This window comes from Oryctolagus cuniculus, chromosome 15 (genome assembly GCF_051225735.1).
Source record: "Oryctolagus cuniculus isolate XC-2025 breed Fujian yellow rabbit chromosome 15, ASM5122573v1, whole genome shotgun sequence".
Taxonomy (NCBI): Eukaryota; Metazoa; Chordata; class Mammalia; order Lagomorpha; family Leporidae; genus Oryctolagus; species Oryctolagus cuniculus.
The window spans coordinates 12,736,084-12,797,031 of record NC_142881.1 but is presented as its reverse complement, the minus strand read 5'-3'; the positions used below and the strand labels follow the sequence as shown (position 1 = coordinate 12,797,031).

General features: G+C 51.9%; 1 long non-coding RNA gene across 3 annotated transcripts; it reads left to right on the top strand.

The window, feature by feature from the left end:
* Nucleotides 1-16,688: 16,688 nt before the first annotated feature.
* Nucleotides 16,689-26,931, top strand: LOC149121908 (uncharacterized). 3 transcript variants are annotated; one of them, XR_016221523.1, is made up of 4 exons: nucleotides 16,689-20,648; nucleotides 22,041-22,143; nucleotides 22,622-22,711; nucleotides 26,498-26,931. It is a non-coding gene; the product is annotated as an uncharacterized LOC149121908 (long non-coding RNA). The 3 variants fall into 3 exon arrangements; XR_016221524.1 differs by lacking the exons at nucleotides 16,689-20,648; nucleotides 26,498-26,931 and adding exons at nucleotides 21,703-21,894; nucleotides 23,310-23,874; XR_016221522.1 differs by lacking the exon at nucleotides 16,689-20,648 and adding an exon at nucleotides 21,710-21,894.
* Nucleotides 26,932-60,948: the final 34,017 nt, after the last annotated feature.

Below are 60,948 nucleotides of genomic sequence, written 5' to 3'. Positions count from 1 at the left end.
GACTGGGACCTGCCTTGGTCCACAAGGCCACTGAAAGGCAAACCTGAGACTGGTACTTTGGGGCTCACTATGTATAACTGTCCATGGCACTGGACATCTCCCAGTCTGCTGGCACTCAGTATTGGCCCCTAAGTTCCTGGAAGACCCCCCTTGAATGCAGGATCTTGAGGGAAAGAGCAAGCACTGGGTAAAGTGGTAAGTTCTGGGGGCTGGCACTGTGACGCAGTGGGTTAAGCCACTGACTGCAATGCTGGCATCCTGTATGGGTGCCGACTTGTGTCCTGGCTGCCCTACTTCCAATCTTCTCCCTGCTATGGCCTGGGAAGGCAGCAGAAGATGGTCCAAGTCCCTGGGCCCCTGTTCCTATGTGGGAGACCTGGATGAAGCTCCTGGCTCCTGGCTTCAGCTTGGGCCAGCCCTGACCGTTACAGCCATTTGGGGAGTGAACCAGCAGATGGAAGATCTCTCTCTCTCTCCCCCCGTCTCTCCTTCCTCCTGTCTCTGTATCTTTGCCTTTCAAATAAAATAAATCTTTAAAAATTGTGTTTTCAGTTGGATTCCTTCTATTCATCTCCACTGCATCCTTCCAAGTCCAAACCTGAAATGGTGTCTTATCAGGTGCTTAGGTTCTTCTCCTGCCCTTGACAGTGAGATGGGTCGCACCCATCTCCTGAATAAAGCCTCCCAGTGGTTTCCTCATTCCCTGGAAATAAACTTTGCTGGCTTCATACCAGGGCCAGCAAGGCTGACCAAAGTGGCCCAACGGGCAACGTCTCTGACCTCATCAGCTTCCACTCCTCCATGCACCTTTCCCAGGCCACCTCACTCCTCACACTCCTCACACTCCTAAGTTTGTTCCAGTCCTCGTCCTCTCATTCACTTTGCTCCCTGGGACAATCTGTCCTCTGATTGCAATATGGCTGCTGCCTTCTTGGGAGTCTTGTGTCAACTCAGGTTACCCAGCAGTGCCTGCGGTTCTCCAGCACAAGTCATTCCTGAGTTCATTCGTTTACATGCTTACGTGTCGGTTGCCTGGAGGTACTCGTGGAATAAGCTGGACAAGAGCAAGGGCCTTGCCTATCTCACTCACCACTGTTACCTCTGGTGCCCACCATGGCTCCCGGTGGACCAGTAGGAAGCAGCAGCGGTTGATGTCACATCCAACACCTGCGTTCTCCTTCGCTGTCCGATTTGTCTTTTCTTGAATCCCTCCTGTGCACACTGCAGGCGGGAGAAATGGAGATGCCCAATACCACACCGGGTCTGGTGGGCCACCCCACACTGGGACGGATGGTAGCAGGGTGTGGCTGGGTCATTGCCCATTTGGTCTGAGTTCTGTTTTGCCCCTTCCTGGGCATTTGGGATTTTTAAATACAAGCTAATGCCTTTACAGGTTCAGCCTGCGAGGTCTGTCTGATGAGATGTTTATCGGCTTCTTCCCCAGGCTTCGAGCTCTGCCTGCCTGGAAGGGGCCAGGAAGAAGTAACGTCTTCGTATCTATACTTCAGGACTTAACATATTAATACAAACAAATGCGAGTATGCATTCTTATTTCACAAAAGGAATCCATTAGACTCTGGATTTTCCCCCTCACTTTAGAAGAGATCGTCTAAGTATCTTACTGGTGTTCGGAGTGGTGGCTGAATTTGTTTTTTCTCAGCTACAGAAAGTGCCAGTGTTTGGCAGATGCCTAGATTGGCTCCTATGTGACTGTGTGGATCTGTGCACTTAGCCAGTCCCCAGCAGATACACATTTGACGGCTCGAATGGAAGGTTTTACACAGCCGTGGAAGGCTGTCCCCGACGGCTTCATCCAGGGGAGGATCCTCCCTTGTGGCAGGTGGCCTCCAGCCGTGGAAGGCTGCCCACAGCCCCTAGAGAACCACTAGGGTAAATGGCACCAAGACCAGCCCTGGGGGCCACATCTCTACTCCAGGAAAAGGCCACAAGACTCCAGCGGTGGCTAAAGGTGCACGCTTCATAGGCAAAAACCAAGGACCCACTGTCACTCACGGGTGGGGAGACCAGGTCTGGGTGAGTCTTGAGCTCGGGAGGACTCCTGGAAGCCCGTCAGTGGCCACAGCCCACCCCAGAGCAGCTGCTCACACACACCTGTCCCCTGGGGTGTGCATGGAGGGGAAGTGGAGCAGCAGACGGACGGGCTCAGGGGGCTGGGGCATAGCTTACGGTAAAACCGCTGATCACCAGAGTCTACCCTTTGCTGGTTGTAGGACAGAATCTAGAATTGTCCTGCTCCTTTCTCACAGGGTTGTGGGGCAGAGGTGACCCTATTTATCTGGCAGCTGGAACTTATTGTCACTCATCGACATCTTTATGACGGCTAAAGGGGGTGGAAAGCGAGAACTGTGGGTAGAGTGGGGGTCTTGCTAAAGAGGCAAGGCAGGGCCATCTGCTCTTTGGCCTGCGTCAGCACCATGCAGAAGAAGAGCGCATCTCTCTGGACAGAGCTGACCCCACGCTCCTGGGAAAGTGAGAGCCTCGGAGAAGCTCATGGGTGGGAAGAGACCTTGACCTGGAAGGCGCCGCGTGTTGGGGTCAGGGAGACCTGGTTCAGCTATCACAGTCGCACGGACTTGAGTAAGCAGCCACCTCTCCATGCCTCCATCTCTCCGTCTGTGCAGTGGGGGTACCAATCCCTACTTTGTCGGGTTTATTATCTGAAGTGAGGGGTGGATATCAACACCCGGCAAAGGAAACTGTTGACTACACACTGGTGTTTTCCATCCGTCTTCCATCCCTCCTTGCAAAGACAGGGCCCAGCTCCACTCTTCCTCCCAGCTGTCTTTCTCTTGTCTGCCTCTCTGCTTGGGAGCCACATACATGTTATTGAAGTACTTTGCAATCAAGAGGCTGGAAAATCGTGCAAGAAAGCTCTGAAAAACCTGTCCTTTCTTCCTTTGTGTGTCGCGAGGGGTTGGCTGGAGAAGAACCCAGCTTCCCGATTCTGCACACAAACATACTACACGTGCCATTACCTCTGTCTCCTCCATGTATCGCCGGTGATTTATTTTAAGGTCTGCTATAAAAGCAAGACAGGGCTTAATTGTCTCGCTATAAAATATGTAAAGTATTACACTATTGGGGCTCATTAGCTGAAGCAGAGCTGCTGTTTAGTAATCCATAAGGTGATACTTGTTAATGAACGCTGCAAATGATTCTCCTAACTACCTAAAGAGTAATAATAGATATGTCAGCTCGAACAAACAAGTCGCCAGTCCCCAGGGGGCGTGGAGACACTGGATGGTAATTAGGATGAAGGGCAGAGCATGCTCTCGGCTTCGGTGGGGCTGCTGCCCTCCAGGCCCGCAGAGGGGGAGCTGCCACTTCTGTCTGCGTTCACCGTGGGCAAGGACCTCTTCCCCACGCAGCGCGAACGGCCACGGAATTTTCCTAGGCGTCCACGTCCCGTCCCCTGCCATGTGGGATGGCCGGGATCCTTAGTTAGAGGATTTTCAGGGAAGTGTGGTGTTTTCTGCGGCTCTCGAAATCCCTGGAGGCCCAAGCCAGCGCTCATTATCATTATCCACTGGGTAGTTCTGAAATACAGTGGAGGGGGGGAGGGGCACTCCCGGGCACTTGAGTGTTAAAAGTGACTCAGTTCTTGGAAAACAGTATGACAGTTCCTCAAATGAAGCATAGAATTACCCTCGATCCAGCAATTCAACTCTGGGTGTTGCCCGCCAGCAGGCACTTGAAGAGGGATTTGTACGCTCGCGTGGAGAGCAGCGTTTTTTACAACAGCCCCGAAGTCGAAACAACCCAAGCGTTTGCTGACTAATAAACAGATGAACCCACACGCGAGTGTCATTCAGTTAAAAAGGAATGAAATTCTGACCCAGGCTACGACCTGGGTGTACAAGCCTGGGCGACTTTGTGCTCACCGAAATATGCAGCCACAGAAGGGCGAATACTTCGTGCCCCCCCCCCTCCCCCCAACAACGTGATGTCCCAGAGGAGTCAAATTCACAGCGACAGAAGGTGGAGCGGGAGCACCAGGGGCTGTGGGGCGGGGTTGGGCTATCGCTGCGCGTGCACAGAGGTGACAAGGCCAGGTTCCGCCGCGGATGGTGGGGGTGGTTGCGCAGCACTGAGTGTGCTTCCTGCCACTGAGCTATACGTTTAAAATAGTCCCGGTCGGGGCCGTGGGTGAAGCTGCTGCCTGCGACCCCGGCCTCTCACATCAGAGCCCTGGTTCGAAACCCAGCTGCCCGGCTTCTGATCCAGCTCTCTGCTAATGTGCCTGGAAAGGCAGCTGGAGATGGCCCACGTATTCGTGCCCCTGCTCCCTGTGACCCACGTGGGAGACCCGGATGGAGTTCTTAACTCCTGCCTCCTCCCAGGGCAGACTTGGCTCATGTGGCCACTTGGGGAGTGAACCAGTGGTAGAAGATTCTCTCTCTCTCATCTTTCTCCTTCTCTCTGATGTTCTGCCTTTCAAATACATAAATAAATATTTCACAAATTAGTCAAAACGATAGAGTTGATGTTATGTATATTTTACCATAACAGAACAAAAAGCCACTTGGTCCTAATCGGGATCAAGCTGATCAGACAGGGCTAGGAACAGGGTCCACGCTGTGCCCTGGTCTCAGGGCTGGAAGGAAGTGAGGCAGGATGGAGGGGTGGACAGTGTTGGGCTCCTTGGTGGGCAGGGACCCAGGGCTCACGGAGCGGCAGTGGGGAGGGCCGCCCCAGCTCCTCCTCTTCTCGGCTTCTTGGCTCTGAGCTGTGCACTTGGGCCACTGCGGCCATGACAGGGACCGGAGCTGCCCTGCTCACTGCTTTACTGCAGGCAGTGTGGCCAGGCCCGTTACCTCGGTGTGAAGCCCTAGGCCACCCGGCAGCACAGGGGCGCATGGGCGGGGTCTCAGAGGCCCTCGCCTCGGGGTATTCTAGGGCGCCAGGCACCGCTCTGCAGGCTGCATTAACCACATCTGGGGCCTGCTCCCGCGCGCATGCGCACCGAGGCCCTGGCGGCATCTCGGCTGCTGCCCTGTCGGGGAGCTGAGCCTGGACAAGACCGTCCCTCTGGTGCTGTGAAGTGCTGAAGAGCGAAGTCTCAGGGGCCGGCGTCGCGGGGCAGTGGGCTAAGCCAGCCCCTATCAGAGCACCGGTCCTGAGTGCCGGCTCTTCTGTTTTCCATTTCCCTACTGATGCACCCTGGAAAGCGCAGATGATGGCCCAAGTGCTGGAGCCCCTGCCACGCATGTGGGGGACCCGGATGAAGTTCCGGGCTCCAGGCCTCAGGTCTGGCCCAGCCCTGGCCATTGTGGCCACTTAGAGAGTGAACCAGAGGATGGAAACTCTCTCTGTCTCTCTCTCTCTTTCTCCCTTTCTGTCTCTCCCCCCCTCTCTCTGTGGCTTGCAAATAAATAACTCTTAAAACAAAAGAAAACAACAATTAAAAAAAAAAAAGAAACAACCGCAGAAAGTGCAAGGACTCAAAAGACAGACGGTGCCTTTGGATGCACTGTTGGTTCTGGCCCCATAACTTCTCCAAAGCCTCTTCATGTACAATAATGGGACTTGTCTCATGGGGTCACTGTTGAGAATTAAAAGAGATAATATGAAGCAAATGCTGAACGTTAGCCTGAAACGTGGCACACGCTGAGTTAAGCTTTGGTCATCATTGTAATTAACAGTGGGGCTTATTTGTGGCAAAAGGGAACACACTGGCGTGTCCGGACTCTCACATGTTTTCTGAATACACGAATTCAGGGGGCCTACAGTAAGAAGCAGCCGTTTCAAACTCTTGGTATACATAAATTAATGAAGAGATAAAAGGGGGAGCTTCGCATCTCAGTAGCTTTCAAATAACAGGTGAAGAAAGAAAGATGGAATTGAAAACTACCATTTGGAATCCATTCCAGGCATAATTGTCCCAGGCAAGATCGTCCATGGGTGCTGAGGTTATTGGTTGGAATTGTGTTGGGAGCAGGATATCAACACAGATTCAAAGTATCTCGCCATAGGATTGTATTCATATCAAGGGGAAATGGTGACCATCTATAGAGAAATGTGACTGACATCACATGAGCCGAGGTCACGGTTACCACTGCCAAGGGTAGGCAGTCAATACTGGCTACCTCCCGACATGGGACTCTGGGAAAGCATGACACCCCTACCACGATGTCCGTGCTGAAGACGGCTAACCTGAATCCGACCTCGAGAACACATCAGACACACCTAGTCGGGGGCGTTCTACCACAGAATCCTTCCTCCCCTTTCAACCTAGTCAGGACTGTGAGGAGTGTTCTGGATTCAAGGGACAAAGGACAGATGACAAGTACATGGAACGTGGCATCCTGGATTGGCGTCCGGGCCAGGAAAAGAACATTGGTGGGACAGTTGGTGAAATCCAAGCACGATTAGGTAACGCACTTTTATTAGTATCGATTTCCTGATTTTGAGAGTCGTGGTGAGGCATGCCCTTGCTTTTAGGAAATATACTCCGAAACGTGCAGTGGAAAAAGGACAATACGGCTTCATCTTATTCTCGGAATTTTCAGAAACAGTTTAATGTATGTGCGCATGTTTGCATATAGGAGAGAGGAATAGAGAGGAGGCAGAAAGGTGTCCTTGTTCACGGACACTGGTATATGAAGGGCAGATGGGAATCATTGTACCTCTGCAGCTTTCTCTGAGTTTGAAACTATTCCCGGAGAAGTTACACAAATTATGAGCATTATTCTCCTGTGCAGTTTCTTTGACCACTTTTGTCTCACTTAAGAGTTATTCCTGGCTGGCGCCGCGGCTCACTAGGCTAATCCTCCTCCTGCGGTGCCAGCACACCAGGTTCTAGTCCCGGTCGGGGCGCCGGATTCTGTCCCGGTTGTCCCTCTTCCAGGCCAGCTCTCTGCTGTGACCAGGGAGTGCAGTGGAGGATGGCCCAGGTGCTTGGGCCCTGCACCCCATGGGAGACCAGGAGAAGCACCTGGCTCCTGGCTTCGGATCAGTGCGCTGGCCGCGGCGGCCATTGGAGGGTGAACCAACGGTAAAAGGAAGACCTTTCTCTCTGTCTCTCTCTCACTGTCCACTCTGCCTGTCAAAAAAAGAGAGTTATTCCTAACGGCTGCTGTGGATGTAGATATAATTTCCCCCATTTTACAGATGAGAAAATGGAGGCTCGGAAGATCCAGCAACTTCCGCAAGTCACAGGACCAGTAAACGACGGAACTGAAATATGGTTCCAGACGGGTTCTCTCCAGCAGCTTCTGTGTAGAAACGCTTCATAACCAATGTGTATTGTCTGTTAGGTGCTAAGGACTTTTCACCCGATGCTGTATTTAATTCTCACGGTGATTCTTTGCAGCAGGTGTTATCACCCTGGTTTTATGGATGGGACACGGCTCTCAGAGTGGTAAGGGATGGTCCAGTGTCCTTCAGCTAAGACATAGCAGGTTCAGGATTGCCACTCAGGCTCACCAGAGGCCCACGCATGTCTTCCCACTATGCCCTGTGCCTTCGCTCTGGGTCCAGGCTGGGCACCGACGACAGAGTATTGTGATCCTGTCCACCCCAGGCTGGTGGGGGCGCTACAAGTATGCCCGTGTCAGGAGCGCAAGCTTGAACTTCCAAAAGAAGGGCAAAATGCTGGTTGCAACGCAGTGTGCGTGGTCGTTTGATGGGCAGCCCCCCGTCCTTGGAGCTGGCAGTCCTGCGCAGAAGGCCAGCTGCACGCCTCTCTGATCACGCACCTCGAGATGCATGCGGTTTTGCGCTTGGCTCCCAGCTCCCGAAGTGGGAGGGGACGCTCCCCCCGCTGTGCGGCGTGTGCTCGGGGACTCCCCCAGAGAATCTGCAGGACTGATCCGCTGCCCCGGCCTGCGTCTCTCAGAGGGGTGGCTGTGGACAGCTTCTGCTCACAGTGTTGGCAAAGCAGCCCGATCATGAGTTAGGTATAAAAATATTCAGGGGAAGACAATGACTCATTGCTGGGGAATGAGAGGGGACGCACGCGATGTGATGTGGTTTTAGCACAGAGTCCAAGGGGCCGCTCTGATGTGAAAGCAACTTGGTCCTCAGAGGAGGATCTTCCCCAAGGAGGGACTGTGCAGCCTTTGAAGCAAGCTGTTGATGGCATTTTGATATTTTCTTAGATTAAAAATATGTATGCAGTTCATAGATGTGGGCCTTGGAATATCCAAACAAATCAGCTTCCAGAACAGACTCTCAGATTGCGAGTTCTGCTGGAGCCCATGCAGGGTGTGGGTCGGAGCCAAGAAGATCCAGGCTGAGCCCTGGTAGCCCCGACTCCTTGCCTGTGTTTTCCACACATTTCCTCTCCCCTCCCCCCCGCTGCTGAAGCCACCACCACCAGACCTGTATTCCCCAAGCTGTTTTGCATTAGAATTCCCCAGGGCCAGCGATCATTAAACTTTTGGTTACAATCTGCTGTGAGAAACACGTCTTACAGCGGGATCCAATGTGCGCACCAACTCACACATGCATGTACACACATGTGTGCAACTCACACCCACGTGCATACTTGTACATGCATGTTCCCACACACCCATACCTATAGAAGCAAACACACACACACACACACACACACACTGGATCAGCCTTGTCCAAGGACCAGCAAGACACAATCCCCCCTCAATGGTTCAAACAGAAGACTCCACAGACACAGGGCTGGGTTAAGGAAACAGTGGAAGTGGATGTGCCAAGGTGGTGGGATGCTGCTGCTACCCTCAGGGCTGAAGGGACAAGGGGAGGAGCCCAGTGAGAGCTGGAGCTGCCGATGCGCAGGCGGTGGTCCTGGGCGCAGTCTTTATTGGGGGTGGCCTGCTGACCCAGGACAGAGTGGGGAGAAACAGCCTTGTGATCTCCTGGCCATGATGAACCAGCAGAAAACCAAGGAGGTGACCTTTGAAGGGCTCAGCCTGCAGAAGCCCAGGGCGCCAGCAGGGAAGAGTGGAATGTGGACAGCGAGTGGGGTGTGGCCAAACGGACAGTCACCCGTGCACCTGCACACACACACACACATACTGTTAAGTGGCATGCTGGGTGATAACAACCCTGTAACACACAATGAAGCATGGAGGAAGGTGGCCCCGTGTCAGTGTGTGGGGGTTGGGTGCGTGGGGTACACTGGTACTATGGTTAAAATGTGTCCCCCAGATGCATACCCTGGAAAGTTAATCCCAGTCACATGGTGATGGTGTTTGAGAGGGTTCCTGTGGAGGTGATTCGATGGCCATGTGGTAGACTAAGCCACCCATAGGCTAATGGATGAGAGGGGGATTATGGGAGTGGCGAGCGGCTCTCTCTGGCTCCTTTGCTCTGTGACCACGAGATGCTCTGATGCAAGATGACGGGTCAGAGGCCGGCGCCATGCTCTGGCTCTTCCCAGCCTCCAGAGCCATGGGCCCAACACACTTCCATTCTTCCTGGGTTACCTGAGCTCAGGCAGTTTGGTACAGCAACAGAAAATGGACTGAGACGGCTGCGATTCTGGACTGGCTGGAGCATGAAGGAAGGCTAACCTGACAGCCATTCCCCACGGCCCTGCACACACACACATGAACCTCAGATACGATTCCGGAAATGATATTTACCCTTGCTACTTACATTGACTGGTTCATTTCCATCCCACCCCACCCCACCCTATCCCATCCCATCCCATCCCATCCCATTCCATTCCATTCCATTCCATCCCCATCCATTCGTCATTCAAAAGCGCTGGTCTTCATTGACCAATGGCTGGTTTCCGTGGTTTAAGATCACTGCTCCCGTACGCGAAGCTTCCAGAGCCCAGCGTCCGGGGACAGCATTGCTCCCAGGGCACAGGATGCACTTCAGCTCAGCGCTGCTCTGCCTGCAGGCCCCGGGCTCCTCAGGTGGAGACCAGGCGCCGATGGGCACGGGGGCCTGTGCCGCATCACCGTGCTTTTGGCATTGGAGAGTCTGGATTCAAATCTTGCTTCCGGCATAGGTGCTTCAACCGCTTTATCTTTCAGGGTCCTCATCTGTGAAACGGGATCAGGAACTTTTAGATTTATGATAGCATTAAGTCAGGCCAGATGAGGTCAGCAGCACAGGTGGCTGCCGACAGGCTGGACAAATGGTGCAGCCATGACAGCGCCCGCCGCTGGGAGCAGAGGGAGACTGTGGGCTTCTCGGTCAGGTGTAACTCAGGGACACAGAGGCAGCTGCCAACCTCTGCGTTTGCAAACTGTGACCTAAATAGGCCAAGCGTCATCTTCAATGAGCCAAGGGGCACTCGATGGACGGACGGAGCCCCACTACATATGTACATGCATACACACGCACATACATGCATACAGGGACCTCCTGTTTACCCAGGATCCAGACCGGAAAGTCAGAATACCGCAAATGTTTTTCTGCATTGTGCTGTTATGAGGGAGAGATACACGCAGACGAAGGAGCTGAGAGCAGGGATTTGGGCAAAGGAGCAATTTCCTGGGCAGGTCTTGGAGCGAGCACAGATTCTGTCCTGCACAACAGCACTCCAAAAGGTTCACGGAGGGGCCAGCGCTGTGGTGCAGCAGGTGAAGCCACCACCTGCAGAGCCAGCATCCCATCTGGGCCCCGGTTCGAGTCCCGGCTGCTCCACTTCTGATCCAGATCCCTGCTGATGTACCTGGGGAAGTGGCAGAGGATGGCCCAAGTGCTCGGGCCCCTGTACCCATGTGGGTGAGCAAGAAGAAGCTCTTGGCTCCTGGCTTTGGTCTGGCCTTTGTGGCCATTTGGATAGTGAACCAGCAGATGGAGGATCTCTCTCCCCCCCTTCCCCCGTCTCCCCCCCCCCCATCTGTCTTTCCCTCTCTCTATGTAATTCTGACTTATAAATAAATATAGAACTTTAAAATATTTTAAAAGTTGGTGGAAAATGGAATTAAAAAATGTATTTGCTTTGGTGGCAAACATTTTTGAAAGCCGTGCATACAAAGGTCTTCAAAAAGCTGGTAGAAAATCACACATATGCATCATTTGCCTAATTGAAAAACTATGCACAAGCTTCAAAATATTTTTTGCACCAAGTTAAATATCTTCTAATTTCATTTTCCCATGAACATTTTGAGGCGTCCCTGTATTTCAGCCCTGCATCTGCAGGCACAGTGAATTCCCTGTGGCTTGGCCGCCAGCCACTGCTCAGCACGGCACAGTGGAAGCTGGAGCTGTTAGCGGCTGCACCCTGAGCTGAGGACAGTCGATGACCCTTTGCTGATGTGTTGCCTGGGCCAGTCTGGATGTTCAGGGCTCACCTTACAGCTCCATCTTCAGAAAGCCTCCCTTTGTTCCGTGGCGTAGGCTGGTCCTGTGTTTGTTAGCCCTGGCTAACCCCCTACATGGGAAGCCCCCGACCTCACCCCACACACACTTAGGGATGAGCCTGTGGGCTGCTCCGGGGAAGGCTGGTCTGATCCCTGTTCCCAGCCCCTGCTCCATGCAAGGAGCTCATTGGCATAGGGCTAGGAAGAGTTTCATCCATGCTTGTGGAATGAATGAAGTGATAAACATTCAAATAAATAATTTTTCCACTGTGGGCCACGTTCCCTGTTTGTTGTGTGCTGGTGACGTTTTGAGAAGGCTGCTGCTTTAATTAAAACCAAATCCAAACCCAGATTAAACCCCTTCCACCCAAACTTGTCTTTTTTGTGTAATTAGCAAAAATAACTTTTAGGGATTAAAAAAGTAAACCAGACCACTGTGAATTCACATTTTTTTCCTTTTGTCCTTGGCATCTTTTTAGCTAGGGTTTGTGGGTTCTTCCCCCCACACTGACGCCCAGGCCAGTGGGATTCGCAGACTCACTCCCTTCTTAATAAAAATAGTTTTGTTCTGATCACCAAGTAATACTCACAGTAAAGAATTAGACAATGGGGAGAGGGGACAAGGAAAAAAGGAGAAATGACCCATGAACCTGCCCTGGAGAGATAACCCCATCATCAGAATTGAGTATATTCTTCCAGAATTTTCCTGCTCAGCGCGGACACAGGATCATTTAAAATGCACGCTATCCTCACGTCCGTGGTGCTCTGCTGTGCGCTTCGTCAGCTTTGAACACTGTGGACAGTTCCCACGCTCCACGTCAGTCTGTCCTGAGTCGTGTCCTCATCTGAAATTGTCTTTCGGTGTTGCGCTCACAACACAGCTCCACCACCTGGCTCCTCGTGCTCAAACCACATCAGAGGTTTCCACCTCCTCTGCTCTTAAAAACAGCAGGAGCGCTTGCCTCGGACACAACTAAGACCCACAACTAAGACACGGAACCCGAAGACCCGGCTGGAGAATGATGGCGCTCCTCCTGGAAAAGCCTTGACATTGAGATTGACTAATTATTCCTGCACTAATTCTAAGCCCACTAATTAGCACACAGACAGCCTTGGAGTGAGACAGCGTGTTTTCCCCTCCTCCGCCATGATAGCCAACCTTCTCAGAAGGCAGTGGAAACGGTCTGGGGGGAGACCGTGTGCTTTCTCAGGTTCGTGAGAGAAACAACACAGCCCTCCCTAGCCGAGCCCGCTCAGGGAGGAGAGAGGTTTTCCCTGCGGCCATCAGGCCCGTCTTAGGGGCTGCGCCCTCCCTCGACAGGTACACAGATCCGTGTTTTACTCTCTGGCATGACAACCTACTAGGGAAATACAGGCAGAAAGCCCCAGAGAGCGCCATAAAGCGACATAAACAGGCCTAGTCCAAGACCTCAACAGCTTCTCTCAAAGTCTTTCCTTTCATGGAAAACGCTCTTGTTCCAGTAGCCACAATCCAACGCTAAAACGAACAGTGCAGTACATGGGCACTTGCATTTGTGAGCCCAGAGAAAAGTCCTGGTGATGTAACTTGGTTGTGTTGACAAATTAACCTAATGAGAATAGTTTCCCACTACGAATTCATTAAGCAAAAATGTGCAAGGATGGTATTTGCAGCCTGTTAACCCTTAATTGGCTCAACACTGAAAACACTTAATTGTGACGGGTGTCATCGAAGTCCCTAATGTAGTTAATCGCTGCTAGACTTACAAAATTATACATTTTAAATGATGATCTTTAATTAAAAATTATTTGGGATTATCTTTGGCCCCTGCTTCAAAGTGAGCAGCCGTGGTAGGTACACTTGAGAAAATGGTGGCAAAGACTTCAGTGTTGGGAGTGGTGCTTTCTTCCTGTGACCAAACTTCTACCTGTGGAAACTATGGAAAGAAGAGGCCAGCTGTTCTGAAATAAGCCTCAACTGTTTCTAAAAGGCCTGGTGGAAAGTACTAGAACGAAGAAGAGGCGAGGCCCCACCTGCTGTTGCGTTGCTCTCTGATTGCGGCTTGGGCTCCTGCTCTGATGTTTTCACAGAGGCGTAACCCGAAGTCAGGACACAACTTGTAAGTTTCTCTCTCAATGGGTCAATGAGAGAATGCACCATAGACTGTAAATAAGACACAGAACCTTAAAAAAATTAGGAAGCAGCAAACAATGTGAGGCTCATTTAGATTTTCTTTCCAGCTCCCCGTATATCCAGAACACTCAGGCACCTAACTGCCTTCCCCTTTCCTTGATGGTCCCATAGGTGGGAAGGAAACTTCTCATCCTAACCAACAAACCCCATAATGCAAAGACAGTACCTAAGTTAAAAAAAAAAAAAAAAACCACAACAACCAATTAAATTCTGGAGTTGTGCTTGTCTTCTTTACACCTTCTATATCCTGCACAATCCATTTCAGAGTTCAAATTCAAATTATAGTAGCATCTTTTGGCTCCCTGGTGACCTGTCACCACGTACACAATTTTAATGATCTATATTCTACGGTAGTTGAACAGTGGTCTCTCCCAAGGGACTTGGAAGTCCCTGAGGCCTGTGCTCCAAAAACACAGCTGGTGGCGGGCCTTGAAATCCCAGCGGGGTGGACGCGGAGCAGGTGGAGAACGGGTGGAGGCTGACGTGTCGCGGTGACCACTCCACGGGAACACGGCAGCCTTGGGCGTGGAGCACAGTAAAGGGAGGGCTGTGGGGAGATGGTGACAGTGGAGTGGACGGAGTGGACCTGAAATGCCAGAAATAACCATCAGGGGAGAGCGGCTGCTCTCTCCTCTTTGTTGTGGCTGTGGGTCCTGATCCAAGATGCCAGGCTCTCTCGTGGTGGGCTCAGTGAGCTTCCCACTGCAGCTGCTGAACGCCGCGTGTGGACAGCTCCATGCTGGGCCTGACCGGGGTGTGCTGGGAGGCCAGAGTCTTCCATCCGCTGGTTCCCACACTTCTCCTCCCTCCCAGCCAAGGGATCACCAGAAATGGACCAGTGCTGATCAGTGGCCAGCCTGGGAGGTACTGAGACCTGTTCCTCATGGAGCTCCGTGCTCCCCACCCTCTACCGCGTGGGCCGTGCTCTGCACCGGGCTGTCCTCCTTGGGAGTGTGGGGGACTCCAGGCTCCTGGGCTCACTGCAGACTCGGCTGGAGCCATTTTCTTGACCTCGTCCTGGCGGGGAATGGGAGGCCCTGCCCCTCACTGGCACAGGCTTCCCCGAGGTAGAGTGTGTCTCTAGCATACGAAGCATGGCCCTTGACCTCAGGGCAGGGCGCTGGAGAGTCACAATGCCCAAGAGCCAGGCGTGGCGGCAGGGGCCTGGGAGGCAGCACACAGCAAACCTGAGCGTAGTCTTCTTCCAGAACCAGTGAAACCCAGCCCCACTCCCAGTGAAACAAGGGGCCAACTAAGACGTGAAAGCCGAAGGCAGAGGGCCTCGAGTTGGCGTGAGAGATGAGAGTGTTCAGAGAATATTTTAAAAAATTACCAGGGCAGGTGTTTGTGGTAGTGGTTAAGGTGCTGGTGAAGAACCTGTGTCACACACTGGGGTCCTGGGTTCGGTCCCCAGCTCTGGCTCCTGACCCCAGCTTCCTGCTAATGCAGATCCTGGGAGGTAGAGGTGATGGCTCAAGTAGTGGGGTTCCTGCCAGCCACATGGGAGACTTAGCTCCAGTTTAGGCTTGGCTCAGCTGTGGTGGGCATTTAGGGAATGAACCATCTGTCATTTCTGCTTCTTGAATAAATAAAAAAAAATTTTTAAAAAGATCAGTGACTCAATGAATATAAGCTCCTTTTAAAAATTAGAACTTATGGGGCCAGTGCTGTGGTGCAGCAGGTTAAAGCCCTGGCCTTCAGTGCCGGCATCTCATATGGGCTCAGGTTCAAGTCCCAGCTGCTCCACTTCCAATCCAGCTCCCTGCTAATGCGCCTGGGAAAGCAGCAGAGGATGGTCCAAGTCCTTCTCTCCCTGTACCCACGTGGGAGGCCTGAAAGAAGCTCCTGGCTCCTGGCTTCGGATCAGCTCAGCTCCAGCCATTGCAGCCATTTAGGGAGTGAGCCAGCGGATGGAAGACCTCTCTCTCTACCTCTATCTGTAACTCTTTCAAATAAATAACTTAAAAAAAAAAACCATTAGAACATGAAGAGCGTAAGTTGAAATCTGTTGGCCCGTCTCCCCCAGGCCTGCTCCCACCGTGCCCTGCCCAGATGCAGCCTCCCACCTGGATTCTTTCCTCCCACCCGACTACAGAATTCCACGAGATGGATGCTGCCTCGTTTACAGGGCGGCCCCTGGTGAGGGGCATTTAGTTTACGTCCTATCACGCAGGGCCGCTGACAGCTGGTGAATGTCTGTTTTTCCTTTTTTTTTGCACAGATAAGAGAATTTGTCTCCTGAGGTGACAGGAGATTGTGCCGGGGATTGGGACAAGGAGAACTCTCGGTGGGGGGTGGGGGCTGCGACAGCATGGTAGGCACCATCAGGGAGCCTGCCACAGCCCATGCAAGGTGAATCAAACCTTCCAAAAGATGGAGAAATGGGAGGAGAGAGGCTGAGGCACAGCCGAGGGCGCTGGCCTGGAGGGCACAGGTTTCGGCATCTGTGCCAGGGTGTGGGGCGGTGTGGCCGGAAGGCACAGCTGGGAGGGAGGCGGCCGTGAGGCAGGAGCAGCTCCCACTGGGTCCACGCCTGGCTCCTGTATAAGGCGTCTGCCTTCTCTGCGGCCTTACAGGTACCTGGCAGGCAGCGATCCCGTGCCAGCTCTCACCCTCGTCCCCCTGCCCCAGTCACCAGCTCTCCTTTCTCCTGCCAGCACACCACCACTCAGCATCGCCTGGTCTCCCCTGGGGCTGGGGAAGGGGTTTGGCCAGGCCCATCCGGGTGCCCACAGCAGCCTGGGGGGGCAGTGCAGACCAGCCCCCGCTGGGTTCCCAGGGTGGAGCCCTCTCTTGGGTTCTGGTTGGAACCTCATTGGTCCACCATGATGCCAGTCCTGGTCACTGCATGCTCACAGCACTGTGGGGAGGCTGGCCTGACCCCTACACTGCTCTGGGGGTGTTGTGAGTGCCCCCCTGGATGGGTGTGGTGTGGGGAGTGTCACAGAAGTACAGACTCGAGAGGGATGGAGAGGAGCTGGGGATGCCGAGGGGGCCGAGGGGTGGGCGGCATTATTAAGCTTCCTTTCTGGGGGTGGGTAGGGCGTCACTCCCAAAGCGCATTCTTGCTCAGAGCAAGAGCGACACAGGAGTGGCTCCAACAGTGCCTCGCTTTCTCTCTGTGCCTCAGGCCTGGCTCCCTAACCTCTTGGACACTTGCCAATCAGGTCTGAGAGTCTGTGCTCCCCTTCCCAGGGGCGGGGCAGGCGGGGCAGGCGTGGCAATGTGGGCCACTGCCTCCTCCAGTATCTGCCCTTGTCTTTTTTTTTTTTTTTTTTTTTTGACAGGCAGAGTGGACGGTGAGAGAGAGAGACAGAGAGAAAGGTCTTCCTTTTGCCGTTGGTTCACCCTCCAATGGCCGCCACGGCCGGCGCACCGCGCTGATCCAAAGCCAGGAGCCAGGTGCTTCTCCTGGTCTCCCATGGGGTGCAGGGCCCAAGCACTTGGGCCATCCTCCACTGCACTCCCTGGCCACAGCAGAGAGCTGGCCTGGAAGAGGGGCAACCGGGACAGGATCCGGCGCCCCGACCGGGACTAGAACCCGGTGTGCCGGCGCTGCAGGGGGAGGATTAGCCTATTGAGCCGTGGTGCCAGCCCAGTATCTGCCCTTGTCCCCTGCCGAGGCTTGGCTGTGGTCAGCTCATGCTCTGGGCTGCCAGGGGGAGGCATGGCCTGGAAAAGGCCTTGGGGTTGGAAGCCGTGGCTGCAGGGTGCGGATGCTGAACGCCAGGCAGGGGTTTCCGTCTTGTCCCGTGGGCAGTGGAACCGCTGAGGCTTCTCTGTGACGGTGACCTTGTGATGAACCCCAAAGGGTGAAGGGCTGGGGGCCAGAGACAGCAGCTGGCTGGAGTGGTGGGGTTGTCCAGGCCTGGGGTGCAGAGAGCTGAACTGTGACTCAGTGACTGTCACATCAGAAAGACCCGCCCCGGGGGACCGCTCGGCCCAGCCCCTGTGGCTGCATTTTCTTTGGTGGAGGCTTTCTAATTAAGGTGACTTTTGTCAGGTGGATGTAATTAAAAGAGCAGAGCTTATAACCTTTGAGGCCCTTAGCAGTCCCAGGTTAGAAATAACAGAGACGGCTGTTGCCAGGGTAACCAGGAGAGAAGCCTTCGGATAGGGCAGTCGGTGCCCCACGTGGTACGGTCTCCAGCCTCACTCTGTGTCTGCTGCCAGTCAGCTGTGTGCCCCAGGGCGAGGGAGCAGCCTCTCTGAGCTTGTAGAATGGGGTCCGTGACGGTCCTGACCTCTGTGATGTGGCAGGACGCACGGAGCTGATGAGGACACTGCACGTTGCGCAGGGAGCCTGGAATGCAGTGGGCACGCAGTACGTGGGGTTGTGATGGAGGACAAGCTGGCTCTGAGTCTCCTCCCAGTGCTCCTGCTGGTGTCCAGTCCAGTCTCTGCTCCCAGGCTACTCCACATCTCACTGTGCCCTGACCGGTGTGCCAGCCCTGACGTCCCCTCAGGGTCCCCTAAGGGCCTCTTGGACAGCGGGCACTCACAGTCCAGGGTGACTTTCCCAGGCCAGGTGCCCTTTCTGGAGTCACCGTTTCCATAAAGTTGTTGGACTCACTGCCTTGCCTACCTGTGAATTTCTGTCCCTTATCTCCTGGCCCTTCAGTGATGTCAAAGGCAGGGAATTTTCTGGAACCTGAGGTGTGTGTGTGTTGTACTTTCTCCTATACTAGGAGCCAGCAATTTTATTGGTCCAGCACTGCCAAATACGTAGTCAATGGCTTTGTCAAAAGCAGTGACAGAAAGGGGACTCGTTAATACCCCATCAATGAGAATATAGCTCCAAATGCAATGCTCTCAAATACCCGGCATGCTATTGCTACCGTAGTGGTTGGCTCTTCCTGGCACATGTGCAGAGTTCAGGCGAGAATGGAGGGGACGAGCTTGGGGGCCTCTGGGATGGAGGATCTCAGAGAGGCTCGGGGCGTGCAGGGTTGAGAGGCCACGTCACTCTTGGTGTGATGAAGGCATCTTGGTGGAAGCAGCTGTGACTTGGGAGCTTGTGGTCTGTGCTTGTTAAGATGGCAGGGGATGGAGCCCCGGCAGGATGCTGACGTCCACACAAAGCCGGAGGCGCCCCTGGCTGAGCAGCGGGCCATCCCTGTGGCTTCAGAAGTGCAGGGACCTGGGTTTTGGGGAGAAGTCTGTGCGTCCCTTGGGTTTGCACGTGTTCCTGGGTTCACAGTCATGTGGATGGATTACAGGCACAGTCATGTTGGACTCAGGTCCTGTGCACCCATGATGGGAGATTCTCCCGGGCTGCAGAATGTGTGAAGGGCAAGGGAACAGGAGGCTCCAGCAGTTATGCTCATCAAGTCTCTGATTTTAGCATCCGGGGAGGCAACCGTTGATGATCTCTCTTCTCTGACTTTTAAAGGACAGCTCAGCATCCATCTGACCTCAGTGGGAAACAGAATCCTTTCTGTTTTTCTGGGAGAAAATGCTCTCTTCCTAGTCTGAATCCATTGTGGAGCAGGTTGACATAACTTCTTATCCGGATCATTCCAGGCCCCCCACTGGCCGTGGTGAGTGAATCAGAGATGAGCAGTTGACCCAAGCTCGTCTGATGAGACTGACTTCAGAGATCTCTGTCGGTAGGGCCGGTAGGGAGGCACATTCCCTTGGCTGGAAGTTCAGGGTAGCAGGCAAAGCAGAAGCCATAGGCGTCCCTTCAGGAGGCCTGGCTGAAGCTGAAGTAACCAGAAAGGGAAGAAGAGCACAGAGGTTGGGAGAAACATTTTCTTACGACACTGTATACATTGTCTACCTGGATTCCGCCATACTTGGAGGCCACCAAAACTGTCCGTTAAGTGAGCCTACAATACTTCATGCACCCTTTTTTGGGTTGTGTTGTGTCCCTGGGAACCCACAGGATACTGGCTAGCTCAGGGTCTTAGAAGTGGACGTCTCCGATTGCCTCTACGTGAGCCCCTCTTGGGAGGTGGATCTCATTTTTTCTGGAGGTAGAAGGACTTAGATTAAATGCAGCGATCTTTTAAGCGCATGGGCTTCTGTTTATCCTTCTGGGAAGGAATTCATAAACATTCCCCCTTCCTTATTGTCCTTTCTGCCACTATCAAGCTGGATTACACCAAGTGGTCCGATGGGTACCTGGGAATGCCTGGTCGATGGCAGCACCCTGAGGTTGGCTAGTGGGTCATCAGGGAAAGGCAGGAAGCTGCAGGAAACCAGCCAACCTCTGTGCAACCCCCACGCTGGAGCTGTGAGCTCAGGGCCAATTAAATCAGACACCTGAAGCTATGGCACCGTCAAATTGCCTACTTATTTCCCCGTCTTTTTGTCCAACGAGGAATTGTACTTCTTCAAAGCTAACACTTGGCTGCATCCTTGTCTGCTCTTCCCTCGCCTCCTTCCTGCTACTTTGCATGTTGAGACTTGGGCCCTGAGTGGTGTTTGGGGTTGCTCAAGCTGGGTGGAGCAGTGGCAAAGGGTCTGACCGAAGCCACCCGAGCTCTTGCCTGGCCCTGAGGGAGACCAGCTTGTGACAAGGGCTTGGAGGGTGCAAGCCTGCAGATTGCTTTCACAGGTCAGGGCAGGATGAACAGAGCTGCCCGGGAGCTCCAGTCCCCACCGGCTCCTCCCGGGCAGACTGCGAGGCAAACCTGAGTGAGGAGCGTCCCCAGGAAGGACCACCACATTTATTAACCCGCATTGCAATGCACGGCACAACTGGGAAGTTCAAGGCCGTAGACCTGACCTCAGGGCAGCCAGATCCGGGGTTTAAACACCATCACCAGGACCTGTTTCTATTTCTCAGAGCATCCTGACTCTCAATGTAAGCCCACAGTCACCTCTGCCTCATGGCCAGTGGTCCCAGACACAGGCCTGCTCTTCATCCTTCTTAATCTCTGGAAAAGACTCTGATTGGAAGACTTGAGTCATATGCCTGTCTCAACTGAAGACTTGAGATTGAGCATGGAGTATTCTGATTGGCCAGCCTGGAGGAAGTAGGCGTGGCCCCTTGATTGACAGATTTACCAGAACCAGGTGGAGCCAGTGAGGTAATTTCCTAAAGTAAGGAATGCAAGGCAGACCCCAAAGCAAGCGGGCTCTTCCATGGCCAGCGCGGGAGAGAGCCCTTCGCACCGGCCCATTTCATCAGTTGGCGTTGGATGCCCAGGCTGAGGCTCCGAAGACTGCATTTCATCAGCAGGACCTGCAGTGGGTGCGGGATGCAGGTATGCTATAGACGTGCGTTTGGCATTTAGTGCGCCTGCGCCTCCTGGGCGTGTGGGGCAAGAAAGCCCACGCCCCCCGCAGCTTGGAAGGCATTGCTAATCACACGCCCGAGGAGGTCGTCTCTGGGCCCCATCACAGTTCCGGGCATCCCAGGAGCGCTTCCTCCGGGAAGACCTCTGCGCGGGCTGCAGCAGCAAGCCCGAGACGCTGGAGCGTGAAGACCCATCTCTGCAGTGGTGCCGCGCAGCCGTCCTTAAATTCCCCCTCTAGGCCTGGTGTCTCCTTCTCGCCTTCCCTCCCGGAGAAGAGAAGAGCCGGGGAGGAGGGCACAGAGGCGGCGGGGCTGCTCTGCTCTGAGCTGACTCTCCCCTGTCGACAGCATCTCGGCTGGTGGAGGGGAAGGGGCAGTGACCTTGACACCAGGCCTCGAGGTGGGGGCTCTTGGCTCGACTTCCCTTCCCTAAACATAAGGGTCAGTCCTTTTCAGCCTTGTCCAGCCCAGCATCCTGGGACAATGCTGGAATTATGAATGAAATCTCTAGAAGCCCCTCCCTTCTCACGATGGCTTCCTACTCAGTTCCTTGCAGTCATGCACAGCCCCTCTCCACCCCCAAATACCGGTCTTTTTTTTTTTTTTCCTTTTGCACCTGCCAAGAATAAAGAGGCTTGGAGTCACGTGGTCCCTATGCAGGTGAGCCCCATTTGCTTCGCTCTCACAGGGTGATGTTCAGCTGATCCCTCCCCCTTTCTCAGAAGTCCTGGTTCTAACTTTGCTGGGGGACCTTGGGCAGCCCCCTTGCTCCTCTGACCCTCGTCCTCCTCCTCTGTAAAGGGGGCCTGAGGAGCTGCACTTCTGTGCTGTTAGCGTAGCCCCCATAGGCTAGGAGCTTCGGCAACCACCAGGAGTTATACAAGAGTCCAAGATGAGCTCTTCTTGAACTCTCACTTGAAACTGTGAACATTGATGGGCCAGAAATTCCTCGAGTCCTGTTCGTGCTGTGCCTTACACGTAGCAGACGTGCAGCAAATATTTGTTGAATGATTGGAATCCCAGGGGCTTGTTTCAATTGCAGTGAAACCAGACACAGCACTGGGCTGTGCGCCGCTTTGTGTCCCAGCCTCAGGTCTCCGATGCAGCACCTGGAAGGGAGGAGGGGGCTCAGGTCGCGGGGCCTGTCTGGCACCCATGTGGTGCTGGAGATCCTGACGTCATGCTGAGGCCGCCACTGGCATGGAGGAGCCCAGGTGGGAAGGCAGACTTCTGAGGGCCGGCAGGGCGGGCTGGGGCGGCGGCGGGGGAGGGTGGGGGATGTTTTTCTGCTTGTATCTTAGGAGATGTTGTAGCTGTTTTTCCTCTTTTCTTTGGGGAATAAATTACTCTGGCTTTATAGCCCTTACAGGAGTCCCTGGAACCTCCAACTGGATGAATCCCAAAGCACTGAGTTCCCTTCCAGCTTTCCAACTCCCCCAGATTCTCCTTTGGAAGACACTGGGGTCAGTACTTTTGTCTCTCGCGGGCGCCCACTCACCTTCCAAATGGGGTGCACGAGCTCCAAAGTCGCTTCTCAAGCGAGTTCTAAGAACATGGCTCCACTGCCCTCCCCAAACCACACCCCGGCCCCGACACCCCCACCCCCCACCCCGGCTGCGGGCCAAGGGGCTGCTTTGCTCTGGAAGTCAGGCAGCCTGCTTGATCAAGATGCGCCTTCTCCGTCTGGACAAAGCTTAGGGCCTGCGGGGCTGCCCCGCTGCCCTGCCTCCTCGCGCTGGGCCCTTTTCCTCCTAGGAAACCCACGCTGACACCCACTGAGTGCTTCCCCGCTGATGGGGACGCGTGGGCCTGGACGGCACCGGTGATGACACGCTGTCCGTGAAACGAAACACCCCCTGCCCTGTCTTAGAAGAATGTTCCGTGCGGCCAAACATCTGTAGCCCTGGATGTGGAATCTCCCTGGGCTTTGTTTTGCTGCAGATAAAATGGTGGAAAAGCTGAAATTTATGCCTGTGGAATCTGAGGCATGAACATTTCCCGAGATCTGTAAATCAGCTGCCATGCCCAAAGGTAACAATTACCACCCTCATTAATAGATTTCCCCAGCCTCGCTCATAAAGCCACCCCGGAGATGTCTCCCGGGACAGGGTGGGGGAAGTGAGCGGTACCCGGGGCTAGGAGAGAGGCTGCGGCCCGGACACACCAGGGCCCCCTGTAGGCCTGGCTGCTGCTTGCCCAAGGGGGGTATGAGAATGAGGGGACTCCCATGCTATGGGGGTGAAGCTTTCTAGGCGGGGATTCAAAGCACTAGATCTTGAAGAGGAAGGGTCTGGGGTGGACGGAGGGGGAGTCTGCATCTCTGTTAGGATGCGGTGGGCACACAGGGGCTGGGCAGGATGGTGGGGTCTATGCCTTTGGTGCTCACAGGGGGCAGTGAGCCTGGAGCTTACTCAGGATCTCTCAGCAAGTTCAGGGAAAATACACTAGAGGAAGAGCCAGACAGAGCGCGTATGGACCAGCCCCAGGGTCTCCATCACATGGATAGACCCGGCTTCCTCAAGCCACTCAGCCATCAGTGGACACTGGCTGGTTTCCTCCTTTTGGCTGCTCTGATGAAACCCCCCCATGGACACTGGTGGTCTGATATCTGGTTGAGTTTCTGCCACAGGTGGCGTGTACCCAGCAGTGGGATTGCGAGACCATGGTCATGTACAAGTTCTAAGGAGCCTTCAGACTGCCCGTGGTCTATCCATGCAGTGAACACCATTCAACCTTGAAAAGCGCCAGCTTCTGACACATGCTACAATGGGAGGAACCCAAAGACACTACGCCAAGTGACAGGCCAGACACGAAGGACTGCTTATATGAAGCCCCTTATGTGATTCTGCGTATATGAAGTCCCTAGAATGAGTCATTCATAGTGACTGGGCATTGCTCAGAGGATTCCTGGGCGGACAGAGGGGTGGAAGGTGGAGAGAAACAGGCGACTTTGTGATTAATGAGTACCCGGTTTCTCTCTGGGAAGGTGGAAAACTTCTGGCGGTGGATGGTGGTGGTGAGGGTGGTAACTGCTGAGACCACAAGCCACCATGTGGGGTCCTTTCCAAGTCAGAGCTGAGGACTATGGCTAGACAGGGAAGCCTTTGTCGCTGGCATGGGGGTTTCTTGGTGGTTTAACAACTGCATACCACCCCCCCCCTCCCCGTACCAGTTGTACAAGAAGCCTCGGGAAAGGAAATACTAGCTCATTGTTATTCTCGTGATTATGTGACAACAGCAACAACCCTCCCCATGTGCACATACCCAAGCTCCATGTTCGGTTCAGAAAGGTACCTTAAGAAGTTCTGCAGTCTAGAGATTGAACACGAGCTTCAGGACCAGTTAAAGTTCTGGTTCTGTCTCATACGAGGTGGGGATCTTGCACAGACAGTGGGGTTTGTCAGCCTTAGTTTCCATGTGCACAGACTGGGAACCCCAGGATGACATGACGAGTCAGAGAGCTGTGTGTGGTCCTAGGCACGTGCTGCAGTCCATAGGGTGGGAACTTGGTCTTCAGAGGCTGGGGCCCGCAGCCTAAGTGGGGGCGCTGAAAGATGCCCAGTTGGCAGTTTGGCTCTGGAGTTGGAGGGCCATGTGTGGCAGGTGCCCAGGTTATTTAACTTCTCAGAGTTTCATTCTTGCATCTGGGAAATGCCAGTAAGATCCATCTTACAAGAATTGTGAGATTAAATGGCCAATACAGAGTAGAGCCCCCTTATCCATCGGGGTGTGTTCCAAGATGCCGAAACCACTGATGGTGCAGAACCCTGTGTGTGCTGTGCTTCTTTATAACAAAGTTTACTTTATGAATTAGGCACACTAAACAGTTAACGGCCATAACCAATAATAAGCATAAGCTAGGATAATTATAACGGATACTGTAGTAGACTTGCCATCATCACTACCATGATGCTTTGGAGCTATCAGAAGTGTGCTCTCTGATACCGGGATCGTCCATCTGATAACGCAGGTGGCGACTAAGTGGCTAACAGGCGGGAAACACATACCATGTGGACAATGGATGATTCATGTCCCCGGTGGGGCAGAGTGGGATGCTGTGAGCTGCTCAGAACAGCATGCAATTTAAAATTTTATTTCTGGGAGTTTCCATTTAATATCTCTGGACTGCTATTGACCTGGGGTAACTGAACCCCTTGGGAGTGAAGTGGGGACCCAGGGAGGACAACTGCACCCAGGTGTGATACCTATCCCGGGATTTTGTTAGGAGCTGATGTTAGATGCACAGTCTCTAACTCTCATGCACAGGTTCTTGGCTTTGTTGGATGACTTTGGCAAGAGGCATGAAGTCTCAGTTTCCCTGTCTGTTTAGTGGGCGTATTTATGAAACTAAATGAGATGAGGTGCATGGCTTGTAGGAAGCACGTGTTAAATGGAAGCTGCTGGGGCCAGCACTGTGGTGTAGTGGGTAAAGCTGTCGCCTGCGATGCTGGCATCCCAAATGGGCTCTAGTTCAAGTCCTGGCTGCTTCACTTCTGATCCAGCTCTCTGCTATGGCCTGGGAAGGCAGTAGAAGATGGCCCAAATGCTTGGGCCCCTGCACCTGTGTGGGAGACCTGGAAGAAGCTCCTGGCTCCTTTAAAAAAAAATGGAAGTTGCCATTGGGTTATCATCAACCTTGCTCCCCACCGTATGCTCTGTGCCAGGCGTCTACAGATTCCACAGCATCTGGGGGAAAATCTACCACCTGTCTCTGTATCCACAGGCTGGGCATGGCCACGCCGCCCAGACCCCTGCACACATTCAGATGTCAGTGTCTGGAAGGCGGGGCAGTTTTTAAAAGGTCTCCCTTCTGACAGTTTGGCACTCGACCTAAACTTACCGCTACCTGAAAGGGTGCCAGCCGTCCAGCCCACTTGAGTTTGCGAATTATCTCTTGTTTACCATCAGTGGATCTGCAAACTGCTGCTTGTCGTGTGCTTTCATTATGCTGCGATGATAAGATGATAAATCCTGTTGGGCAAGGGCTGTCTTTGCAAAGCCCAATTATTGTATTTCGTTCTTTATTAGGCAGGTTCATGAGCAGGTAAGAGGAATAAGAGGATCATGAGAGGTTTGCCCGCTGGACCTGGTTTGAGTGTTTGCCAATTTGGGGGGTGGGTATGGCAGACGGAAGAGTGGAGGAGCGGGACGAGGTCTGGGACTGGAAACCGCTGGCTTCATTAAAGGACTTCCTCGCTGCCTGGCCGTGATCACAGTGCACTCGACTCAGGTCGCATTTTTTTAAATTAATTTATTTATTTGAAAGATAGAGTTACAGAGAGGTAGAGGTAGAGGCAGAGAGAGAGAGAGGTTTCCCATATGCTGGTTCACTCCCCAATTGGCTGCAATGGCTGCAGCTGCACCGATTTGAAGCCAGGAGCCAGGAGCTTCTTCCAGGTTTCCCACAAGGGTGCAGGGGCTCAAGAACTTGGGCCATCTTCTACCACTTTCCCAGGCCACAGCAGAGAGATGGATCAGAAGTGGAGCAGCCGGGACTTGAACCAGCACCCATATGGGATGCTGGCACTGCAGGCGGCAGCTTTACCCACTACACCACAGTGCCAGCCTCTCAGGTTGCATTTAAAAAAAAAAATGATGGAGAGAGTCCACGTTTGAAAGGCAGACGCGCACGGCTATTCATATTTGCCGCGCCTGGGCCACGTGTGCATGCCACAGCAGACCAGCGAGTTGAAAATAACATATGTTTGTCTCGAGTGCCAGGGGAAACCGTGGCGCTGGTGAGAAAGAGTGAGGGGCAGACGCGGAGAGGGAGGAACCCATGATGTTTAACACAGACCCTCGCTTCTGCTCACACAGCGCCAGCAGCCTCGTAGCCCGCAGAAAGCCCGCGCGTGACCGTGTCCACGGCTTCTACAGCTCGAGAGCGGGAGCCGGCTCTGGGCTGAAGATGAAGTTCTGACCTCCCACAGCCCCTGGTTCGGTTTTCTGAGTTCCTTGGGATCTTTGTCATGAGAAAAAGCTGAGAAGAGGAGCGAAGCAGGTGGAAGTGGAAACTGTGAAAGGGACTCTCGCCCGCAAACCTGCCTGGATGTCAAAATAATTCAAACCGAAGTCTCCAAGCCAAGGGCTTTCAGTCTTCTGAGAGCTGGAGAATCGTCTAGCATTTCTCTGGATTCAAGGACCCTCTAGGGTTCTTCTGGGAGGGGGATGTTCTGAAGGCTTGGTGACCACCCTACTTCATGTGTCTTGTGTATGAATGGATGCAATTAAAACAGAAATCATTGGTTGAATTCACATTTTTTTTTTTACCCTTTGTAAGAGTATGTCGTTGGCTTGACTTCATTTTCCACATTGCCTGTTTGGAAATCGTCAGACACAGTTGTCAGAGCCTCATGTGGGCCCTGCAAACAAAGCTCAGCAGAGCTGGACCCTGGCGCCTATCTTGGATTCTGTGACTCACCTTGCTCAGGGCAAAGCACTCTTGCCAACCTGGAACCCCAGCCCAGACCCCAGAATGCACTGGACTCACACCACCAGGGCCTGTGGCTTCAACACACACATCAGCCAAGCCACTTTTGCCTACCTCTGCCTGCCTCTGCTTTTTTCATCTGTAGAATGGGCACCTGCTGGGGCCAGGAGAGGATGGGAGATTTCGCGGAACGCCCAGGGGTGGGGCTTAGAGCAGCTGACGGCAGGAAATAGAGCCCAGGGCTGCTGCACTGCCGTTTGCTGCCTCTCCCTCCCCTGGCAGGGATTCCTGGTTTGGGTGCTGGCATCTCCCTCCTGCCCAGGTAGAGTTCTGTGTGTCAGGTGTGCAGGGCCCGAGAACCTGAGCTCCTTCAGCGGGCTGGTGCTTGGGTCAGGGGCTTGACTTTGGACTTCAGGCCTCCAGAATCCCAGGACGCTGGATTTCTGCTGTTTGCACCCCTGTGTCACTGGCAGTTGACTATGGCAGCCCCGGGAAGTGAATGTAGCCTGCAGTTCTGGGCGCTGTTTACATTCGGTCACCAGAAATAAAGTCAGGCACGAGCAAGCGCTGAGCACACGCCAAGTGTTGACTGTGCAGGGGAAAGGTGACATCTCTTCACCAAACCAAACCAAAGGCTGCAATGGCCCTGCTCCTCCTCGGAGCACGCTGGAGAGCGAGGATCCCCGTGCTGCAGATGGGTTTGCGGCGTGAGGGGGTGGGGTCAGGCGATGATGTAAGATGATGGGATTTATTGCTTTGTTGAGCAATCTTTTCAGCCATGGCTCTTGCTTTCAAGCTTAAACTGTTGCTGGAACGACAGGGGAATTTGAACACACAGCAATCTCGGGGGAAGAGAGACTGGTGTGGCTGATATTTCTATCGAGAAGGTGGGAGGCGAGCAGATGGAGGTGTGGGGGATTTGGAGGGAGATGGGTGGAGCCTCATCTCCATGGGACTGGTAGGGAAAGTCCTTCACAGTGAGACAGCCACTGCCCAGCTCCGGCAGCTGAGCGAGGAGAGGGTCGGATGGTGAGGGTGAGCCCCATGCTGAAGGGGACAGATGACAGGGCAGATGAATGGGGACCCGCCGAGAGCACACTGCGGCCGCGCAGCTGGGAGATGACCAAAACCAAAGTGGACTCTTGGCAACAGCCACCCTTAAGCATCTAGCTGTTCATGTGCGTATTTTTATTTTCCAGAGACTTAGAGAGCAATACTTAGAGGACTTTCAGAGGAGTCGGAAATGATAAATCTATGTCCAAAAGGAAACTGAAGTTTCTAACCAAGGGCCAAGAGTGCGGCGGGGAAAGCCTGGGGAGCCGCTCCCAGTGAGGGCAGCTGGGCTCTGTCTCTGCGCAGCGGAAGAGGCCGCGTGCTTTCGCCCACCCCTCTTCTCTGTTGCTGTCAAGGGCGCCGGGCTTCCCACCAGGCTGTCAATCACGCCTCGCCACTCAAGTGCATGGCAATGAAAATGCGATTCTCGAGGCGTTCACAGCCCCCACGTGATGAGAGAAGCGGTAGAACAAGCCCCCGGCTCCCCCCAGCCGGTAGCCTCACCATCCAGGCGCCACACCGAGGGCTGCACCCCGGGGGCCAGGCCACTCAGTCCTGCTGCTTCCCCTGTCTCTGCACCCGGTCTCACTCTCTAACCCCCAGGACCCCTTCATTACATCAGTGAGAAAGATGCCGACTCGGCCGCAGCACGCCCCGCCCCCCAACTCTGCCTCCGCTTGCCCCGCGTTTAGAAAAGCTGCCAGTCGGGTTTTGTGGGGTTCCAGCACTGCGTATGTCCGAGGTTGTGAGATGATGGAAGGCGCCTTGTCGTGGACGTCAGGTGACGAACCCCTGAGTCCAGAGCACTGCTTTGTGGAGAGAAGGAAGCCGTCCAAGACCGGCACCAAGTCCCTTCCTGCTTCCTACCGCGCCGGGCCCCTGGGTGGGCCCCTGAACAAGCACCTGTTGGCCTCTCTCTGCCTGGGCATCGGGAGGCCAGGCAGTTCCCTGGGGGTCGGCAGATCATTCTAGAAACTCCCCTGCTTGCCACTGCAGCCCTCTTTCTCTTGTTTTTTTGCGTTTGGGCTCTAGTTCGGGGGCAGTTGGCTAGGGTTGCCAGAGGCTCCCACGCTGAGCTGGGTTCCCTCCCCCACCTCAAGGTCATGTCCCTTTCGTGCTCCAGATGTGGATGGGCTTCCTCATTAGGGGCTGTGTTCAGGTTCACCAGCTCCTCCCTCTTCCCCTCCCCCTCCCTGACCTCAGCGCCCCTGATGCAAGCCTTCCTCATTCACACAGTGGCGGGGTCCTGACCACTTCCCCTGGTTCCTCCCCATCACACGTCCACAGGGACAGGGGCACTTGGAGCTGGGTCACTTAGCCCACGGGGGTGGAGAGGGCGCTGGTATTGTCCAGAGAGCAGAGCTGTCTGAGCTGCTCCTCTCCAGGGCACACGGAGGGTCTAACCTGCTCCCGAGGCACACATAAGGTGGCTGGGGCTGCAGCCAGGTTCCCGAGGTGGGGAGGATGGGCAGGTGGACGTGAGAGAGTGAGGGATAGAGTGGAAGGGGCGCCCGGGGTGTCCCGGAAGTGGACCCCGAGTACCCAAGAGCTGACGGCCCCCTTGCGGTGTGTTTCCGTGGTTGACTCCCGGGTGCCTTGAGATTGACTTTGTTGCCAGCTGCCCTGGGGCATGGTGGCTGGGTGCCCGACAAGGGTGCTCCTCCTTGGAAAGGACAATCCTACACCTCTCTTCTGTAGCGCCTCCCTTCGGGCTGTCTCAAAGAAGGGCGCACAGAGGCCGGGGAATGTCAGCCCTGCGGCTGCTCTTAAAGAGCCCCATGCTTGCATCTCCCCTGCCCTGACCCCAAACCCCACTGCCTCCCTGTCAGCCCAGGAGGGTTCACTGTGCATCTGGCCAGGTGACACTTCTCATCCTGTTGCTGCCTGATGACATTTTATTATTATTGTTATTTTTGTTTTGAACCAGTGTACCTCAGAATAGATTCCACGTGGCTGGTGGAAGGCACCACATCTCAGCTTTGTGCGCTGTCCCTGGGTGATGTGAGAACCACTAGACCTTGCTAGGGTGGGGGTAGCCACAGTGACTGGGAGGTGATGGTGAAGATGACGCCCATCAAGCAGGCAGGGAACTTGGAGCCCGTGCACAATGTCCCTGTGGCTGGCACTTGGAGCCCCTGGGTCAGACTCCTCACTCTCCGTCACCTACCTCCTGACAGGCAGGTTTTCAGATGCCTCCCAACATAAATGGTTTTTCTTTTAAAAAAATTTTTTTTTTTTACAGAGTTAGACAATGAGAGAGAGAGACAGAGAGAAAGGTCTTCCTTTCCCATTGGTTCACCCCCCAAGTGGCCGCTATGGCCGGCGCACCGCGCTGATCTGAAGCCAGGAGCCAGGTGCTTCCTCCTGGTCTCCCATGGTGTGTAGGGCCCAAGGACCTGGGCTATTCTCCACTGCCCTCCCGGGCCATGGCAGAGAGCTGGACTGGAAGAGGGGCAACCAGGACAGAATCTGGCGCCCCGACCGGGACTAGAACCCAGTGTGCTGGCACCGCAGGTGGAGGATTAGCCTAGTGAGCTGCGGTGCCAGCCCATAAATGGTTTTTCTAATCATGGAAACTTTCCCGTATTTATTGACTGTTGCCATAGCCGAATGCTTTGTAAGTGGCAGCATTTCAACGAGCCTTGCTCGTGACTGCTCTGTGTTTTGGAGGTGCTTTTATTCCCATCTCTCAGATAGGAAACTGAGAGGTTAGGAACTGGGATGAACTCATGTGCCAGGAAGAGGCAGGGCTGGACCTGACCCCACATCTCTAGGCCGGAGCCTGTGTGGCCAGTGCCACATGCTGCCACACGGTGCCACCACTCAGAGCAAGGCAGCGTGCTTGGTTTCTGCATCATGGAGGATGCCTTGTGGGTGTCACCTGCACTCTGAGTGATCTTGGACAAGTCTCTGTGCTGTAAAACTCTCAGACGGTCACACATTTTAAGAACTCCATCGACGTTGAAATGTGAAAGAGAATATAGTTGTTAAGTTACAGAGAAAAGGGCTGTGAAAGTGCTTTTTATAAATCAGACAGCCTATCCCAGCATGAGAGCTACAGTTTCCTAGGTCATTCCATTATGTTTGCTTTGCCCCACATTTTATTTATTTATTTGAGAAGAGTTGGGGGGGGGAGAGAGAGAGGGATAGGGAGAGGGAGAAGGAGAAGGACAGAGAGGGGTAGAGAGAGAGGGAGAGGGAGAGGAGAGGGAGAGGGAGAAGGACAGAGAGGGGTAGAGAGAGAGGGAGAGGGAGAGGAGAAGGAGAGGGAGAAGGAGAGAGAGGGGTAGAGAGAGAGGGAGAGGGAGAGAGGGAGAGAGGGAGAGAGGGAGAGAGAGAGAGAGAGAGAGAGAGAGAGATCTCACTCGCTGATTCATTCTCCAAATGCCTGCAATGATCCAGCCAGGGCCAGAGCCGGGAGTCAGGAACTCAACCCTGGTCTCACACATGGGTTGCAGGGACCTGGTTGCTTGGCCATCGTCTGCTGCCTCTCGGGGTCTGCGTTAACAGGAAGGTGGGGAAAGGAGCCAGAGCCAGGAGTTGAACCTGGGCACTTCAGCATGAGACACAGGCATCGTAACTGGCATCTCTCAACTGCTACACGAAATGCTTGTCCCCTGAGCGGAAATTCTAATTATTTTTTCTAAATTAACTACACTTTACTAGATGTTAAAATTTTTTTTTTACATTTTGCTAGATGCTAAAATGGTAGAAGACTCTGGATCAAACTAGAAGTTATCTCCTTTTAAATATTATTTCCTGGGGCTGGCTCTGTGGCGTAGTGGGTAAAGTCGCAGCCTGTAGTGCTGGCATCCCATATGGGCGCTGGTTCAAGTCTTGGCTGCTCCACTTTCTTTTTTTTTTTTTTTGGACAGGCAGAGTGGACAGTGAGAGAGAGAGACAGAGAGAAAGGTCTTCCTTTGCCGTTGGTTCACCCTCCAATGGCCGCCGCGGCCGGTGCGCTGCGGCCGGCGCACCACGCTGATCCGGTGGCAGGAGCCAGGAGCCAGGTGCTTTTCCTGGTCTCCCATGGGGTGCAGGGCCCAAGCACCTGGGCCATCCTCCACTGCACTCCCTGGCCACAGCAGAGAGCTGGCCTGGAAGAGGAGCAACCGGGACAGAATCCGGCGCCCCAACCGGGACTAGAACCTGGTGTGCCGGCGCCGCAAGGCGGAGGATTAGCCTAGTGAGCCGCGGCGCCGGTGGCTGCTCCACTTTCAATTCAGCTCTCTGCTATGGCCTGGGAAAGCAGAAGAAGATGGCTCAAGTCCTTGGTCCCCTGCACCCGCGTGGGAGACCTGGAGGAAGCTCCTGGCTTCGAATTGACGCAGCTCCGGCCATTGTGGCCAATTGGGGAGTGAACCAGTGGATGGAAGACCTCTCTGTCTCTGTCTCTCTCTCTCTCTGCCTCTCCTTCTCTCTCTGTGTAACTCTGACTTTCAAATAAATAAATATTTCAAAAATATTATTTCCTATGTTAGTTCATTTATTTATTAATTTGTTAATTGTGGAGAAATTGTTAATTCTAATGATTTATGGTTTACAGTCTTTTCCTTTATGATTATTACCTTTTGTGCCCTGTTAGGAAATTTTGCCTACCTCAAGAAGGGTGTCTTCTACGTTATCTTCTAGAAGCTTCGCTGTTTACTCCTCTCATTTAGGTCCATATTCCATCTGGGATTGACTTTTATGTATGGTGTGAGGTTGGGATTAGTGTCTTCTCTATGTAGATTCAGTTTGGCCCTGCACCATGTATGGACTGTCTTTTCTCCATGCAACACAGATACACTTTTGTTGCAAGCCAGGTAACTGTATATGTGAACACCCTTTTCTGAACTCTGTTCTATTGGCTCAGTGACTACTTCAGGGAGGATTGAGTTCCGGGTTCCCAAGGAATGCAGGAGTGCTGGGCTCCCGTTTTCCCAGGACATCCTGTGCTTCCACGTCTGAGTCACTTGGTTTCTCTCTGCCCTTTTCCAACTTCTCCCCACAGACACGATGCACTGACTGGCAAAATTAACTGTTAGGGTATCGAAGCCTTAAATAACATCTACCGCATGCTAGGCTCTGTTCAAAATACGCTTTAATTAATTGATTTAATTTCTAGACAAACTCAAGATATAATTGCTCCTATCTCCCCCATTTTCCTGGTGAGAAAACTGGGGCCCCTGAGGCCACGTAGGTGGCCGGTCTGTGCCAGAGCCGGACTTTAAACCCAGGGAGCCTGCCTGGAAGTGCACGTCTTAGGCAGGTGCTGTGTTTCCTTGGCTGAGCAGAAGCGCAGTGTGGAGGCTAGGGTCCTGCTGGCCTGGGAGTCAGGACCTCTGAGTTCTAATCCTGCCTTCCACACGGACTTCCCTGGGGGACTCTGATTAACCTCTCTGAATCAGTTTCCTCAAGTGGAAAGCCAGAGAGTAAAATGACACGTGAGGTTCTTTGTCAAATCACCTATCTGGGAGATTCCCAGGGGCTGCGGGCTTTGTGGAGAGACTTGTACGGGGCGGGGGGGGGGGGGGGAGCTAAGGATGAGACACCAGGTAGGGAGCAGTCCAGAGAGGGTGGGGACATGGACAGAGAGGAGCAGTGGGCCGTGGGAGGTGATGGCAGGGATGAGCCCAGCTTCCAACCTGTCTCTCTCCACCTGCTTGCCTCCTTCCGGGACCCTCCAGTCAGACTCTCCGGACTGTGCTGGAGGAGGTGTTAGGTTTTCTAATTGCCTCTCCATGTGGGAATGAGTTTGAGTTCACTCTCCTGTATCCCCAGGGACGGGTTCCTGTGTGAGCCTCCGGGGAGGCAGGTTCTCTGCCCAGAGCTGGCTAATTGTTCACCCACCGTGTCCACGCCGAGCCCGTGAAGGTCACTGCAGGCTCTTCCCCAGGCCTACGGGGCGTCCGTGACCCTGGAGGTCTACACAGCCTCAGGCTTGGGGCTGGGGATGTCCTGTGATCATTAACTCACTGGCAGGGAACTGGGAGTAGGTGTTTAAGATATCTTGGAAATTTCACACGAGTAGCATGGAGGTCCTTTTAAACATTTTTTAGAAAGTTCAGATAAAGGAAGAGAAGAAAGCTAACAAACAAAGGCTATCTGCAGTCCCTTATTTCACAGATAACCACTATTAACATTTTTAAGGTAGTTCTCTTTAGGATTTCTTTGGCTCGCTCTCTTTCTTGTGTGATATGTACATATATAAATATATATAAATATGCAATATGTATACTAACACATAGATAGATTCTACTCCTCTATATAACTACATTTTCAATATTTATTTGAGAGAAGAGAGACAGATTGATGGAGAGAGACAGCAAGCTCTTAGCCCTTGGTTCACCCCTTGAATGCCTGTAAAGGCCAGGACTGGGCAAAGCTGCCACCAGGAGCCTGGAACTCTATCTGGGCCTCCCACGTGGGTAACAGGGACCCATCCACGTAAGCAATCACCTGCTACCTCCCAGGGTCTTCATTCGCTAGGAGCGGGAGTCAGGAGATGGAACTGGGCCTTGAACCCAGTACTCTGATACGGGATGTCAGTGTCTTAACTGGCAACTTAACACCCACCCTTATAGCTAGATTTTTAAATTTCACAACATATCATAAGCATGCTCCAGGTCCCTCGACTTATTTGCTCACTTTTGACAGTCGTGTAACAGATGACCTTAATTCTGTCTTCATCAGTATCAATGATATTCATTATCAATACTATATATATATGTATACTATATATATCAATGCTATATATATAGTGTATATATATACTATATATATCAATACTTTATATATAGTATATATACTATATATATAGTATTTATATATATATATAGTATTTATATATATATAGTATTATATATATATAGTATTTATATATAGTATATTATTATATATACTATATTATATATAGTATATATACTATATATATAGTATTTATATATATATATAGTATTTATATATATATATAGTATTATATATATATAGTATTTATATATAGTATATATACTATATATCAAGACTATATATGTATATTGTATATATACAATACTATATATACTTATATATCAATACTATATATATATAGTATTGATAATGAATGTTAGTTACTTGGATGCCACATATACGGGTCTTAGTGATACTCTCTCTATGTTCTCACATCTAATTTTCCAGAGAGGTTTTTAGCTATTAGGCTCACTTATTTCCATTTTACAGCTGGGAAGAGTGAGGCCATTTTGAGGTCACCCAGCTGGACAGACAGGAGCACAAGGCAAGGCTCCATTGCTCCTGACTCTGCCCTGCTCCCTGCTCTCTGGGGGGCAGGGAGATGGTCTGCCCAGGACAGGGCCCCAGCACCCCTGTCTGGGACATGGGCCTGCAACTGCTCCCAGGTCCCGCAGCCTCGCAGTGGAGCCGGGCAGTGTTCCTGACCTCGATCCTAATCACATTTCTTTCCATTGTGGTTACTCACAGTTTTATTTGTGGAAAATGACACTAATATTCCACGTAGGGCAGTGTAGCTTCGCTTTCTTTTACGAAAACACATTGATTTGCTGAAGACAAATGGGTGTGCTTAAGGAAAAGCCACAGAAGATGACGTGGGAATCCAGCAGCTTCGGGAACGTGGTCTTTAGCCGATCCTCTCGTGCAGGGCACTGGGGATATTTCCAATTCCTCCCTACGCAGACGGAGCTGTGAGCAGTCAGCTCACACCGCGTGCTCCTAGAGGATCGCTTTCTTAGAACAGGTGTTGCTCAATACGATTGCTGATTTTAAAGGACATGAGTGTCTTAAAAAGCTGGAGCTTCTTTCAAAATAATTTTTTGTTTATTTTTAAATTATTTGAAAGGCAGAGACATAGAGAGGGAGAAGAGAGGGAGGGAGAGAGAGGGAGAGAAAGAGAGAGAGAGGCCGGCGCCACGGCTCACTAGGCTAATCCTCCGCCTTGCGGCGCCGGCACACCGGGTTCTAGTCCCAGTTGGGGCGCCGGATTCTGTCCCGGTTGCCCCTCTTCCAGGCCAGCTCTCTGCTGTGGCCCGGGAAGGCAGTGGAGGATGGCCCAAGTGCTTGGGCCCTGCACCCCATGGGAGACCAGGAAAAGCACCTGGCTCCTGCCATCAGATCAGCGCGGTGCACTGGCCACAGCGCGCCAGCCGCAGTGGCCATTGGAGGGTGAACCAACGGCAAAAGAAGACCTTTCTCTCCGTCTCTCTCTCTCACTGTCCACTCTGCCTGTCAAAAAAAAAAAAAAAAAAAAAAAAGAGAGAGAGAGAGGGAGACAGGGAGGGAGAGAGAGAGAGAGAGAGAGAGCTCTTCCATCCACTGTTTCATTCCCCAGATGTTTACAACAGCCTGGGCCGGGCCGGTGGAGGCAGAAAGCAGCTCTCTCGTGGGTAGCAGGGACCCAAGTTCCTGAGCTGCAATCCACTGCCTTCCAGGGTGCACGTTAGCAGGAAGCTGGATCAGAAGCGCAGCCGGGACTCCGACCCGGAGGCGCTCTGCTTTGGGATGTGGCTGTCTTCACCGCTGTGCCCAGTGCCGCCCCGAGAATCCCTGGCTTCCGGCCCCGCATTTGCTGACTGAATTCTGTGCTTTGATTCTGTTTCCATTTTCAGGTGACTCGGGGTGGCGTTGGGCACAGCAGCAGTCGTGCAGCCATGGCCTGTGCTTTTCCCGTATCCCCAGGTGACGAGGGCGGGGCTTCTGTGCCTGTCTGTCACAGTGTTTCTGACCCAGTCTCTGTACCTGTCCCTTCCCGCCGACGTCCTCACTTCTCATTCCGGGTTCTCACGTCCTGTGAGCTGGGAAGCAGAGCGGCACGTTTGTTCCAATTGCGCTTAAGCTCAGAGTCCAGAGGTTCGGAGTGAGCCTCGCGTGGGACAGCACGAGACCAGTGTGTGTATCTGTCCTGTCCCCGGGCCCCCCTTCCTGAGTGCTCAGCTTCCTCTCGCAGCTCGGGGAGGGTTGGAAGGGTGACAGCAGCTGCTTAGGGCGGATGAAGCCAGATGAGCAATCTACGGGCCGCTTGTGTTCCCAAGGAGGCTTTTCAGGACATAACGTGCATTTGCCTAACTGTCCCGTCCGTCCTTAAGGCATTGCGAGGTAGGCGGAGTCAGCTCCATGACTTTGGATTTGGAGAGGAGAAAACAGGTTCAGAGAGGCCAAGTGGTTTCCCAGGGGCTGGCCCTGCTGCGCCTCAAACCCAGGACTCAACTGGGCTTCTTCGCACTCTCTCTGCTGGCTCCCAGCCTGCGCCAGAGGCCCCGGGGAGTCTGCTCAGCGGGGGTCTCAGGTGGAGGGGTGCTGGGAGGGGTCGGGACCCTCTGAACGGCAGAGCAGCCCACCCGCGCGGCACCTGCGCTTCCCGGAAGGCAGCAGGGCGTGGAGCGGATTCAGGGGCTGGGGTCGGAGCCGGACAGGCAGATCCAGGCAGTGTGGCCGTGAGGGTGAGGCCCTCATGTGGATCGGGCTGGCTGTCCGTAGCCAGAAGACAGCTGGCCGGGAGCGGGGGCCAAGAACGCCGAGTCCTCCGCGCCCGGATCCTCGGCCTCCTGGCTGCGGAGGGCGGGTTCTCGCGCTGCCCTGGCTGAGTGCCCAGGGCCAGGAAGCAGCCCCTCTCCGAGCCCCTGCTGCGCGGTCCGGGGACACCAGCCCCCTCCGCACCTCCGTGCTGGAAGCAGCTCTGGGCTTTTGCTTCTCCTCGCTTTTTGGTTCTTAGGATTTCGTCAGAAAGATGCTGACGCCAACATTTTCCTACGCAACGGAACAAAACGATCTGGCGCGGGGGCTCTAACCTCCACCTGGGTTCTCACTCTCGGCTCTTGGAACTTCACCCCCGCCCTTCCCACCGCCGATCTCGCCAGTTCCTGGGGAGCCACCCATGGGCGGCCCCTTCCTCTTCTGCTCCGCTGTGTTCCAGCCTTCCCACCGTCTCAGCCTCCTGCCCACCCCTCCACCCCCCACCCCCACTCACCCCTAATCCCACCATGGCCTCCTCCGGGCCCCTGAACGCAGTCCTATGGCTTCCGTCACCTGCAGGATAAAGCCCAAGGTGGCAGCGTCCCAGGCCTTCCTGTCCTGGCCCTTCTCGGACTTACCGTGTCCACCCCGCCCCTCCCCCACGCCTCCCTGCAGGGCCCTTGATTACCCCCCATTCTCCCTTGCACTCAGGCCTGTGCTCTCCCTGCAATGTTCTTTTTGTCCGCTGCCCCTGTGGGGCCGTCCCGTGCTCCTGTGCCTCCCCCTCTCTCCGTCACCCCACTCTCCCCATCTGGGCTCCCCGCTACACCCCAGGCTGCTCAGGCCATGGATTTCAGATTCACCCCGAATGCCAGGCACGTAGGGTCTCTAGCAGGCCCAGGCTCAACCAGAGCTTTAGGGGAACAGCTGGGTTTTCTGCAGGGGCCGGGCCTCACCCCTCGGATCCTACGGGCATTCAGACTCTCCTGTTGTGATCCACAGAACTCCCTGACTGCAGCTTAAGGAACAGAAATGCGTTTTCAAAAGTCAGAACTACACAAAACCAGGTCTGTTTGTACTGATTACTCCACATGGCCAATCTATACAGTTGACTTCTTTTCTCTTCTTCTTCTTCTTTTTAAGATTTATTGATTTGTTTGAAAGGCAGAGTTAGAGAGAGAGAGAGAGAGAGAGAGAGAGATTTTTTCATTTGCTGGTTCACTCCCCAGATGGCTGCAAGGACCAGGGCTGGGCCAGGTCAAGTCCAGCAGCCAGGAGTTTCCTACGCGGGTGCAGGGGCCCAAGCACTTGGGCCATCCTCTGCTGCTTTCCCAGGCTCATTAGCAGGGAGGGAGCTGGATCAGAAGTGGAGCAGCTGGGACTCAAACCAACCAGAGCCCATATGCGATGATGGCTCTGTAGGCTGCGGCTTAGTCAGCTGAGCCACAGCGCTGGCCCCAGATTACTTTTCTGTAGCACACGGCCAAGCAGGTCCTGATTTTCTGCTGTTGTCATTGCTGTTGAGTCTTTTCTAGGTAGATTTTAGAGTGTGCCACTGATCAGTTTCTGTTTGGAGTTTTCTTTTTTTTAAAGATTTATTTTTATTTATTTGAAAGTCAGAGCTACAGAGAGGCAGAGGCGGAGACAGAGAGAAAGGTCTTCCATCTGCTGGTTCACTCCCCAAATGTCTGCAATAGCCGGAGCTGAGCTGATCCAAAGCCAGAAGCCAAGAGCTTCCTCCAGGTCTCCCACATGGGTGCAGGGGCCCAAGGACATGGGCCATCTTCTACTGTTTTCCCAGGCCACAACCGAGAGCTGGATTCGAAGTGGAGTAGCTGGGACTCGAACCGGCGCCCATATAGGATGCCAGAACTTTAGACAGAGGCTTTAACCCTCTGCGCACCGGCCCCTAGAGTTTTCTCTTTATGAGTGCTACTTTTACCAAATCCAGGTTTTCTGCAATGACTTTTACAATAAAAATGCTATCAAGGATGATTCATTTAGTCTTCTGTTAATTCCAAATCTGTAATGATTTTTATGATGTGGAAGTGGGAGGAGTGGATGATGAGAAGGTGACTTTTTTTTTTTTTTGAAGAGTTTATTTATTTATTTGAGAGGCAGAGTTATAGACAGAGAAAGGGGGAGAGAGAGAGGTCTTTCATCTGCTGGTTCACTCCCCAAATGACCACAATGGCTGGAGTTGGGCCTATTCAGATTCCTATTCAGGAACTGCCTCCAGGTCTCCCACGTAGGTGCAGGAGCCCAAGGACTTGGGCCATCTTCTACTGCTTTCCCAGGCCATAGCAGAAAGCTGGATCGGAAGTGGAGCAGCCAGGACTCGAACCGGCTCTCATAGGGAATGCCGGCACTGCAGGCTGGGCCTTTACTCACTACTCCACAGCGCAGACCCATGTGTTCATTTCTCGAGTTATTTGTGATAAAATTATGAGGAACTCCCTGCTGGACATCCAGGCCTCCGTGTTGTCCAGCAATGGGCTGTAGGGTCAGGCAGTAGCCACGGGGGGCGGGGAAGGAGGAAGTCAGGCTCTCCCACCCCAGACCCACCACTCCTACTCTGAGTGAGAGCCAATGTCTTTATCCTAGCGCTCAGGCAGCTTAAGTCTGTGGTCAGTGTCACAGAGCGTATGTCAAGGTCAGATTCTAGGTCCGAAATCCAGCCCATGATTTTCTACTTTGTTGACTATTATTTTTCTTATTATTTCCTTCTTAAAAGTTTCTTTATTGATTTGAGACTCAGAGAGACAAAGAGGCAGAGAGTGAGAGAGTGAGAGAGCGAGAGAGAGAGAGAGAGAAAGAGAGATACTGCTCCCATCTGCTGTTTCACTCCCCAAATTCCTGCCATGGCTGGGCCTGGCCCAAGGCTAGGGTGGGACTGGAGCTGGGAGCTGGGAATGCAATCCAGGCCATGCACATGTGGGTGGCAGGGACCCAACTACTCGAGCCATCATTGTTGCCTCCCAGGGTCTGCGTTAGCAGGAAGCTGGAGTGAAGCCCAGGTCCTCAGGGTGGGATGCTTGTGTCTTAGCTGGCATCTTCACCCCAGGCCAAGTGCCCCCCTAGAGCCCGTGCCCGTTCCCTGGGCTCCTGCCTGTCCTGAACCTGTGCTAGGTGAAGACAGCTGCTGCGGGGACCTCTATGGGAGGGTGGCCATAAGCCGCCTCGCATGGTCACGGAGACCAGATCGACCCCGGCGTGGCCGCTGGTCAAAGCCTCTTGGAAGCAGGACACTGGCTTCTCGTCCCAGTTCTCCAGCTGACCCTGGGCATGATGCTATGTAAGTCATTTGCCTTCTCTGCTTCCCGGTTTCCTTACTTGTAGGGTTCGTTCATTCAGCAAATATGTATCAGGCGCATGCTAAATGCCTGGCGGTGTCGCAGGTGCCAAGGACACAGCCGTGGGCAAAACAAGGCACAGCCGTGGGGCTGACTCAGGACCAGCTGGTCCCTAGATGCTCTCAGCTCAGTGGTGCTCGGGTGCAGGGGGCAGCGGGAGGAGAAAGGACGGAGGGCATTTTGTAGGCATTCACAACCATCCACGACGGTCCTTGCCTGAAAGTACTTGGTTGTTTGGCTGGCAATGAGAAGCTGCTACTGCAAAACATTGGGAGGAGGAAGTTTCTCCACGACCTGGGCCCTGTGTCCTGGCTGGCGTCCCCCCGTGCCCATCTTCCCTCCACTCACCGGCCGAGCTGTTTCCTGCCCGTCTTCCTCTGGTCGCCCAGAAGCAGCTGTGAGATCAGTAGTTGGAATACAGGCGATTGATGTGAGGTGACCCTGGAAAGCAGCAGTGTGGGGTGGGAGAGTCGGATGGGGAAGGGAGGGAGCCAAATGACCAGGTGAGTCTCATTAGAGCAGGTCGTGGCTGCAGTGGTCAGAGCTCCCGACTGAGGGAGGCCTGGGTGGGGGTGGGGGAACGGCAGGCCTTCCAAGGGCTACTCCACGGTGTGGACACTGAGGGCTGCTCCTGGAGGCCTTGACTTCCTAGCGATTTTGGTCTCTTCAAGGTTTGTTCCAAGAGCAAGCCCTGAGGATGGATGGATGCATGCAACAGGGCACCGTAGTGCGCTCTGGAAGATGTGTGCCAAGGGGACATTGGAGCGACTGCTCCAAGGCCCCAGGGTCTTTGCACTTCCTGTTTGGGGCAGTCTCCTCAGCTCTTCCAAGGGCTGGCCCCTCATATTTTGGTTCTCAGCTAAAATGCATCCTGTCTACAATACTGCCCACCTCCCAGAGCTCTCTAACACTTCGCTTCTTTCTTTCATAAAAATCAGAGATTAGTTGTCTGTTGGCAGGTGCTACTGTGTCTTCATTGTGTAGAGAAGACCTGACTCACAACTGCACCTTGCAAGCTTTTTCCAAGTGATACGCAAATTCATCCTTGTGACATTGATTTACACACACACGTGCCTTCCCCTCTGCACACCAATGAAGAACAAACGTGCCTTGCACACTCCCCCACATTTCCCACCAGAGAGGTGTGGTGAAGATTGAAGACGTCACGTGGTTTTTTGTGTACATTGGCTACATGCTTGTTCATCAGAAAGAAAGTTTATAGGGCCTTGTCTTTGGGGGGACAGATGGTATGGATACCCAGAGACAGTGCTCAGTGTTGATGGAAAGAGTTGACTGTGTGAGTTCTCCAAATGATTAGATACTTTTACTTCTGATGTAAAACACATCGGGCCCCTTCTGTGTAGGTATTAAATGGACAAGAACTTCGCCAATGTCCTTCAAGATAAATTTCATGTCATCTCGCCTTGTGCAAAGAGGTTTATTCCATCCCCTCCGCAATCTGTGGATACCCTGCTGCTATTTTTTTTAAAAACACTATATTTAGTTTGCTTTGAAGATGAATAAAACTGAGATGCTATTATGTTCCTTTCCTACTTTACAGCATCCAGAAATTCCTTTGCTATTAATACTCCAGAGAAACAGATTTCTTTGATTCTTTTTCTCAGTTGAGAAGATCAAAAGCTGCCAGAAATTGTTTCTAAAGGAAAATAAATCTTGGAGAGGTAGGGTTTGAAATCCGGGGGGTGAGTGCCGTGGCCACCATGCTGGCCGGCTGCCATGGGGGTCGCTCCAATGGTGGCCTTGCTCTCCTTTCTGCGTCCCCTCCGCTCCTGGGAAGCCCCACCTAAGCTTCTGCCATCTGCTTCCTCTTGGGAAATTTTTAGAATATTGGGCCTAAAATTAAATTTCTTGGAAATTCGAGCCGGCAGAATCATTTCCCAAAGAGTGGTTAAAATAAATGACTGTCGATTTCTGGCAAAACCCACTTCTTTCTTGGAGCCGAGTCCTTTTCAGATTGTAGGAAGTTTTGAATGAAGGTCTCAGCTGTCTTCTGGGGTCTGGACGTGACCACACGCACAGCACATCTGCGTCTCGATATCCCCGTTTGATCAGCAAAGGGAGGGCACGGACCAGGCCTTGTGCCGCTGCTCCTCTGGGCTCTGGGCTTCACAGCATCGCCGCATCTCTCCTGTGGGTTTCCAAGAGCATGTGAGGGCCTTGGAATGTTGGTGGATGGCCCATTCGGTGGGAAGGGAAACGCGGAGAACGCCTCGTGGTGGAGGCTGGATTCCCACAGGCAGATACAAGCTGAGCAAGCGGAGCCAGGTCCAGCATCACCAGAGAAGCCTGGGTTGAAACTGGAGCCTGGGCTCCAAGACAGCAATGACATCACCTCCGCGTCCCACCCGCTGGCGCTCGGTCCCGCAGGACGGTCTTTCCCTGGCCCCCACATCAGCTTCGTCCTCGGATCACTTGTAAAGGCTAAATGGTGCCTCAACATAATAGCAAGAAAGGCTAAAGCAGAAGAATTAGGAAACCAAGACAGATAAAGGAAAGAAGAAAACACAGCATGGTCTACAATCCCACCTGTCCATGTTCTGGCCCCCGGAGATGTCCCAGGCTCTTTGTGTGTTCCTGGGACAGATGAGGGACTGACCACTTCTCCAAGGAGCCCTGGTTCCCTCCCTTGGAGAGGGGTGCTCGGAAACCAGGGTCTGGGGAGGGGTCCCCTTGCTGTTGGAGGCCACTGCTTCTGTGCCCAGGCAGCGGACAGAGCCTTGCAACCTGTGCTCTGTTCTGGACACACAGGCACGGGCATCCTCATGTCTTTTCTTTCTTTTGAAGAGTTATTTGTTTATTTGAAAGGCAGAGTTACAGAGAGAGAGGAAAGGAGAAAGAGAGAGAGAGAGAAAGAGAGAGAGAGGAAGAGAGAGAGAGAGGGAGGTATCTTCCATCCATTGGCCCATTTCCTCAAATGGCCACAATGGCTAGAGCTGGGCCAGTCCCAAGTCAGGAGCCAGAAGCCTCCTCCGGGTCTCCCACGTGGGTTCAGGGGTCCAAGCACTCATGCCATCCTCCGCTGCTTTCCCAGGCCATCAGCAGGGAGCTGGATCAGAAGTGGAGCAGCTGGGACAGGAGCTGGTGCCCATATGGGATGCTGGAATGTCAGGTGGTGGCTTAACCTGCTATGCCACAGAGCCGCCCCTGTTTCTTAACCCATGCCCTGAGTTTATAGTGAAGGCCCTGGCTCCTACCCAGCACAACAGGGTTCACTCCGCTTTCCCCTGTTCACAACTTTCCCTGGTATGAAACACTCGAGTCTCAATATCTACAGTTTGTCTTCTTAATTCCTCAACTCTTCTCTATACATAGAAAGTAGTTTCAGAATAGCTAATCTCTTGCCACACGGGAAAAATTTTACTAACTCAAGTGCGGTATTGTGTGTGTAGTTCTTCAGTTTTAGCCTTAAAATACCCGGTCAGCTCACTGTTTCCCCGAGTAATTTAGGGCAGTGTTTCCTCCCTCACCCCCTCCGTGTGGTTATCCGATTCATCTGTAATGTAGCCGGCTGCATTTGTTAAACTTGGCCTTTTTCGAGTCTTGCCCTCCTGCACTTGGGTGATATCCATGGTAAATCTCACACTTGGTGGTACACTGTTCTGGCCAATAGTTTAACCAGTTCAGGGAGTGACAGCTCCATCACCCCCCAGCACCCACAAGAGTTCCTCTCGTTATTCAATCATGTGGCCTCATCAGAGGGAACCCTGGTCTCACTCTGTTTATGGAAACCAGCATTTTCCCCTCCCTTGTGTTGTTTCCCTTCCTCCCTTCATTCTTTCCCTCCCTCTCTCTCCTCTTTCTGTCACTCTATCTTTCAAATAAATTTTAAAAAATGTTTAAAAGGAATACTTCTGTAAGGATGTCTGTCCAACACCTGCGTAACCATGTACTGGTGCCATCTTTGTTACTGATCCTTTAGCACACTTGTTATCAATCCTTGTGGTCAAAGATTGTTGTGTCAAAACAACTTATGTAACCTTCCCCACGTTGTCTTTAAAAACACCCTTTGCCTCAACTTTTATGAATATACTCAGTTTACAGTGACACAGGTGCCCCCATTGCAATGTCATGTGATTCTCGGACAAACTTTTTGATTTTTGGAGAAACTGTCTTTATTTAGATCGACAAAGTTTATTCTGCTATGATTTGTATTCTTTTAAATTTGTTAAGTTTTAATGGCCCAGAATATGGTCTATCTTGATGCATGGGCACCTAAAATTTTGAATTGTGCTATCTCTGGTTGGAATATTCCATTATTGTTAATCACATCAATTTGATAGAAAAGTATAGGTGTTACATAATCTTTTTATTACTTTTTATTATTTTTTAAAGATTTATTTTATTTATTTGAAAGACGGAGCCACAGAGCAGGGTAGAGACAGAGAGAGAGCAAGAGAGCGAGGAGATGGGAATTCAATCTGGGTCACCCAAGTGGGTGGCAGGGATCCAAGTACTTGAGCCATCACATGTTGCTTCTTAGAGTAAAAATTAGCAGGAGACTGGAATTGGAAGCAGAGCAAGGATAGGAAACCAGGCATTCTATGTTGTATATGGTCACCCCACACATCTTAACTGCTGTGCCAAATGCTTGCCCCAGTCTCTTTTAATTTATGTATTTAGACCATTTACGTTTAATATGATTATTGATATGTTTGGATTAATTTTCTTTTTGTTTCATCTTTTCTTTCTCTTTTAGTGTTTTTCTTAAGTTAGGTGAGCATTTTTAATGATTTCCTTGTTCTTACATATTGATTTATTATTTATATAACTTTTAAATTGTTTTAGCAGTTGTCTTAGGGTTTATCATACGCATATATAATCAGAATCTACCTTCAAATAATATTACAACATTTCATGTAACATATAATGATTCTATGTTAAAGGAATTTTCATAATTCCTCTATCCAATCCATTGTGCTATATTTGTTATACATTTTATTTTTACATGTTATAAACACATAATGCATTTCTACCATTTTAGAAAATCAGTTATCTTTTTAAAAAAGACTTTTTTATTTGAAAGGTAGCATTACAGAGAGAGACAGACAGACAGACAGACAGAGAAAGAGAGATCTTCCATCTGCTGATTCATTCCCCAAATGGCCACAACAGCCAGGGATGGACCAGTCCAAAGCCAGGAGCCTTCCTCTGGGTCTCCCACAAGGGTGCAGGGGCCTAAGCACTTGGGCCATCTTCCGCTGCCCTTCCAGGCACACCAGCAAGGAGCTGAATAGGAAATGGGGCAGCCAGGGTTTGAACAGGCACCCATAGGGGATGATGGCGTTGAAGGCAGCAGCTCCACCTGCTGTGCCACAGCACCGGCCCTGAAAGTCAGTTATCTTTTAGAACAACTCAAACTGTGAAAAAATGAATTTTATTTTACTATTTTCCATTTCTAGTGCTCTGCCTTTGTTTAGCTTCAAGTTTCTGATACAATGTTCCTTCTGCCTGAAAAACTTCCTTTAGTATGTATTTTTGCATCAATCTGTTGACATGAATCCTCTCAGTTTCTGTTTATTGATCATGTCCTTATTTCTGTTTCATTTAAGAAATGGTTGTGCTGGGTATAGAATTCTTGGTTGGCAGGTTTTTACTTTCTGATTTTTGTTTGTTTTTTTTTTCGCAGTACTCTGAAGATACCACCTCTTTGTATTCTGGCTTGAATGGTTTCCAATGAGTTGATGAGGAGTCTACCACCATTGTTATCTTTTTCTCTGGCTGTCTTTAGGGTTTTTCGCTTTGATTCTTTGCCCCACCCCCTCCAGATACCTAACTGGTTTGTTTGTTTTATTTTCTTTCATTTGTACTTATCTTGCTTGGTGTTCTCTGACCTTTTTAAATCTGTAGTTTGGTGTCTGTCATTGATTTTGGAAAATTCTGGGCTTTTATTTTTATTTATTTATTTATTTATTTTTTTATTTTTGACAGGCAGAGTGGACAGTGAGAAAGAGAGACAGAGAGAAAGGTCCTCCTTTTTGCCGTTGGTTCACCCTCCAATGGCCACCGCGGCTGGCGCATGGTGGCCGGCGCACCACACTGATCCGATGGCAGGAGCCAGGTACTTATCCTGGTCTCCCATGGGTTACAGGGGCCAAGTACTTGGGCCATCCTCCACTGCCTTCCTGGGCCACAGCAGAGAGCTGGCCTGGAAGAGGGGCAACCGGGACAGAATCCGGCGCCCCAACCAGGACTAGAACCCAGTGTGCCGGCGCCGCAAGGTGGAGGATTAGCCTAGTGAGCCGCGGCGCCGGCTATTTATTTATTTTTTGACAGGCAGAGTTAGTGAGAGAGAGAGAGACAGAGAGAAAGATCTTCCCTCTGTTGGTTCACCCCCCAAATGGCCACTACAGCCGGCATGCTGTGCCGATCCGAAGCCAGGAGCCAGGTGCTTCCTCCTGGTCTCCCCTGTGGGTGCAGGGCCTAAGCACTTGGGCCATCCTCCTCTGCCTTCCCGGGCCACAGCAGAGAGCTGGCCTGGAAGAGGGGCAACCGGGACAGAATCCGGCGCCCCAACCGGGACTAGAACCCGGAGTATCTGGGCTGCAGGCGGAGGATTAGCCTAGTGAGACGCTGTGCCAGCCCTGAGCTTTTATTTCTTCCTATATTTCCCCGGCCTCTCTCTGCCTTGTCTTTGTGTAGCTGGCTATGCGTGCTCAGTGCAGCGAGTGCTCAGGTCTGGTCTCCCCGGCAGCACCGTTTTGTCTCCAGATTTCTGATGAATTCTCTATGAGCTCAGACTCTGATGGGTGATCAAGTAGCGTCTGGGGTGTGTTTCTTCCTGTAAGGGTGTGAGTGTTGTTTCTCTTCCTGAGGGAAAGCCGGGAGTGCAGAACATGACTCTTAAATAATTATATTTCACTTATGAATGTGCTATCCTTTGTTATTCCCTATGACTTGGTATTTACGTTACTTAAGACTTATTTTGGTTTATTATTAATAATGAAGAACTCAATGTCTTTGTTCTCCTGAATAGAATTAATTACTAGAAACAGTGCTCACTGGTCAGTTTGGGGGCGCTGGGGACGCTGCCTCCGTGGGTGCGAGTCGCCACTCCCACCCTACACCCGGCGTTTGCTTGGCCTTGGCTGATCTTGACCCATGAAGACCCTGGCTTCTCTCTGACCAGCACTCTCTGCACGAAGCCCGGGGCAGGGGGATCGCTGACAGCCCCCAGGCTGGGACTGCAGGATGCTCCCCCACAGCCGCCCGAGGCGCTGTTACTGTTGTTGCTCTGTTTGTTCTACATAACACCACTGGTTGAACTCTGTAATCAATGCACAATCATTCTTAGGTGTTTAAAATTAACAGAAAAGTGATCTCTGTAAACATAGGAGTGGGAATAAGAGAGGGAGGAGACATATAGGTCGGCACATGCTCACTCGGACTCACCTCCAATGGTGGAACTAGAAATGTGCCAGGGGATTTCAACTCAATCTTACCAAGGAGGCAGGTACCAACCAATGCCAGCGCACTTGGTAAAGTGATAAGTATAAATACACAACCGATCAAAAAGATAGGGTAAGTGTCGAAGAGATTACACAAATAAGACCGGTGTAAGCAAATAATGAAGGATAGAATTAAAAGGGAGAGAATGATCCTGCGGGGGAGGTAGGACACACAGCAGATTCATAGAATGGCAAATGCCCAAAACAGCACTCCTGCCTCAGAATCAACCCTTGGGAGATTGGGATCTGGCTAAAAGGTCCATGAGAGTCTTGCGGGCATGGAAAGCCATGACACGGTGGCAAAAAACAATCTAAATGAAAGATCCTGGTGAACAAGACCCCAGCAGAAGGAACAGGCCATCAAGAAGGGAGGCGCCTTTCTCTGAAGGGAGGAAGGAACCTCCACTGTGATACGGCCTTGACTAAACAAGTTCAGAGTTAGTGAACTCAAGGGGCTTCCATAGCCTAGACAGCTCATAGCAAGAGTTTCGGGTGATTGCTGATGTCATAAATAAGAGTGCCAATTGTTAAATCAACAACAGGAGTCACTGGGTACATGCTCCCCACGTAGGATCTCTGTCCTTAGTGTGTTTTACTATGAAACTTAAAAACAACACTACTAGTTGAACAATACCCTGTACCTTGTGTGGTTGTGTGAGGGCAGCCTGTTGAAATCCTTGCTTAGTATATACTAAATTGATCTTCTGTATATGAAGGTAGTTGAAAATGAAACTCGATGAAGGGTGGGATGGGAGAGGGAGTGGGAGAGGGGAGGGCCGCGGGAGGGAGGGAGGTTGGGAGGGTGAAGCCACAACAATACAAAAGTTGCACTTTGTAAATTCACATTTATTAAATAAATTAAAAACAAAAACTGGAAAAAAAGAGAGTTGCAGTCCAATGCAGACCAATCGCGTTTGCGCCCGTGGATGGCGCGCGTTGGATGAGACGGCGAAGAGAGTGTCTGATCAAGGCCGCTGCTAATTATTGCACTGGCAAATAAACAACCGAAGAAATCTTTGAATTTTTTTTTTTTTTTTGGTAATGGAAGGATTGTTGTGGTTCGTACTTTTAATTCCAAATTAAAATATTTAATGCTTTATAAAGCAGTTGCTATTTAAGCTGCCAATAATATTTAACACGAATTCACTCCCTATTTCCTCTCCTCATACTGTATAATTTATAACACTAAGCCCTTTCAATACTCCAAAATGCCAGATAAACTTTTCTCATTTGCTCTTAATTTGGTCACGCAGGATAATACCAACATCTGAAGGCTCTTTAAACTGCTTTTTAAAATGCATTCCTGTGAGCGCCACCCGTGGACCCTCCGCTTCTTGTCATCATCCATAATTATTTCCAATCCAAAGCGGCCTTTAATGCACTTATTAATCTGGCATTCTCCTCCGTGTGATGCACATTCTGCTCTATTAATTTCTAAACCCCCCCCCCCTTTTATAGGGGACTGCAAGCAGATGCTTGGCTCTTACTGCAAAGCTATTGCAAGTTAACACCTTGCTGTCCCCAGAGACCGGCATTGTCCTTGGCCTCCAAATGCCACCCTATTTTACATCATCCGCAGCTAAGACGACGTTTCGGAGACTTTTGTTCCTTTCTAGATGTGGCAATGCTGTTGTTAGCTAACGGCAGAGCTGTGTCTGGCGTGTGGACCAACAGCGACAGAGCCTGGGCCGTCAGGGATGGAGCTGGGATTTTCTGCTGTCTTAGATGCGCGCCTCGGTTCTGGAGCAGGTGGGGTCCCAGGTGAGCCAGGCGGGCCAGGCATCCCGGAGGGAGGAAGATGATCCTTCCAGGCACCACAGAAACCTAAGCCAATGACTGGGGCCGGCGTGTAGCAACAAAAACACGGGTTTCCTGTTTTCTCAGCAACTACAGCAGGGACATCGGCTAAGGGATGGCTCTTGGCTGCACGCGGGCTGCGGCCTCGCCGGGGGCCTGGGCAGGGGAGAGGAGGGATGCTGACAGATGAGCTGCTTGGGCCCACTTTGGGATGTTGGGTTTTCCGGTGTGGGGCTCTGCTTCCAGGTCACCTGTGGGAAGCAGTAGGGACAGGGAAGACCTCGCAGTCAGAAAGCACCGCTCCTTAGTGCTGGGACCCCACCGTGAGGAGGGGGCTTGGGGGACCTCCCAGGAAGCAGACTCTGCATCTGCGTCTCCTGAGCGCCAGCCTTGACCGCAAGCAGGCCCACCTGGCTGCAAAGCAGCAGATTCACAGGAGCTCGCGCTGCATATCCGTCTAGAAGCTTCTCTCCCTGTCCCCTGCATGCCTGCATTTGGGAAAACAGAAAGCCAGGAAACCAGGCTGGAGACGCTGAAGGAGACCCCTCGGGCTGACACAGCTCTCCCTGGGGACATCTCTGCTGGGTGGGCGAGCTCAGTGCCAAGGCTGGGGCTCCGACCTTGAGTCTCTTCCCTCAAGCGTGCCCACAGGTCACGTCGGCCTCTCCTGTAGATGGTTTCTTGAAGGAATAGTCCATGAAGACATCGAAGCAATGGTGCTGGGCAAGACATTATTATCCCCAATTTACAGGCGGGGAGACTGGGGCCCTGATAACCTAAATCATGCCCCGAGGTCACCCTCTGTTGAGAACAGGACTCACCCCAGGTCTGGCTGCTCAGAGCTCGGGGGGTTGGATTGGGATCTCGAGTCTTCACAGCGCCTTACACAGTGTAAGTGGCCATAGCTGGTCACTGCCTGCTCACCTCAAACAAGCACTGGGTCCCTGGGGAAGACTTTCTCAGGTCTTTTTCTACGGTGGATTGTCAGCGACATGGAGGAGAGGGTTAAGATGCACAACAGTAGCTCGAGAATAGAAATAACTCATGACAGCACTGTTCTAATCTAAGGCTTCCAAACAATACTATTTTTTGTAGCATTATAAAGACCATCTTGGCGGCACTTCTATTTTTTTCCAAGTGCTCAAAATAAGTGCAGTTTGTTTCACCTCAACAGGACATTGCTTGTAATTAAAAAGCCTCACTCAACTAATTTCAAAGATTGTGGATTAAATAAGATGATCCTAAAATAACAATAAACAACACTGTCAGCGGCTTCCGTGTGCTGAGAGCTCACCGTGTGCCACACGTTTGTGCATATTATTATCTCCATGGTTGGGCTCAGGGAGGGTAAGCGACTCCCAGTGTTCAGAGCAGACATTGAAATGATCTTTTATCCGTTTCTGGTGCCATAAATCTTTTTTGAAGAAAGTAATCTGACACTGTTGTTTTTTTTAAAAGATTTTTTATTTTTTTGTTTGAGAGGTAGAGTTACAGACAGTGAGAGGGAGAGACAGAGAGAAAGGTCTTCCCTCTGTTGGTTCACTCCCCAGATGGCCGCAATAGCCGGAAATGTGCTGACCCGAAGCCAGGAGCCAGGAGCTTCTTCCACATGGGTGCAGGGACCCAAGGACGTAGGCCATCTTCTACTGCTTTCCCAGGCCATAGCAGAGAGCTGGATTGGAAGTGGAGGAGCCAGGACTAGAACCGGTGCCCATATGGGATGCTGGCGGAGGATTAACTTAGTGCGCCACAGCGCTGGCCCCTCTGACACTGGTTTTTAGGAATGCATCTGCATAGACCTTTGACCTGGCGATACTTCTTGAGATAACTGAATCTACAGGTAGCCTTACTACTGGATTTCCTGCCCCTGGCATGCAAAGCAGGATTTTTTTTTCTTTCAAAATTATGTGTAATAGCAAAACAAAACAAACAAATGGAAAAACAATGTAAAATCTGTTAGCAAGATGGGATGAATACATTACAATGTTGGTGTGGACTTGTCAATGGCATGTACATTCAAAAGCAAACTGTAGAGCAGTATTTCTCATAGGATTCCACTTTATCAACCCAAACCAAACCCAGCTGAAGCCTTGTATGGGAATTTGTGGTCCAACTTGCACTTGGGTGCACATAGAGGAGGCACTCTGGGCTTGTTAATGTGGATTATTGATGAGAGGGGGATATTAGTAACTTTTCCTTATATATCTATGAACGGATTTGCTTGCTACTGCAAGCATGCATTGCTCTGCCACAGAGAGCATTGAGTAAAGAAATAAGAATGACGTCATGGGGTAAGGCCAAGGGTGATGAGTGTTTGGGTTCCCACTTATTATTCCAAAGGTGTCAAAAATTAGCTGTGCTCCTGTGTTGGCAAAGGTGATTCCCAAGACTCTTCATCTTGAATACGAAACAAGATTTTTCTATTTTACAATTTCTGGCTCCCAGTGTTGTGTTCTTACACTTGACTTTGCAAGAGCATTTGCATGTTAACTCAGCTCAGCAATAATATAATCATTGCAATAGAGAACATTCTTCTCTTACCACAGAATGCTTGTCTCTCAACTTAATTTTTCTTCATGATTTAAATAGAAGACACAGATGGGAGAAGAGATAAGAGATGGGGAAGCAGCAGTTGAATAAGAAAGTCGTTGCTCGATCAGAATGTGCCATCTTTCTAATAAAATGTAATGCTGATTTAGGGCCTGATAACGCACTTGATTGAATAGTATTTTTGAAAGGCTTCTGAATAGATTGATTGTATAACAAGACTTTGCCCAGACTCACTCAGACCTTCCTCGTCCCTCACCGAAGTCCCTTGTTTTAACTTACTGGGTGACTAAACTGAGTTCTGTTCTCAACGTCTAAAAGCTGTAGCAGAGCCATTAGGCACTGTTGAGAAGTATCTCTGAAGTGACAAGCCCTTGGGGACAGGAGAACCATGTGGAGGAAGGCTCCCCTGATGATGACGTACGGTCTCGTTCCCCCTGTCCCCGTGCTGGTGACCTGGGCTTGGAGGCCATCACAAGGCCACTTCCTGTGGTGGCTCTTCTCATAGTGGCCCTCGTTGTCGAACTCTTCTGAGAGAGCAGAGCTCAAACTCTCATCCAAGTCCACCATGTGTGTCACTTTGGGGTCTGTTTCTACGGGTTGATTTTTCTCCACATTCTGAGTTGTGTTTCCCTATTTTTTATATGCCTACATTTTTTGATTGGATGCCAGACGTTGGGAATTGTAGCTTGTGGGTGCTTGATATTTTTGTACCCCTTTAAGTGTGCTTCAGCTAGTCTTGGGTTGCAGATATATTATTTAAAGATTATTTGACTCTTCTGTGGCTTGTTTGTAAACTTTGTTAGATGGGATGGGAGTCACTCATTTGGGGCTAATAATAGCCTCTCGCGTGCTTTACTGGATGTAGTAAGATGCTCCACTTCAGCAGATGGGAACACAAACCACTCCTGTCCATGTGGGCATTGTGGTGGTTGCTTTGCCTAGTCCTTTCACTGTTTCTTTTGCTTTCTCTGTTCTTGGGTAATTTGCCTCTGTGCTTAAACTTCTCAGGCCTCAGGTCTCAGCTGAAGACTCAGGAGAACGGATTCACACAGCAGCTCTCCCCTGCATGCTGCCTGTTCTTACAGGACCCCATCTCCCATCTCCCAGTTCCCACCTTCTTGGCCTCCTCACATTCTCTCTCTCTCTCTGTCTCTGTATGATCAGATTTATTGATTTATTTGAGAGGAGAGATGTGTGTGTGTGTGTGTGTGTGTGTGTGTGTGTGTGTGTGAGAGAGAGAGAGAGAGAGAGAGAGTTCTTCCATTTGCTGGTTCACTCTCTAAATGGCCAATGAAGCCCAAAGCCAGTGGCCTGGAATTTCATCTGTGCCCTCCACATGAGTAGAAGGGGCTGAAGTCAACTTCCGCTTCTTTCCCAGGCTAATCAGCAGGGAGCTGGATTGGAAGTGGAGCAGTCTTGGGGTCGGTGCCATGGTGCAGTGGGTTAATCTGCCTGCGGCACTGACGAACCATATGGGCGCTGGTTCTAGTCCCGGCTGCTCCTCTTCCAACCTACCTCTCTGCTGTCCTATAACAGCACCTCCCTTTGTCCTATAACAAGACAAACTGAAATTACAGCTGGATATACAAGAACCCAGTCTTTCCTCATAGCAGATACTGTCTGGTAAATTAGCCTGCCCAACAGGATGTCAGTGCCTGTGATGTGTGTGGTTTTGGGGCTGTGACCACCCTCCCCCTTCCCTTCCACATTCTCAGGGGGTGGGGATGAGACTGCTAGTGCTGAGCCACCTTGGACAATGGAGGTGGGTCACCCGCCTGGGAGACCAGGAGGAGGCACCCGGCTCCTGGCTTCGGATCAGCGCAGCTCTGGTTGTTGCAGCCATTTGGGGAGTGAACCAACAGAGGGAAGACCTTTCTCTCCCTCTCACTGTCTGTAACTCTGCCTCTCAAATAAATAAGTAAAATCTTTAAAAAAAAAAAGAAAGAAAGGAAGTGGAGCAGCCAGGACTTGAACCAGTGCTCATATGTGATACCAGCACTGCAGGGAGCTGCTAGACCGGCTGCACCACCCCACGGGCCCTTACAACCCCCAAATTCTTAAGTGTGTCTCTTTCAACTCAAAGATGGTTGGGCTCTGTGTAGGGGAGCGCCCCATTTCCTCCCTTCTTCCAGGGCTCACTGCCCAGTGCTGCTCATTATTCCCTGATAATGTTTTTTATGAATATTGCCCGTTTTTGGTTGTTTAAGGTGAGAGAGTAAACCTGGCCCCTGTTATTTCATCATGGTTGAAGTGTAAGTCTTGGAGTGGAGACTCCTAACCTCCGAGTGCCCGCTGGGCTCCTCTCCCATCAGGCTCCAGTCCGTCTCCTCTTCCTTTTTGACATCTGCGGGGAATTCGTGCCCCTTAGCGGGCCTCTGAAGTTGGGAAGTCTCTATCAGGTCTGGAAATGTTGAACGGAGTTTTGAATCTCGAAAGGACCAAGGTCCCCCAGGAGGCTTTTCCTGCTGACAAGGAGGACGATAAACACTTGTCATGTGGCACCTACATGTTCCTTCAGATCACAAACTGTCGCCTTCCTGCTCACAAGCCATGGCTCGTAGGATCAGGGCAGTGTACCTGTAGGATTGGGGCATTGCACCTGTGGTCCCTGGGCCCTGCCCACGCCTTCACTTTCCTCCCTTCCTCCTCCTGCCTCCTGCTCTGCTGGCTTCCTTTGCAGATTTTGACTGAGCCCCCCTGCCCCCATGCCCACTCACGGCCAGGCCCCCACTGCCGGTCTCCTGCTTGCCCTCGAGTCTCAGTTGTGACGGCCCTCCATAGACCAGCTCAGCGCCCCTCGGGGGTCCCACCCTATGGGCTCTCCTTGGTAGCATTCTCAGCAGTGTGATGACATGAGCCTTGTCACTGCTGGGTGATCTCCCCCGGAAAGTCTTCTTATCGTGGAAGTCAGTGTTTCACAGGAAATGGGATTTTAAAAATATTTGATTCAGGGCCGGCGCCGCGGCTCACTAGGCTAATCCTCCAGCTTGCGGCGCTGGCACACTGGGTTCTAGTCCCGGTCGGGGCGCTGGATTCTGTCCTGGTTGCCCCTCTTCCAGGCCAGCTCTCTGCTGTGGCCAGGGAGTGCAGTGGAGGATGGCCCAAGTGCTTGGGCCCTGCACCCCATGGGAGACCAGGAGAAGCACCTGGCTCCTGCCATCGGATCAGCGCGGTGTGCCGGCCGCAGCGCGCCAGCCGCGGCGGCCATTGGAGGGTGAACCAACGGCAAAAGGAAGACCTTTCTCTCTGTCTCTCTCTCTCACTGTCCACTCTGCCTGTCAAAAAAAAATATTTGATTCAGACTTTCTCTCTTTTTGTTTTAAGATTTTATTTATTTATTTGAGTAGATTCACAGAGAGAGAGAGGGAGAAGCAGGGAGAAAGGTCTTCCATCCTCTGGTCCACTCCCCGAATGGTCACAAGGGTCAGAGCTGCGCTGATCTGAAACCAGGAGCCAGGAGCTTCTTCCAAGTCTCCCATGGGGGTGCAGGGGCCCAAGGACTCGGGGGCCATCTTCTGCTGCTTTCCCAGGCCATGGCGGAGAGCTGGATTGGAAGTGGAGCAGCCGGGACACAAATTGGTGCCCATATGGGATGCTGATGCCTCAGGCAGAAGCTTAGCCTAGTTCACCACATCGCCAGCCCCCAGGCTTTCTCTTGAAAACCGGGTCTAGAAACTATGAAAGTCAGTTTATTTGTACTTACCTAATTTTAGACTCTAATTCCAACCACATCTTGAAGTTTAGAGTGGACAAAGTATTAATTTTGAGGAATATTTTTTGTTGTTGTCTTTAAAGATTTATTTTATTTATTTGAAAGACAGAGTTACAGAGAAAAGTAGAGACAGAGAGAGAGGTCTTCCATCCGCTGGTTCACTCCCCAGTTGGCCTCAACAGCCGGAGCTGTGCCGATCCGAAGCCAGGAGCCAGGAGCTTCTTCCGGGTCTCCCATGCGTGTGCAGGGGCTCAGGGACTTGGACCATCTTCTACTGCTTTCCCAGGCCATAGCAGAGAGCTGGATTGGAAGAAGAGCAGCCAGGACTCGAACCGGCACCCATATGGGATGCTGGCACTTCAGGTCGGGGCTTTAATCTACTACGCCACAGCGCTGGCCCTGAGGAGTATAATTTTTACAAGGATGCTGGGTGATGGCGTATTATGGTATCTTGTGTCATGGTTTTGTTTTGAGGCTTTGCAACATGAACAGAAAACAAGCTGTTTATTGCAAAAGGAATCTGGGGCTTTACGAGTTTCCCAGAGGGCTTCCGTTCACCACACGGTGGTCCAGGCATTCTGTTTTGACCAGGGATTCATCATCCCTGCCAAATCCCACTCTTTCTGTTGTCAGGTGATCTAACTGTCAGAGCCTCATCCATCATTGTCTCGGCCTGGGCTTCAAGCTCTTCTTTGACATCACTTTCATCAACCTCATAAAACCCCACAGTTTGGTAAAGTCTTCAATTTCTCTTTGCAATTGCATCATGCTGTCTGATAACCAGAGACGAGGGGAGATGGATCAAAAATGATGACAGCTCCTTGGACTGTGATAAATACTGACATTATTTACGCGTTGTTCGAGTGGACGCTGATCTTACAGGTGGTTGATTCATGACTATTTGTGAAATGATTATGGTAATTTGTTTCCCTATGAAACCTCATGAATGCGACTCTTGGCTAGTAAGCACTCACAAGTAGAGACTTGCTTGTGCATAAATATTTGCAGGCTGGCTTAACGTTACCTCCTTCCTGGACACGAGCCCCTGGAGAGAGGGACCTCTGGGTGTCAGGGGCCCAGGAGAGGTCTGACCCAGAGTTGGTCCTTGAGAAAATGCTTGCTAAGCAAACAACCAAGGGAGAGCCAAGAGGAGGGAGATCCTGGGTCGAGCCTCAACTCATCAAAGCAGGCCACTGTCTGTGCACTGAGCTCCTTCAAGCCGTGACCCGAGACTGATGACAGCGCTGTGCTTCTGCGCCGATTTCCTTTCGAATGCCTGAGTCGGGTTAGCGCTCTGCAAGGGAAAGCAAAGGAAAGATCCTAGCTCTTGTGTGGGCAGGAATTTTAGAGAGAGGGACTTCTTCTTGGGGGCTCAGCATGGAAGGGTAAGGCGTGGATCTGGGGAAAAGAAATGCCAGGGCTTGTGGCTTCTCCTGAGAGATCTCCTTCCAGCATTTTGCTCAGCTCCAACCCGGGAGGGTGGAGTGTGTGTGTGTGTGTGTGTGTGTGTGTATGTGTTTAAAACAAGTTCCTTGTCTAGTTTGGGGAGATTCAGGCCTGCCTCTGGCAGAGTAGTTTCTCAGGCCCAGGAAAGTGTGAATATTGGACCAGTGTTTTAGCCCGAGACCATCTCTCTGGGGAGCTGAAGTACTGGCAATTTTCTTCGGCAAGAAAAATGTCACTTAAATGTGACTTGCTGTGGGGGACATTTTAACCCTTGGAGATGCCTAATAGTTGGTGTTTTACCATTGTCCATGTAAATGTCCCTCATGGCACAGGCAAGTAGCCGTGTGTCCCTGAAGGTGTGCACTGGAAGGAGAACCATGCTTTGATGTTTTTTCAGAAAATTAAGGTCAAAGTTGCAACTGATTTCAAGACAAACCCAAGTTTGTTTCAGTGTAAAAATGATACTTCCCTATCAAAAATCAAAACCAAAAAGAAACAAAAAATCACAAAACCCTTTAAGTAAAAAGTATACAGTTGCAAGATATAGCAAGTGAATTCTGGGGGCTTGTCTATGGCCAGGCAGTAACCCTGGGGGTTTTCCATCTTAGCATGGAAAATGACTCCTTTCCAGCAAAATATTGGCCCCCCTGGCCACAAACTCCCTCCCGTTGCATCAGGTCCTGGCCCTCCTTAGCAGTGATTCTGAACTCAGAAACCAACTTATCCTCGGCTAAAGCTCTTCATCATTTCCAGCTCCGGCTCCAGGAATCCAGTTTCCGGCACCGTCTGTCGTGTTCAGAGAGCATTTAGCTATTCATTATGATCGCGTCCAATCATTTAAGGAAACAAAGACGACACAGGCGCATTGCTCCGGCTCCCGTTTTTCAACTAGGTGACTTTAGCAAAAAAATCTTGCTGGGTCAGTTTCCAGACAGATAAACATGTGATGTTGGGGGTTCAGCAAATTCTCGGGATCCCACAGGTTTTCCTTCCTGCTCAGCTCTCCTTTCCAGGGGGCCTGTCCGAGGAGTCCACATCTGAGCAGAAGGCTCCTTCTGGACTTGGATGCTGACGGTCATTTCCTTTCTCTGCCTGCCGGGATCAGTTACCAGCTTTTCTCTACTTCGTGTTTTATGTAGAAGTCAACAAGATCATCTGAAAGTCCCAAGGGCTCAAGAAGGGTTCACCTTGCCAGGTAGCTGCATCGCAGAGCCTGGCCTTGAGGCAAGAACATTGCAGATACTTTGCTATGCCTTCACTGGCTCACACAGCGTCGCCCTGTTCAAGACTGTTGGTTGATGAGACTTAGAGTCACGGAATGAGACAGAACCGGAAGGGGACTCTAATGGTCTTTCAACTCTCTTCATCTTAGAGCGCAAAAAACGAGGCATCAGAATGGTTTGGAAACTTGCCAAAGGTCGCACTCTGGCTCACGGGCAGGGTCTCAGTGTCCTGGCTCGTTCTGGGATAGCATAAGACATAGTTAACTTCTGTCGCGTGTCAAACTGCCCCAAACGTGGTGTCTTCTAATAACAGCCACCTATTCAGGGGAACAATTCTGTAGGCCAGCAAACTGGCCCAAGCTCAGAGGGGTGGTTCTTCTGGTCTTGGCTGGTCATGGCTGTGTTCACTCATGGGCTCGTGGATCCACAGTCAGCTGGTAGGAAGGGCTGACTGGTTGACGGTGAGCTCATCTGGGATGGCTAGGGCCGCTGAAGTCCCCCTCCATGCCATCTCTCATCTTCCAGCTCACCAGTCCAGCCTCGCCCACATGGCCGTCACAGGGTTCCAAGAGCAGCGAAGGAGAAATCCCGCAACGCACAATCTCTTTTTAAGACTCTGCTGTACTATGATTGTCAATGTCAATTAAAGTAAGTCACAAGGCCAGGCACAGCTGAAAGAGGATGAGTGGAGAGAGGGGGGCTCAGGGTATCCTACATATTATCTACTTCAAAAAAAAAAAAAAACATTTTGGCCGGAACCCTGGCTCACTTGGCTAATCCTCCGCCTGCGGCACTGGCACCCTGGGTCCTAGTCCCGGTTGGGGCGCCGGATTCTGTCCCGGTTGCTCCTCTTCCTGTCTAGCTCTCTGCTGTGGCCCGGGAGGGCAGCAGAGGATGGCCCAAGTGCTTGGGCCCCTGCTCCTGTATGGGAGACCAGGAGGAAGCACCTGGCTCCTGGCTTCAGATTGGTGCAGTGCTGGCTGTAGCGGCCATTAGGGGAGTGAACCAACAGAAGGGAGACTTTTCTCTCTGTCTCTCTCTCACTGTCTATAAAAGCAGAGAGACAGAGAGAGACAGACAGGTTCACAGGCTCAACCCAGGAGCCAGAATTCAGTCTGGATCTCCTATGTTGGTGGCAGGGACTCAGCCACATGAGCCGTCACCCGCTATCTCTCAGGGTGTGCATTAACAGGAAGCTAGACTTGGAAGTGGAGCTGAGACTTGAACTCAGACACGCCCTACAGGGCATGCAGACATCCCAAGCAGCGGCTCCGCTGCTGGGTGAAATGCCAGCCCCTGCAAGCCATCCGTCTAAGGGTCTCACGTCTAGTTGCCTCGTAGGACAATATTCACGTGCGGTCTTTGTACACTCTGCCGTGGACTAGCCCTTAGGGTCCGGTCATTTCATTTCGTGGGGTGCAGGCAGATTGCAATTTATCATCTCCCTTGTGGAGCACAGTGTTCTGTGTGGTTAGAAGTATGGGATGATCACAGCCGAGACAGGCACAGGTTGCTGGCCTCATCCGACAGACTGGGGAAGCTGGGGTCCAGAAACACTCTCTGCCCCCACTCCGGCATTCCCGTGGGGCTCCAGGGCTCTGAATTCCTGTTAGGATCTTCTCCCTCTATCTCTCTTTGAACATCTTAAGAAACTTGTAGAGACCTCCCCTTCCTCCCAACAGCCCTCCATCTGCTTAATGGCTTCTTGCTATGATTGAGGTTGGAGGATTTTCCTGCTTCCTGCGTTTTGCCAGCCAAGGGGAGCCAGGCCAGGCCAGAGGCGTGAGCTCCTGG